At 40.8% G+C, this 72,089-nt stretch overlaps 1 protein-coding gene and 1 pseudogene across 4 annotated transcripts; one reads left to right on the top strand and one right to left on the bottom strand.

Moving 5' to 3' along the window:
• Positions 1 to 18,923: 18,923 nt before the first annotated feature.
• LOC112854334 (stress-induced-phosphoprotein 1 pseudogene) lies at positions 18,924 to 20,724 on the top strand (annotated as a pseudogene).
• A 10,918-nt stretch (positions 20,725 to 31,642) lies between these two features.
• On the bottom strand, positions 31,643 to 71,780 carry LGI1 (leucine rich glioma inactivated 1). Of its 4 annotated transcripts, none has more exons than XM_025918066.2 (8): positions 71,230 to 71,780; positions 70,759 to 70,830; positions 51,333 to 51,404; positions 51,165 to 51,236; positions 39,589 to 39,660; positions 36,576 to 36,745; positions 36,135 to 36,299; positions 31,643 to 33,569 (listed from the first exon to the last, which is right to left on the bottom strand). In XM_025918066.2, the coding sequence occupies exons 1-8, from the start codon at positions 71,442 to 71,444 to the stop codon at positions 32,734 to 32,736; spliced, it is 1,674 nt and encodes a 557-aa protein (XP_025773851.1). In that variant the 5' UTR covers positions 71,445 to 71,780; the 3' UTR covers positions 31,643 to 32,733. The 4 variants fall into 4 exon arrangements, with proteins under 4 accessions (XP_025773851.1, XP_025773854.1, XP_025773852.1 ...); XM_025918069.2 differs by having other exon boundaries at positions 31,643 to 32,788; positions 71,230 to 71,770; XM_025918067.2 differs by lacking the exon at positions 70,759 to 70,830 and having other exon boundaries at positions 71,230 to 71,690.
• Between the last annotated feature and the right edge of the window lie 309 nt (positions 71,781 to 72,089).

Here is a 72,089-nt window from a genome sequence, read left to right as displayed (position 1 = left end):
CATTTCCCTTACTTCTCACAGTGGTTGAGTAGGGTTAGATGTGACTAAATCCCTCAAAAGCTTCTAGAAAAATGCTATCATTAACAGAAAATGTGTAGTAATAGCAAGTTTTAAGTTACTAAGACCATCCATCAGACATTAATCAGCACAGGAAGCCCTAAAGACCAAGGCCTGTAAGATAGGGCTGGAGGGAATTAACAACAGGAAATAATTCCATCAAAATATTTATTGAAGGCTCACTACATTTTACACACATTATTCATTTAATCTTCACAGTTATCCCTAGGAAGTAGTTACAAGGATCTCCTTTTAACAGAGAGGGAAATTGAGGCTTAAAAATGTCAAAGACAAAATGTACTGGACAAGTAAGGGGCTAGTTTTATTCAGGTTATTGCAATAGGGAGAAGGTTCATTAACTAGGACTGTCTCAATGAAAGGGAAGGGGGTCTGGGGTTTTATAGGAGCAGGTAAACAGGGAATGGATCTAGGAGAGTTCTGGGAAGGGTGGAGATAGGTCAGAGGTCAGAGTTGTTCTTTGTGAGATTAGCTGTTCCTGGAATACAAAAAAGGGTGAAGGGATTTTGAAGTACAAAAGGATAGGGGTACTTCTTAACCCTCAATGTTTTCTTCAGGCTCAAGTAAAATTCAATATTGACAAAAGGTTGAAGCACATGTTCAAAGTCAATTAGCCAGTAAGTGGCCCAGCTGGATGCAGACCCAGTCTGCCTGGTGCAATCTGTTCGGGATTTGTGGCCAGAACATCAGTTTCTGTAAAAAGAGAGATTAAGTCCTCTTCAGCCAGGAAAAGCCAGGCCAGGGAAGACTCCAGAGAGCATGTTTCAGATACAGTTATCCCATGAGCATATATGGAATCACAGAGTTGAGTTCTAATTAAATAGCTCTAGGACCAGTCTTTGAAGAACCCAACAAACCAAGGTCCAGGCTGAGGGTCCCAGGCTGGGAAAGTTCCAGGCTCCCTGTTGGCCAAGAGAACAACCAGGAACTGTCAAAGACACTGAGGTAGAAGCTGCCTGAGCTCTCCCTCCACTTTAGATACCCCTCTGGTCTTGCACAGCCAGCTGGGCACAGATGCAGGGAGCCAGAGACAGGCCTGTTCCACCTCTAAGGGGCTCTTCAGGTGATCCTAGTGGCTAACTTGGCCGAACAACTAGCTGCCTTATATTAATTAGCCATCATTCTCATGGACTCATTAAGCAAGTTCAGGGACCTTTATTGCTTTGTGGACTGAAGGGTGAAATCAAAATGAGTTTTTTACACTTGTGCAGCTTAATAATTAAAAAGTCAGAAAGGCAGTTCTGTGCTTTCTAACTTGCGGGGCCTCATAAACTTTCCCTTGGGCTGCTAATGGCAATATCCTCTCATTTACTGCATATTGATTGAGCACCCACGATATGCTAACCACTGACGCAGGCTATTCAGTGAATAAAACAGATAAATATCCTTTCACTTCTGCGGCCTGCAAGCTAGTGGAGTAAAGAGATAATGAATACAGTAAATAAGTCCATTATGGAGAATGATAAAACATGATATGTGCTTTAGAACAAAGCATTTTAGATAGGGTGGTCAGTTGAGAAGTTGACATGTGACCAAAGACTTGAAGGTGAGAGAGTGAGCCTTGCAGATGTAGAGGGAAGGATACTTTGGACAGAGGTCAGATCCAATACAAAGGCCCTGAAGTGGGAGTGTGCCTGGTATTTTCAAGGGGCAGCAAAAAGGGCTGGCTGGAGCAGAAGGAAGGAACAACATGATAGAGAGGCCAGAGAAATGATGGGGGCAGATGATACAGGACCTTAGAAGCCTTTAGAAGGGCTTTTGCTTTTACTCCGAATAAAATGGGAACTTGAACATTTGTTATCATCATATTACTAGAACTATTGTTCTTATTTGCCTTAGAGCAGTAAGTCCCTCCTCGTGGCAGTAGTTTGTTCCAAGAACAACATGCATTTTGGATGTGACCAGCAGATAAGTGCGGAGGAGAGTCCACAGATATGCATGTCAGAGAGAGGAAACTAGTTTACAATGCGGAGTTTTGTTGCGGTTTGCGTGTAAAACCTTAACTCCCAATAGGGAGACCTCTCTGTCTTTTGCTTTCTCTTTGGAATTCTTTGATTACTTCCATTTCACCTTCTTTACTTATGCATAGTGCTATTCCATATCCAAAAAGCCTCAGGTGGTGCTCTTTACCTGTCACCAATCCAACCTGCTATATTAACCCTTACATGCCCATACAGCTGCCTTTTCAATTTCTGACAGTACAGAGCTGTTTATCCTTGAGGATGTGGATATATACATCAGCTGCATTTGGGATTGCTATTTACAGGCTGTGGATAAGGACACCATTCAAAAGTTACAAGCCATTTACAGTGTAAACACATCAGCCCCCAAAGGGAGGAGCCATCCCAAACACAATGAGAGCTGATGAACCAATTGACTCTGGTTCAGTTATTCACTTCATGAGTGCTTTCTATCTACCTGGCATGCACCCCTTCCCTCCCATCTTTACTCATCTTTTCTCTCTGAGGTCTTTTCTGGCTATGCCATTTGAAATCCCACACTACCCCAGACAGATTTCCTATGGACATTTCTCTGCTTAGCTTTTTCTTAGCACACAATCTACCATCACAGTCTGCCAGCATACTTATTTTACTTATTTACTGTCTATCTTCATCACTAAAACACAAGCTCCCAGGAGGCAGGTGTCTTTGTTTAACTGCTGTTTCTGCAGTGTCTTGATCATACCAGGCACTTACAAATATTTGTTGAATGAATGGATGATGCTAGGTTCTGCTAGGAACACAGATGCTCTGAACTAGAGGCACGTTATCTATGATGGACATAGACCCATAACTCAGATAACATTGGAAATAAATGAATGAAAAGTGAATGAAAGCAGAAGATTCAAAATCACTAATAGAAGCCCAAAATAGCCTGCTTTAAGCTAGTTAACCATCTAATAAATTTGACTGCCTTAACCAAATTCCTGAACATTTCTTTAAAAGGCACAGGTAATGTAGCTACCTCCTTTTTAAAAGCAGAGCATAATTATAGATACTTAGACTTCAGAAGGTAAATGATTTACAGGTTCTATTTGCCTATTTTTAGAAACACTGTGCTCTTTGCAGATCTGAAGAAATGAACTTTTATGACATTCAAAACATAAGAGAATTAAACCCAGAGATACAGATAACTGAAATTTTGAATATTATAATCATACATATTGGGAAATGGTGTGCAGACTTCATTAATATGTGAGAGCTTTTAACATCCTTCTTCTAGTTCTTTTATCCTGGACTGAACTCTCAGTTCTTAGTGATTAATTGAATTTGAGTCTTCTCCACCTAAATTTTAACAAATACTTCATTGGATATGCAGATTGTGACAAGGTTTATTTAGTGTTAAAAATACGTTTTTAGGGGCGCCTGGGTGGCGCAGTCGGTTAAGCGTCCGACTTCAGCCAGGTCACGATCTCGCGGTCCGTGAGTTTGAGCCCCGCGTCGGGCTCTGGGCTGATGGCTCAGAGCCTGGAGCCTGTTTCTGATTCTGTGTCTCCCTCTCTCTCTGCCCCTCCCCCGTTCATGCTCTGTCTCTCTCTGTCCCAAAAAAATAAATAAACGTTAAAAAAAAAAATTTAAAAAAAAATACGTTTTTATTCATTAGACTCAGTTAAGTCTGTTTTTTTTTTTTTCTGAGATAAAATAAAATTTAAGTGAAATATACCCATCTGTCTAAAGGTTTTTTTCCCCCCATGGTAAAGCTTTAAAATGTAATGTTTATGAGTAATTATTACCTTTCTTCTCTTGGATTTATGGCTGATTTTCCCTTAAATGTCAAATCAGAAAGCCCTGTGCTACAACTTGATAAAGTCTCTGCAAATGCTCAACTTTTGTCTTTTTCTTCATTGACCTTGTCAGTGACTTTTCAAATGTTGTTCGGGATTCACGAAATAGTGCACATGGATTCTGAGGACGGTGCAAGGTATGGGCCCCTGGAGCACCGATGCTTCTATTATTATAGCATTTATATTTATGTTTCTGGTATGGATTAACAAATATTCATAATGAATAAAATGTAAAAATGAAAAAAATGTAAGTTCACTCTTTCATTCAACACCTATTTTATTGAGTACTCACTAAATATCAGGAATAATGTTAGGTAGGGGATTGTAGCTGTGAACAAAGCAGATATAGACCCAGTCCCAATAGAATTTACATTCTTGTGAGAGCAAAGATAATAAATAGGAGAACAGATAAATGAGCAACATAATTTTAAATAGAAGAGTAGCACTCTAAACAAAATCAAACAGCATGATGTGATGGAGTGACAAGGTAGGGCCAAAGTGATTTTAGACAGGGTAGGGGGTGCTTAGGGCTGTCCTCTCTGAGAAGGAGACATACAAACTGAGACTTGAATGACAAGAATAAAATGAGTCTAGACTAGAAAGATGTGCTGAGAAGATAACTGTAGCTCTTAGCATTCCATGGCTGGCAAATCACCGTCAATTATCCAATCTGACTTTTATTCTTCCTCAACATGTACGTGCTGCTCTAGCCAGGTGTATGCAGAGAGTGACCTTACCCTTCCGTGGAGCTGACATATTCTTCATCAGCCCCAAATCATCTTTCTCAAACCGCAAAGGTTTAGATGTCTCTTACCCATGAATCCTATTGTTTCTTAAACGATAAAATAAAGGTGGGGGGAGGAAACGTTTTGTGGCATTGTTTGGCATCTGGGGAAAACCACTCACGCATCCGATGCACCTTCATCCTGATGGGAAGAAAGTAGAGTTTTGTGTGAGGAGGACCCTGACAAAGATACAAACATGAATGTGAGCTTTTGGACACAGTGACCAGCCAGTTGAGGCACCAATATGTGAATTTCTAGTGGATGATCATTTGGTACATTGTGTTGACCCATTTGAGATCTGATCAAACCCCATAGGAAGATTCCTCTGCTTATTTCCGGGGCAGGGGGGTGGGGGGGGGGGAAGGACTTCTGGCAGCAGAAACTTAAGACTGTGTGTTACAGCCAGCTAGGAAGGAATGTTTCTGAACCTGCCACCCAGATTCTGCAGCAACACTGTCAGTGAGTTCCAGGAGCCTTCTAACAATAAGTGTCCCCCTGCCATGCTTCTCCTGCTTCTAATTCTATAATTCTAGAATGTTCAAACCTCTTCAATCTGCCCATGCAAATACCATCCATCATTCACAGCCAGTTTTTCCTTAATGACTACTCCTGTAACTCTGGCTTCTCTGAGGCCCTGCTGGGCTCAGCATATCACTCTCAGAGTCTCTGATTTAGTAGGTTAGTAATTTTTTTTAAATAATGTTTGGATTACAGGTCTTTGACCTCATTATTTAAGTTTGTTCCTAGGTATTTTATTATTTTTGGTACAATTATAAATGAGATTTAAAAAAATTCATTTATTTAAATTCAAGTTAGTTAACATACAGTGTAGTATTGGTTCCAGCAGTAGAACCCAGTGATTCATCAGTTACGGATAACATTCAGTGCTCATCCCAACAAGTGCCCTCCTTAATGCCCATCACCCATTTAGCCCATCCCTGCAATGGGATTGTTTTTTTAAATTTCTCTGTCTGCTACTTCATTATTAGTCTATAAAAATGCAGCAGATTTCTATATATTAGTTTCATATCTAATGATTTTCACAGTCATATCTGTGACTTTACTGAATTCATTTATCAGTTCTAGTAGTTTTGGGTAGAGCCTTTAGGGTTTTTGAAAAATAGTATCATGTCATCTGCAAATAGTGAAAGTTTTACTTCTTCCTTACCAATTGGATGCCATTTATTTATTCTGTATTTCTGTATTTCTGTATTTATTATTTTATTTTATATTCTATTCTGTCTGATTGCTGTGGCTAGGACTTCCAGTACTATGCTGAATGAATACATCGGTATTCTTATAAAGCACTTCTCCCAGAGTTTATGATCAGCCTGGTCCAAGAACTTACTTTCCGTCTAAAGGAGACTCAAGAGGAAAGGGAAAGAAGGTAGACAAGTGGGAAAGAAACAGGGCTGGTCCTCTGCTGTCTTTGGTTCTTTGGTAACCACAGAGAGAGACCTTTCTGAGAAATTTAACCACTGATCTTTAACCACTGAGACTGATCTTTCTAGTTCAAGGTTACCGTTCTCAGTGTAGAAGATTCTCAAACTTTAGGAGGCAGAAGAATCACCCAGGCAGCTTGCTACAAATGCAGATTTCTAGGGATCAGTCCCAGAGATCCTCATTCAGTTAATCTGGTGAGGCCTCAGGAATCTGCATTTATAACTAGCACCACCCACTCCCAAGTCTTTAGGATCTTGCCTACCTCCTGACATTTTGAGAAACACTTGCATAATGGAAAGTAGGGGACCATTACTTACCTGTGCCTTCTTCCTTGTGTGACAGGGCACTCTATTTTTTTTTTTTAATGTTTTATTTTATTTTTGAGACAGAGAGAGACAGAGCATGAACGGGGGAGGGTCAGAGAGAGGGAGACACAGAATTGGAAACAGGCTCCAGGTTCTGAGCTGTTGGCACAGAGCCCGACGCGGGGCTTGAACTCCCGAACTGCGAGATCATGACCTGAGCCGAAGTCGGAAGCTCAACCGACTGAGCCACCCAGGCGCCCCAAGGCACTCTATTTTAAGATGGGGTCCTAACATTCTCATTCATCTAACAAACATTTACTTAAGCCAAGTACCATACAAGGAATAGGGAATAGAGCCATAACAATATTTGGGACTTACTTATACTAAAAAATTATCCCTTGTTTGTCTGAAATTCACATTTCACTGGGCAGTATTTTATCCGACAATGCTAGGTAGCAGGGGATAGGAGGAGTTTTGCAGGTTAGGTCCTCTGGCAAGCAGAGTCTGAGATGGAGTTTAGTGTGCAGGATTTTTACTAGGAAGTGCCTTTGAGATCAACACACATGGAAGCAGGCAGGGAGGTAGGGAGATGAAAGCTGAACTGGGTTAAGAAAGAAGGTGAACTGAGATAGGCCCCACAGCCTCAACCAATCCTAAAGGCAACCAAATGTATCCAAGTTGTCCCACACTGGGTTGAAATGGCTGGGACTTTATACCCCTGCTCCCTCCCATCATGGGGTGTAAGCTGCCTAGGAAAAATGTGGCCTTAGGCAAGGCAGCTCTCTATAGCTGAGGCTGACCCTGAAGGAGCTGACAACTGAAGTTTCTTTGCTGACAACACTCCCAGCAGCCATAAAAATCCTTCCCTGAAGGAAGACCTGGGATTCACTATCCCCATTACTACAGACTTTGAGATCTAGTAATGATCCCACTGGTTTCAGTCATTCAAATGTGGACGTTAAAAATTAATGTGATCTTGTTTTATACTTGAGAAATTGTAACATCTGGCTATAGTGGTTAAATTTCTTTGGCAGGAAGCCCCTGGCCTATAGTCATAGATTACCTTTGGCTTTTTCAGGCTGGTTCATAGTATGACATTTTTGTAGACACCAACTTTTAAACTCCTCCAGCCCAGAAAATAGGTTTCTGAAGAATGAATGTGTGATTCGTAGTGAAATCTCTCAAGGTTTAAGGAACAGAACTGATAAGAAGCTGGAATCAGTGACTAATCATGGGGTGATGAACCCTTCCAATTTCTATAACCCAAGTGAGTATAAAGCATGACCAGTTTATTCAATACTGTCTTAGGGTTGTCTCGTCTCCCATTCGTCATTCATTCATTCATTTATTCATCCAACAAGTATTAATTGACTTTGTTCATAGAAATGAGGGCTCTTATTCCCCACATAGCAGAATTTCTGCAAGCTTTCCATTAGTACAATTTGAGTAAAGAATGAAAGGCTCTTCTTGTTATAAGCACTTTTTTAAAGTGTATTTATTTATTTTTGAGAGAGAGAGCATGAGCACAAGTGGGGGAGGGGAGAGAGAGAGGGAGAGAGAGAATTCCAAAGAAGCTTTACACTGTCAGCATGGAGACTGATATGGGGGCTCAAACTCACAAACTGTGAGATCATGACCTGAGCTTAAATCAAGAGTTGGAGGTTTAACCAACTGAGCCACTCAGGCACCCCCCTCTTTTTTTTTTAAATGTTTAATGTTTATTTTTGAGAGAGAGAGAGAGAGACAAAGACAGAGTGCAAGTAGGGGAGAGCAAAGAGAGAGGGAGACACAGATCTGAAGCAGGCTCCAGGCTCTGAGCTGTCCGCACAGAGCCCAACATAGGGCTCAAACTCATGAACCATGAGATCATGACCTGAGCAACTGAAGTCGGATGTTTAACCGACTGAGCCACCCTGGTGCACCCCACATTTTTTAAAACACTTTTTTTCCTTCTTCTTATTGATGTGTTCAGTTTTCTTGTTTTTTAAAAATATCTTCCAATGCCTCATTTGTTTTTCCTTGAGTTAGGCATCAAGGCCTTTTTTTCTTTTATATATATAATTTATTTAAAAAACACTGGTTCCCATAGCAACTTCAAAGGTTAACAGTGCATGTAAGCCAGAGGAATTTTCAGAAAACTGTTTATGATAGAATCACCAGGTCTTCCAAAAAAAAAATATGCTTAAAACCTTTAAAAGCTGCTTAATACTGTGAGACACACACACACACACACACACACACACACACACACACACAGAATTGGCTGATGGTGAAATGTGGGATTTTCTGCATTCTAGCATCTTATTACAGTGTAGGAATGAGACAGAATTCCCTGAGAGAGAAGGGTACATACCATGGTAGGGAATATAGGACTAGAGAAAAAAGGTATAGTCCCTAGCAAGAGTGAGAATAGTACTTTTCTGCTTCTAAGTTTCAAGGGAGCCTCTTGGAGAGCTGGAGCTCTTCATGTCTGTCAAATGTTAGGAAAATGCATTATGATTGGTTACCATGTCTCTGACTTTATAGAGGGAGAATAGAGGCTAAGAGAAAAATGATACTTGGGAGATCAAAGGCCAAGAAGAATAGAAAGTAGAGAAAGAAGATGGCATGGCCATGAAAATGTACCACCTGTATTTTCTATTGTGAAGAAAAAATTGCCTAGCTGGCCACAACCTCTGTGCCACTAGATCCACTGCCACCATTAAGTTGAGTCCTGATTCCCAGGCTGCTCCCTCCAATGATTAAGCATGGCAGAGGGACTAAGGAAGCCCATCTATCAAGAGGACCATGACTTTGGCTTAAAGACTCCACATCAGCTTGCCCAAGACTCTTCCTTCCCAATCTTCCTTCCTTTCCAGTTTTTAAAATTAAACAATCCATCTTCTCATTATTGAGTTATAAGAGTTCTTTATATATTCTGGATATAAGTCCTTGGTCCTATATATGCATGTGAATATTTTATCACAAGGCTTATTTATTCCCACTAACAGTGCACAAGGGTTTTCTTTTCTTCACATCCATGCCATCATCTGTTATCTCCTGTCTTTTTGATGATGGCTATTTTAACAGACATGAGATGATATCTCAATGAATGCCAGTCTTTCTTAATTATGGTTCATTTTATATTAAGTTTTAAAATCAAGTAATGTGAGTCCTCCAACCTTGTTTTTTTCTTTCAAAATGATTTTGGCTCTTCTAGGTTTTTGCATTTCTATATGAGTTTTAGGAACAGGTTATCAATTCCTATAGTAAAGTTTATTAGGACTTTGGTTGGGATTGAGTCTATAGTTCAATTTGGGGAGAACTGATATATATATATGTTTCTGTCCCTGGTTCCTGGCACAGGGGTCTTAAAACCTCGTGATTTCCTAAGTGTTAAGAGCACAAGTAGCATCTTCTGTTGTAATATTTAGTCTTTGATCCTGGTTCCCGACAAAGAGCTCCTAAATCCTTTGGGATTCCCTGGGTGATAGGAATGTTTTTGTCCTAATGAGGTGACTCTTGGTGGGTTCCTAGATGGCTTCAGGATGTCTGCTGGTCACTAAAAAATGTAGCCACAATTAGAAGCTTTGAGCTTTCATCTCCACTCCCCATTTTCTGAGAAAGAGGGAGGAGCTAGAGATTGAGCTAAGATCAATCATGTATACACAATACAACCTCCACAAAAATCCAAAAAGTACAGGGGTTGGAGAGCTTCTAGGCTGGTGAACACAGGGAGGGTGGCACATCCCAACTCCATGGAGCAGAAGCTCCTACATTTGGGACACTTCCAGACTTCCTCCCATGTGTCTCTTCATCTGGATGTTCATCTGTGTCTTTTATCATATTTTTTTATTATATAATAAACTAGTAAACATAATAAGTGTTTCCCTGACTTCTGTGACCTGTTCTAGCAAATTATAAAATCTGAAAAGGAAGTTTTGGAAACCCTAATATACAGATATACTGTATATATACAGATATATACAGATATACTTTTGGTTGTTGATCAAAAGTATAAAAGACAACATGGGATCTACAATAGGTATCTGAAGTGGGATGGTCTTGTGGGACTGAACCCTTAACTTGTGGGATATAATGCTAACTTCAGGCAGACAGTGCTGAGTTGAGCTGTAGGACACCCAGCTTGTGTTGGAGAGTTGGTGGGTGTAGGTTTGTTACCCACACTTCTACCCAACACTGTCAGAAGAGTTGTGAGTATGAGAGGAAAGGAGAAACAAGAAGTTTTATAGACAAGAAGTCTATAGTTCAGTCTGGGGAGAACTGACATCTTAACAATATTGAGTCTTCCAGTACATGAACATGGTATATCTCTCTATTTTGGATTGTAGGTTTAAACACAAGTTTTATTCCCGTGTTTCATATGTCTTTTTCAGGGGTTCCAATGGACCCTCCATTTTCTTTGTCTTCCATTTCAACCACTTTCTCTCTGAATCTTTTTACTTCTTTCTTTATTTCATTTTTGTTTTCTTGTTTTCCTTCCACTCCTCAATACTCTTTATTAAAACTTCATTTGAGGGGCACCTGGGTGGCACAGTTGGGTAAGCATCCGAGACCTCGACTCTTGGCTTAGGTCATGATCTCACAGTTAGTGGGTTCGAGCCCCACATTGGGCTCTGCGTTGATGGCATGGAGCCTGCCTGGGATTCTGTCTGTCCTCTCTCTCCACCTCCTCTGCTTGGGTGCTCTCTCTCTTTCTCTCAAAATAAATAAATAAACTTAAAAAAACAAGAACAACTTCATTTGAGTCTATTCTCCATTGGGCACTTATAATGTAGCTTTCATTCCTAACACGAATATGCATTTTCTTTCCTGACTTCAATCTCTCTCTCTCTTTCTCTCTCCACCTATCACTTTGTCCATTTCTATTCTTGGATTTTGAATTTCTGATTTAAGGTCATTTTTCATATTTCCAAATGCTTGTTTGAGGGTATTAATTCTGTTTGGAATTTTGTGTTTTGTGGTTGCTTTGAGGGTGTTTTTTGGTAAAAATTTTCTCCAGCTGAGGTGTTTTATTCTAATTTCTAATTTTTTTCCTCCCCCTTGGAGTCGTTTTGTGTGGATTTATGATACTTCATTTCATTTCATGGATTTAGAGAAATTTGCCATTCCTAGTTCAAGATCACCCTCTTCTGTCAATGTAGTGAAGTACAGTTCCTTTAAGGGCTGCTTTTATTTTTAAGTTTGGAGGGTGCATATATATTTTTTAATGTTTATTTATTTTTGAGACAGAGAGAGAGACAGAGAGAGAGCACACACAAATGGGGTAGGGGCAGAGAAAGGGGGCAAAGAATCTGAAGCAGGCTCTGCGCCGACAGAAGAAAAATCCAATGTGGGGCTTGAACTCATAAACTGTGAGATCATGACTTAAGCTAAAGTTGGAAGCTTAACTGACTGAGCTACCCAGGCACCCCAAGGGTGGATAATTTTTTAATGTTCTTTTCATTATTTACCTATTCCGATTTTATAATGTCCTATTCTGATTTTATTGATGTTACCTTATTTTATTTCTTTGAAGATTTCAGACAGATTCATTTCAAATTTCTTTTCAGATTCTTGTATCTCTGTCACCTCAGGGTGTAAATCTCTCCTTTGTGACTACTTTTCATTGTGCTAAGTGTGTTTTGAAACTTTTTTCTGGAAAGCTCATATTGTGTAGGAATTTTCTCCCATACATCCCTTTTCTGTGAGGTAGTTTCTTAGCTGCCTTAGCCTTGATCTCATGGGTTGACCAGAGTCAACCCAGGTCATATATTTGTAGTCCAGCTCAGAGCTCCCCATTTCTGGAGTGACAATTCTCCACAATTCACATGGTACAGACCAGAAGGAGACTCTGCTATGGACTCTGGCCCTGAGTAGGTAATGGTGTTTCTACTACAATTCTAGATGCATGGATGGAGCTATGTCATCCACTGTTCTTGAGTGGGAAGCCCAGCTCAGGTTCTTGTTACAGAAGGTGCATTCAGACTTTTCTTAGGAGGTATGTAATTGTCTGGCTCCAGTCCCTCCTTTGGTTCCTGTGACTTGACACTTTGCTTGTTGTTTAAGTTTTCTCTCTGTTTTGAGCCACTGAGATTTTTCTCTTGTGTTTTGACAGTAGTGTATGAATATATATCTTAATATCTTATCTCTCATTCTTATGGATTTGGAGTACAGGAAAGAGGATTTTGAGTATATTTACTTTGAGAACTTTATCCAGAGGTTTTTATGCCTTTTCAAAAGTGAGAATGACAATATGTATCTAAACTAAAAAAAAAAAAAAAGGATCCTTTGATCCAGTAATTCTGCTTCTGAAAATCTTACTTGAGGGGGTTATCCAAAAGGTAGGGAAAAAAAGCTTCATGCATGCACAAAGACATTTGGTTATTAAAATATGGATATAGTATAAATATTTCTTAAGAACTCGGAAATATTTCATAAATATATTCACTCAATGTAATATTTTGCCAATACCAAAAATATTAATTTACAAAGAATGTGCATATAAAAATCTTTTTTATAATGCAAGAGAAGAAATTATTTTCAGCTATCTTTTGTTGTTTTATACAGGTGTACTTTAAAAAAAAAGCATAGAAAGATAGAAAGAAGAATGGAAAGAAACTACACCAAAATGATAAAAGTGATCATCTTTTGGTGACTTTTTATTTTATTTTCTATATTTCCAAAATTTCATGTTATGTGTATAAATCATTTTTATAATAGAAAATGACCTAAATAAATATGTTGTCAAGAAGCTGAATGATAGAAGAATGAAATTTTAAGTAGGAATGCTTTCATGATTATAAAGAATGGATTTGCCATATAATAATTGATTATAAAACATGGTTCCGATGGCCACAAAGCAGAGGAAGCTTTGTGGTATGGGATTATTGGTTGTGATCAGATTGCTTTTCAGTAGCCCAAGTTGGAGATACAGAGCAAGGAGGTAGGACTAGGAGGGGACGACAGATGGCAAGAACCTACAGTTTGCAGGCAACTGGTCAGGATCCAGGCTCTGATGGGGGAAAGAACAACCAGGAGATGACTACTGTGGGAGCCAGTTGGCAGGAGGCATAATGGGAAGCCAACATTTATTGAAAGGTTCCTAAGTTTGGACCAGGCACTATTTGGACACTGAAAATAGAGATGACTAAGATGGACACAGTTTTTACCCTCATGAAACTGAGGGCATGGACAGTCAAATTTTGTTTGGGTAGTAAACATTTTAGGTTCATGAAGCCACAAAATCTGTGTCAGAACTACTCAGCTCTTCCACAGACAATAGTCAATGAAAAAGGAACCACAGACAATAGTCAATGAATGGCCATGGCTGAGTTCCAATAAAACTTAATTTACAAAAATAGATGGTAGCTGGATTTGGACAATGGGATATCATTTTGCCAACCCTGATTTGGGGGAAGACAGACAGCCAACAAATCAACATCACCATTAGATTGTGATCATTATCAGGAAGGAAATAAAGAGGGTGATGTGATAATAAATTACTAGGGTGTCCCACTTAATATGTTGTCTTTCACTGGGTTGTGACATTCATACAGTAAAGCACACAAATTTCAAGATAATGTAGAATGTACTTAGCACCCCAGAACTGAGTTCCAAAGGATCAGAATGATTTGTCCAACCAAAGATCTGGTCAAGGAAAACGTTCCAGGCAGAAGGGAAAGCAAGAGCAAGATCCGGAGGCAAGAAAAGGCCTGGCATTTTCCAGGAACAGAAAAGGGTTCCGCGTGGCTGAATAACAGTGGGTGAGTCATAGATGGAGTGAGATGTGTGGGTAGAGGAAAATCCTGCAGAACTTACAGGCCATAGTGAGCATTTTGTGTCTTATTCTCAACGTAATGAGACAGCAGTGGAGGGTTTTAAATCAAATAACATGATCTGATTGAAGTTTTAAGGTGATGTGTGAACCAATTTCTTGTCTTCTGTTTGGTCTTTTCCATAGTGGTGTTTGGTTAGGGCTGGAGCTGAGGTGGCATGAGTGGCATGAGTGAGAAACATCCATCAAACAAAGTCATTACCGTTGCTGAACCATAGGCATTGATTTTTTGTAAAACACTTTGTTGAAATGTTGCTGTGACAGGATTTATTGATACCTGCCACCTAACTGGTGGAGGCTTTAAGAGTTGTGCATTAATTGTAGACAAGGGACTGACAAAGTGCCAGCAGGGAGCTCAGAGGTGGGGTCAACTGGTACAGGTGCAGATCGGCAGGAACAACCAGCAGCTGCAAGAAAGATTAGTGAGGTCAGGGTGGAGGCCCCAGGTGAGGCTGGAGGGGGCGCCATAACACACGACCAACACCCTGGAAAAGACAGTGTGAGGTTGTAGGAACCAGAGAGGTCTGGTTTGATTGTGTGTGGCTTTGTTCGGATTTGATTGTTTGAAGGCTTTGTATAGGGAATAGAGAATATTCTATGATGATGAGGAGAGAGGAAAGCAAGAAGGAATGGAGTGTGGGTTGATAATTACAGAGAAAGTAACCATTTAGTGTTTAGATCCTCCCTCCCTTTTCTCCTTCTTTGCCTCTCTCCTTTCTTTGTTTTGTTTTTAAGTTTCTTTATTTATTTATTTTGAGAGAGAGAAAGAAAGTGCATGCGCACCTATGCACACATGTGGGGGAGGGGCAAAGAGAGAGGGAGAGAGAATCCCAAGCAGGCTCTGCACTGTTCGCGCAGAGCCCGATGTGGGGCTCGAACTCACGAACCCTGAGATCATGACCTGAGCTGAAATAGATGCTTGTGGGACTGAGCCACCCAAGCACCCCTCTCTCCTTTCTTTTTTAAATATATAGGGGATGAGAGAACAAGATGATATTTAATTAGTGGGTACCACCTTATTAGGGTTGCCATGGAACACAAACCTACTAAGATATTATTTGCTGTTTATCTGACATTGGAAATTAACTGTATTTGTATTTGTTAAATGTGGGCATTCTGTCCTTATGGCGTTGGTTTTTCCACTTCAGCCTCAGTAGGGGAATCTCTGGGAGGACAGCTGCCACCAGGAGGCAGCCGGGTGCTTTGTGGACTCTGGATGACTGCAGTCTCTGGGAGTGTACCTACGTTTCTATTCCATCCTTCCCCACCTCACCCCCAGCTCAGCCCTGACTTTCTACCGTTCACTCCTAATCTTGCTTTGTTAAAGTAGCTAAACTCTAGAAACGTTTAAAAACCCTTCCTAAATGTAAAAAGAATCCATAGTGTAACATACATCCCGCCTTCCTAGTTAATTGCAGTTACAAATTAATTCTTTCTTCCTTTAAAAACCTGAATTTAGCTTAAAAGTTCCTGCCACTCACTCATTGACCTGGGTGCCCCTCCCCTCCCCTCCCCGCATTCCCTCCTGCCCTCTATCTGTACTGGTTCTTTGCTCCCTTTCTCCCCACCCTTTCCTTCCTCTGCTTGTCACCATGGTTACATGGGGACCTGTTTCTGTGGTGCCCTCTTCCATAGCTTGCTTCTGAGGTAATTTCCCCAGTGAATTCCAGCTCCTCTCAATTATCTCTGCCCTCATCTTCCTCCAATGAAGAAAAAAATCAGGGAGAGAGAGAGATTGGAAATCCCAGCTGCTCAGATATCAAAATTCTATCTGTAACCAGGAGATTTTCTCCAGGTAATGTTACCTCTTTATTTGGTTTTCTTTTTTTGGGAGGAAAAGCCATTCTTGTCCCCATGCCTCTTACTCTGCTGTCATCCTAAATCCACATGTAACATTTAATTAATTAAGTGCCTTTTGGCCTTGAGGCTTATAATAACACCCAGCAATTGTTTTCTTCTTTAAGTGCCTCCAATTCTGGAAGTTAAAAGTGTCCCTTCAGGACAGAAAAAAGGAACCAAACCAAGAACACTGGCTCTGTCATGTGGGGGAGGCCTCAGTGTATAAAGCATAAGCCTGGTCAGTCTAGGTCCCAGTGAGAGGTTTTGCAGGACAGCCTTGAACTGTGTCATGAGATGGTAAAAGTAAAGGTCCCCAGAAGAAGAAACTTTCCAAGAGAGATGGAGTGGAAAAGTCTCCAACAGTTTTCAAGCAGCAAAGATGATTCTAAAAAGCCCTAGGTACAATAACACAGAAGCAGAGATGAGAAACAGCAGAGTTTTGGTTAAGTATCTGGCTTTTGATTTGCTCGGTTTTTGGTACACTGAGATTCTGTGAGTTAGGTAATTTTCCATGCTCCTCATGAGCTACAGGATAACCTACTCAAATTATGCAAATGATCACTGCAAGGAAGAGGCAGAATTGTGTTAGTGTCTTCTATAATTCTATTGAAACTATGATTCGTAATGTCCATTCTCAAAGAAGACTTGCATCAAATGAACATGGTACAACAACATGTTTTTTAATGTCATGAAAGGCTGTAACCCACAGAAGTACTTAGAATCCCCATGTCCTCACCCACCCACTCCCCTTCCACAGCTGCTTCTGGGCCTCTCTCTTCTAAAACACAGATTTGAACATCCTCCTTCAGCCTGCCCTGTGAGTTTCTTTATGTTATTTTTTCAATACGGCTTCATGAGAGTCCCCAAAACAGGACCCTGCTGGGAGGAGCGTGGGAAAGGAAGAAACAGAATAGAAAAAAGCAGAACCTTCTTTAGCTCATAGGGCCAGGGGAAGGGCTGAAAATACATTGACATCAAGATTTTTACCTGATTAGACTTACATTTTTGATAACAAAGTTAGCCGTAATTTCCTTTAAGCATCTGAGCATATGCCCACACTCATTGGGACAGTCATCATAATAGCAATAATTCTTAGTGGTATGCCCTACTTGACCCTCCTCTACTCGTGAAGTTTAAGGAGTCTTGCTGTGTTCAAGAACAGTAAAATTCAACTATACTGAGTCATCTCTGGCTTAACGAAAGAAGAAAGGGAGGATGAAACAGGTCCTCTCTTTGTGTGTATTTCCCATTGCCCATACTCACTACCCTCTGATTAAGAACACTGACCTTCTGGAGAAGAAAACGGAGGGCAAGAGATCTACTGGGAAGATGAGAGCAAAGTGTTTATATTATGTGTCTTTGTTGTGGAGGTGGTGGACATTGGTGGCACAAGCAATGCAATGGTAAATCTGTTAGGGCATAGGGAAGGATGGTAGCTGTTTCAGGCTGAATTTAATGAATTGTTTATATCTTGATTGAGTCATTAGACATTTATGTTCTAGTCTTTAGCTCTGTGTGATTTAAATTGCTTTTCTGACTGTTCCTCTTGGGATGAGCAGCCTTTGGAAGATTAATTTTCCAGGAGGCAGGCCAGTGGATTGATTTCAGAGAAAGAATATCATCAATGGGAAGGAAATCTCTTTCCCCAAACCTCCTTTCCCACTTTAGCTGTACCTTTTCTAGGGACTACCCTGTGTCGTCCTGGTCTCCTGGAGCACAGATGTTCACAGTAGTGGCCACAGGGTCACTGGAGCCACCTGCACAAGTAATCTGGTTCTGCTGCCCTCTGCTGGCCACAGTGGTCATGTTCTGCTTGTTAACCATTGGTCATGTCCCTCTCCCCCAGGAGGCTGCAATTCTTACCCTTCAACTCTTCTTCCTCCACAATTCACAGTAAGAACCAAACCGTCTTATTATTAAGGAAGGTGGCATGGGGCCAGGTTGCAGCTTCCACATAGAGTTTATCTAACATGTCTGAGTGAATGATTCTGGCACCCATAACAATGGATAATGGGTTATTTCTGGGAAAGGCCCTGAAATATGTGCAGGAAATGTCTGAGCTCATCAAATATGCTCTGACTCATTCAATTTGTTATCAACGGTGATATCTCTTGACTTGTCCCTGCATATTATGATAGTTTCTATTTGGGGGCCTCTAAACACAAAGCCACTTTTTGTAGCATAATAATAATTATTATTATTATGATTCATCTGCTATAGCATCCTTGAAGCAGTACCTGAGCACTGCAGAAATCTCAAATCTCAGCATCAGGTTGACCTTTTAAACTGAAAGTAAAGGGGAGAAGATTTGGAAGGATGCTGATGGAGGTGAAATCAGGCATCCTGGAGATAAAGGAGACTGGGTTTAGATAGCCTAATGTGCTGGGTTACCAGGAACCAGTATACCTGCCAGATTTTATAGTATATTGTAGACCTCCTCAGAATCTTGGGCTGGCCCCTCTGGCCCTTCTTAGCACACTAATGCAGTACTTCTGGGAGGATCCACCTACCATGTAACCTTTCTTCTTTGTCATGGAAGAACCTTTTGGCAGATGTGTGTATATAAAAGTGGTCTGCACTTTGCCCCTACACCAGTGTAAATATTATAAACATGACCATCTGGCTCATATCATTGATGACTACAGGGCATACTGGACTCAGATTAGGAGGACAAGACAGTAAAATCTTCATCAAACCAACAGTGGCATCTCCAAGAGATGGCTGAGGTGGGGTGGGGGGAGCTTAGGCCCTTTTAAGCTCCATTTTTGGGAAAACTTCCCTTTAAAAAAGTTATCCACGTATTGAATGCAAATAGTTCTTAAGAATTGGGAATGTGAAGTGGATAGAATCGATTCAATGTGGTTCTGGACCAGGCTATGGAGCAGGTAAATAAGCTAAAAGAGAAGGGCAATAAGGCCCTGAGAGCTGGCAATATTGATGATACATTATAGTGCTGCTCTAAAGCAATTAAGTTAGATCCCCAGAACCACATGCTCTATAGCAATTGCTCAGTGGCCTATGCCAGAAGGCTTATGAGGATGGTTATAAAACCATTGACTTAAAGCCTGATGGAGGCAAGGGCTATTCACGAAAAGCAGCAGCTCTTGAGTTCTTAAACCGATTTGAAGAAGCCAAGTGAACCTATAAAGAAGGTTGAAAACATGAAGCAAATAATCTCAGCTGAAAGAGGGCTTACAGAATATGGAGGCCCAGGTGGCAGAGAGGAGGTTCCATGAACCCTTTCAACATATCCAATCTGTATCAGAAGTTGGAGAGTGATCCCAGGACAAAGACAATGCTCACTGATCCTACCTACCAGGAAATGATAGAGCAGCTGTGAAACAAGCCATCTGACCTGGGCATGAAACTGCAAGATCCCCAGGTCATGAAGACTCTCAGTGTCCTCCTGGGAGTTGATCGGGACAGTATGGATGAGGAGGAGGAAGGTGCAATACCTCCACCATTACCTCCTCCCAAAAAGGATACCAAGCCAGAGCCAATGGAAGAAGATCTTCCAGGGAATAAGAAGCAGGCACTGAAAGAGAAGGAGTTGGGGAATGAGTCCTACAAGAAGAAAGACTTTGATACAGCCTTGAAGCACTACGACAGAGCCAGGGACCTGGACCCCACCAACAGGACTTACATGACCAGTCAAGCATCTGTGTACTTCGAGAAGGGCAACTACAGTAAATGCCTAGAGCTTTGTGAGAAGGCCATCAAAGTGGAGTGAGAAAATCAAGAAGAATATCGACAGATTGCCAAAGCTTATGCTCGAGTTGGCAACGCCTACTTCAAAGAAGAAAAGTACAAGGATGCCACCCATTTCTATAACAAGTCTTTGGCAGAGCACTGAACCCCAGATGTGCTCAAGAAATGCCAACAGGCAGGAGTACTGGGGTGGCTCAGTCAGTTAAGCATCTGACTTGGGCTCAGGTCATGATCTCACGGTTTGTGAGTTCAAGCCCTGTGTTGTGCTCTGTGCTGACAGCTCAGAGCCTGGAGCCTGCTTCTGATTCTGTGTCTCCCTCTCTCTCTGCCCCTCCCTTGCTCGTACTCTGTCTCTCTCTCTCTCTCTCTCTCTCTCTCTCTCTCCCTCAAAAATAAATAAACATTAAAAAAAAAAAAAAAAAGAAATGCCAACAAGCAGAGAAAGGAGCAAGGGTGACTGGCCTATAGAGGAGAAGAACAAAGGCAATGAATGTTTTCAGAAAGGGAGGATCCCCAGACTGTGAAGCATTATACAGAAGCCATCAAACGGAGCCCAAGGGATTCCAAATTGTACAGCAATCAAGCTGCCTGCTACACCAAACTCCTGGAGTCTCAGCTAGTGCTCAGGGACTGTGAGGAATGTGTCCAGGTAGAGCCAACCTCCATCAAGGGTTTCACAGGGAAAACATCTGCCCTAGAAGAGATGAAGCACTACAGGAAAACCGTGGATGTCTACCAGAAAGCCTCAGAACTGGATGCCAACTGTAAGGAGGCTGCGGACAGTTACCAACACCATATGATGGCCCAGCACAACTGACACCACATGCCAGAGGTGCAGCAGATAATGAGTGACCCCACCATGCAGCTCATCCTGGAACAGATGCGGAAGGACCCCCAGGCACTCAGTGAGCACATAAAGAATCCTGTAACGCACAAAAGATCCGAGAGCTGGTGAATGTGTGGGTCTGATCACAATTCAGTGATGATTTGCCCATCATCCCTTTCCTTTGCCCACATGTGAACAGAGGAGCTGGGGCCACAGTGAGCAGCACAGAGCAGAGGGGAGAATAGGGGAAGGTGAACAACTTCTATTTATATAGACCTATGTGGAAGGTAGAGAGACTTTCACTCACGTTACTCATATTGAGGCTGCCTCTGGGCCCTCCCAGCCCATGCATGGTTTCTCCTGTGGCCCTTGGGTTCCATGTTCCCTTCCCTACCCTCAGTCGCTGTCTTAGCTGCTCTCCCATAGTTGGTTATTTTTTATTTGGGACAGTTTGTATGTATGGGGAGGGGAGGGTGTTCTTCCAGACCTCAGGTCCCAACTATCTTCACATTGTTAACTCCACATGCCCTTCTCCAATAAAGCAAGCCAGCCAGGCATGGTTGTAAAATTAAAAAAAAAAAAAAAAAAAGGGTGGGGGGAAAATGAAAATAGTTTTTAAAAATCAGATAAAGAATTCCAAAACCAGTTGTAGCAGTCATGCATACTTTGCCATGGCTCTTTTCCTCTCTGATGTAGTAATGTCCCATTTGGTGCTATCTCATCAATGCATGCATCCGTGTATGCAGATTGTGATGACTTGGAACTGTGCTGTCAGTAATGTGAACAAGAAATAAGTCTTTATTGTTTTCAGCCAGTAGTATTCGAGTGCCACCAAAGTATGACCAAATAACCCACCTTATCCTGACTGATAACAATCAGTATAAGTACATCAATGTAAGTCAATCACTAGGGTTCTGATTGCAGAGAGACCTGGTTTGAACCCTGGTTCTGCTGTCTGTTAGCTACATGCCTTGGGCAGGCTTCTGTACCTCTCTGAACTTCCATTTTTTTCTTAAGAAAATGCTGAGAATAATAACATTGGTGCAAGGTTGAATGGCTAAATACATATGAAATAGCATATGTTCTGCACATAGTAAGTGTTAAATAAATGGTAGCTATTATTATTGCCTTCAATCATTAACAATATTTTTAGCACAATTTTTTTTAAAGTTTATTTGTTTTGAGAGAGAGAGACTCAGAGCATGTGTGTGTGTGTGTGTGTGTGTGAGAGAGAGAGAGAGAGAGAGAGAGAGAGAGAATCCCAAGCTGACTCTGCATTGTCAGTGCAGAGTGTGATAGCCTATTTTTTTTTTAAGGTTTATTTATTTATTTTGAGAGAGAGAGAGCACATGCACATGCACATGCGAGTAGGGGCAGGGACAGAGAGAGAGAGGGAGAGAATCCAAAGCAGGCTCCATGTGTTTAGTGTGCAGAGCTCAGCATCAGGCTTGACCCCACCAGCCATGAGATCATGACCTGAGCTGAAATCAAGAGTCCAACATTTAACTGACTAAGCCACCCAGGCACCTTCTAGCCTACTAATCATAAGTATGCAGGCCATGCAAAGACAGGAGGAATGTGTGTGAGCCAGCATAGTTATTAAAGTAGATGGAATACTGCCTTTTAGAAAATATAAAAAGGGGTAAGTTCTTCAAGCTCTGTGGTGAAAATATGTACACATATGACTATTTTGTGATGGGGAGGGGGGTTATATTTGGTCTTTTAAAATAGTATCTTTGCTTGTTCACACTCCATTCACAGAACAAGCCCTCTTTACTAAAACTTAGCGAATTCTGTGCTAAAAATATTCCATTCCCATTTGGTGTAATGAAATGTCATATCCATTAAACACCAACATACCAAATGCTGCTTATAGACTCTTAAGCCAGCAAACCCAAGTCAACAGGAAATTGTGATCAACCTCAGCTTGTTCATACTATACATATTAACAGATTATTTTGGAGAATTATCTAAGGCTTAACTGTTATCTTACAGCTATCTTAGAATTAGAACTCATGTACTCCAACCAATTTTTAAAGAAAAGAAATTGTGACCCAGGGAGTGAAAGTGACTTCTCAAGGTCACAAAACTATAAAGGTGGTTGTATTGGGCCAAGATCTCCAAACTTACAAGCTATTCCCTACCCCCCATTATAACAGAAAGCTACAGATTTTTCAGAGCTGAAAGACCTTTAGTTTGACCTGACCCAGTTCCAATATCTTATAGAAAAAACGGAGGCCAAAGGAGACTCGGTGTCTTGGTTTCGGGAAATCTTTAAAGCTAGTACATTCTACAGCTTTTGGCCAACTTTTGTAACCACAGGCTTGGTGTTCCTGACATGCCACGGTCAGTTCAATGTGGTTATTTAGAGCAGGGGCCCAGTTAGTAGACTGGTGATGGGTTAGCAACATCACAATCACCTAAAGAATGTTTAAAAATAAAAATTCCTGGGGCGCCTGGGTGGCTCAGTCGGTTGAGTGTCCGACTTCGGCTCAGGTCACGATCTCACGGTCCGTGAGTTCGAGCCCTGCGTCGGGCTTTGGGCTGATGGCCCGGAGCCTGGAGCCTGCTTCCGATTCTGTGTCTCCCTCTCTCTCTGCTCCTCCCCCGTTCATGCTCTGTCTCTCTCTGTCTCAAAAATAAATAACGTTAAAAAAAATTTTTTTTTAAAAAAATAAAAATTCCTAAGTCCTGTTCTTTGAAGATTCACTTTCAGTGGCTCTGAGGTGGGGTCCCAGGAACCTGTGTAGTTAGTTTGCTTTCTGGGTGATTCTGGGGGAAAACCAGGTCAGGGAACCGTTATTAACAAAAGTCAGTGTTTTATGTCATTCTCTTCTCTACAGAGATTGATCTATGATAATTTCCAGCTAATGCCTAGTTACCTGTGGAAAAACTAAGTCAGGAAAAGTCCTGAGCAGTAGGGAGCCTCTAAGGTGTTAATCTTCAAGCCAACCTCAAGGGGATTAGAGTAAGGAGAGAGCTGCCCTTGCCAGGTGAAGATTGATCTGAAACGGAAGCATATCCAGGGGAACAAAAAGTGATCTAGGAATGCTTGATCTCATCTTCCAGGGATGGGTGGCCACTAAATCAGAATTGGCAGCCTGACTTCACTTGGGAAAACATCATTCTGAAACAGAGGATATCAGTTTAAATATTTTAAAACAGAATGTTTGCGAGAACACCATTTAAAAATGTATATAGAAATTGTTACAGTGAATCATCATGAATAATAGACAAAGATGGGAGATTATATTTTGTCAAGTTTTGCAAAATAAGAGCTGGAAGGACTCTTTGAAACCTTTTAGTGAAGGGATTCTAGAAACATCAAAGGGTGTAGCTTCTTCCCTGGGAACTCTGGCTCTCTAAACTCAGATTCTCGATAGAGACCACACCTCCTGCTGATGACTTTTGTTGTTTTGTCTGTTCAGCATCTTTTCTTTCTTTTTAATAGCATTACAGTTTTACTTTAGGGAATCACCCTTACCTCACTGTCATTGCACATGGTTCTCACCCATAGGTTCCAACAGTGGGCATATGACCCAAGCTTGGCCAATCAGAACCTTCTATCCTTAGCCAAAACAATTGCTTCAGGAATGGGCATGGGCCAATGAGCCTCAGCCCCAAACTTTTGCTACAACTACTGGAAAAGGAACACTGTCTTTCAACTGGGCATGGCTACTGGCAAGATGTCATGTTGGAGCTGCTGATGGGTATCTCTCCGCCATGAAAGGAGAGACTGGCTTAGAAAGAAGTCAGCAATAGAGTCAGAGAAAAACAGATTTATGAAAGTATCACCTGAGTAACTGGTAATGTTTCTGAAGCTATATGTATTTTCATATTTAAACTAGTTTAGTTGGATTTCAGCAATTTATAACCAAAAGAACCCTGACCATTATTTCCCCTCAGGGATCGGAGCCTGGGTGGTGAAATGATGATTAATTAATTTGTCTAAGGTCATAGAACTAGTAAGTAGCCACAGTGAGATGCAAACGCGGATCTGCTTGAGTCTAAAACACATGTTGTTAATCACTATGTCTGCGGCTCTAAATAGAGGAATATTCTGGTCACCAAATAGGATAGATTTACAGGCAAAAGGCCAGAAAACGTGGGTCATGTTTCACTTCTCCTTTAGATACTGTAGAACTTACTGGTGCCTCTTTTATTGTTTTTACATGCTACCTTTTAGAAACAAACTCCAGAGGCATGTGCATTGTTTAAAAGGAGGGAGAACTTCTTGCTCATTTTGTTTCCTTCATATCATTTTTCATAGCACTTTGCATATAGTAGCTGTTCAATAAATGTTTTCTATCAAATTGAGCTTGTTGGGTCCATGGGTATAAATACCAATCAGTAGTCCTAGGTTACTTGGAACATTCAAGGTTCTTGATTGGGGTGTCTATCTGCAGTTTACACAGTCCTGAATTTTTAATTTTTAATATGTATTTTGTCTTTAAGCACTTCATAGCATGCCATGATATCATTGATGGATACTATCCAAAATGAATCTTGACTTTCCTTCTTAACTGGCTATATGGGCAAGTTACTTAGGTTTTCTAAGACTAAGCTCTCTCATTTGTAAAACAATGCTATTATTACAGAATCCTAGAAGATGGAATGACAGTACAGATAAAGCATTTAATATAGTGCCTGGCTCAGGGGTACCTGGGTGGCTCAGTCGGTTAAGCGTCCGACTTCGGCTCAGGTCATGATCTCAGGTTCATGAGTTCAAGCCGTGCGTCAGGCTCTGTGCTGTCAGTTCAGATCCTGGAGCCTGCTTCAGATTCTGTGTCTCCCTCTCTCTCTGCCCCTCCCCCACTCATTCTCTGTCTCTCTCTGTCTCTCAGAAAATGAATAAACGTTAAAAAAATTTTTTTTAAATATAGTGCCTGGCTCATCGTAAGTACTCAATAAGTGCCACCTATTATTATAATGAAATTAAAATGTTAAAATATAAATCATAATACTGAATTAAAATGTTAAAATTCCTAAAGTTTTTTTAAGAACTGTTAAATATGTGTGGGTGGACAGCGTTAAGGGAATGAAGGACAAAGGACAGTTGTCCTGGGATCTGGCACTGTTGGAAGGACTAATTTCTGGGACACAGTTTTGCTGAGAATTATTGTTAAAAGCTTCAGCTGGGGAAGATGCTCCCTTTGAGGCATCTCTGAGTAGTGCTGACCATGGACGTGGATCCCTCTTGGGGATAAAAATTTCAAAGGGCATAGACTTTCTGAAAGTGTTAATATCAAGCCTCGTGTTCTTTGGGTCTCTATGGATTAATTAAATTAGTTCCAGTCCTTCATTTTTGTGGATCAGGTTTTAGGTAGATTTGCCTAAGGATTTACTCAGGAAATAAATTGTTTGACTAAGGATTTACTCAGGAAATAAATTGTGTTTCTTTTACCTTCCAGACCACCCCAGTTACCCCTAGGAAAGTGGGCCTGTACATGTGTGTTCTTTTGGGGTAATCCATGGCCAGGATTATTTATTTATTTGTTTGTTTGTTTGTTTATTTAAATTTACATCTAAGTTAATTAGCATATAGTGCAATAATGATTTCAGGAATAGAATCCAGTGATTCTTCCCCTACTATAACACCCAGTGCTCATCCCAGCAGGTGTCTTCTTTAATGCCCCTTGCCCATTTAGCCCATTCCGTCCATCCCCCACAACCCCTCCAGCAACCCTCAGTTTGTTCTCTATATTTAAGAGTCTCTTATGTTTTCCATGGCCAGGATTCTTTGTGAGACTGGGAATTTGCTGTAGGGGATGAGGCTGCTTCTCAGATATGCAGAACAGGGAGGCTGAAGCTGGTAGGCTTAAAGCTATTTCATTTCTACCAGCTTTATGGAGTTTCTACAAAGCAGGACTATTCCAGGGGCTAGAGGGCAGGATGGCATAGAAGAATCACAGATGCCTAAGACATAGTCCTGATCTGCAGGGCTGTGGAAACTGTGGAGAGATGTATAGATCAACAACCAACCATAATGTAAGGCAGGATGAATTATGAGCCTTGCTCATGGTAAAAGACATAGGCTGAGAAAGGAGAATCCACATCTAACTGGTTGGATGAGGACTAAGATGTCAAAAGGTAGAAGAGTTGGGAAATGCCATTGCTGGTAGTTGGGGTAGCATGGGCACAGAAGCAACTATGTGCTCAGATAAACAGGGAGTGGCAAATTGTGAGCATAAAGGGAGTGTGGGTGAAACAGAGGTGCAGGAGTAGGAGAAGCTGGCCAGATTTTGAACTCCACCTTTAGGACTTTATAGGAACCACTGTAGGTCTTCCTAGGCCTGCGGTGGTCCTGGGCGCACTATACCCATGACAGCAACCATGTTAAAATGCTTCTATATCCAAGGCACTTGGGTAGCTCAGACAGTTAAGCTTCTGACTCTTGATTTTGGCTCAGGTCAAGTTCTCACGGTGATGAGATAAGCCCTGCATTGGGCTCTGAGCTGGGCCTAGAGCCTGCTTAAGATTCTCTCTCTCTCTCTCTCTCTCTCTCTCTCTCTCTCTCTCCCTCTGCCCCTCCCCAACTCTTGAGGGCATACTCTCTCTCAAAAAATAAAAAATAAAAATAAATGCCTCTATATCCCACACTAAAATCGACAAAGAACTGAGTTGAGAGAGTTTAGCTCTCATTGACTAGTTCAGATACCTACAGATGTGGTCCTAGGACCACATCTAGTGCCAGGCTGGGAAGAGTTTGGAATTAAATTGGGATGGATTGAGTACAGGACTTGAAAGGAAATGTTGAGGGGGCACCTGGGTGGCTGAGTCAGTTGAGCCTCTGACTTCAGCTCAGGTCATGATCTTGCAGTTCATGAGTTCAAGCCCTGCATCGGGCTCTGTGCTGACGGCTCAGAGCCTGGAGCCTGCTTTGGATTATGTGTCTCCTTCTCTCTGCCCCTTCCCTGCTCATGCTCTGTCTCTCAAAAATGAATAAACCTTAAAAAAAATTTTTTTTAATAAAAAAGAAAGGAAATGTTGAGAATCTCTTACAGCAGTGTGACCACAATAATGAAGCATTTGATCATTTTTCTGGTAATTCATTTTTATTCTAATTTCCAAAAATGTTGGTCCGCAACACAATGGAAAGACATTGGCCTAAAATACACTGGAGATTTTTTAAATTTCCGTGGTTCAAATTTTTTAAACATTAAAACTTTTTTTTTTTCTCAACGTTTTTATTTTTTTATTTTTGGGACAGAGAGAGACAGAGCATGAACGGGGGAGGGGCAGAGAGAGAGGGAGACACAGAATCGGAAACAGGCTCCAGGCTCTGAGCCATCAGCCCAGAGCCCGATGCGGGGCTTGAACTCACGGACCGCGAGATCGTGACCTGGCTGAAGTCGGACGCTTAACCGACTGCGCCACCCAGGCGCCCCAACATTAAAATATTTTTTAAAAGTTGAGCAGGTCTGATCTAGCTGAAGTAATATTACCTTTTAAAGAAATTTGAGGTCGGAGATGACAGAGGAGTCAGTGGACTTGAAGATAGATGAATAGAAATCACACAGTTTGAATAGCAGAGGAAAAAGAGATGGGAATATCTAGTACTCCGCATTGTATTTACATTTCAGTAACTGTGCCTAAACATTCTGACTTAGGTGAAGATAATTGTGTGGCAAGTACAGAAACCCAGTCAAACTAATCTGGAACAAAGCCAAATGTGTGTGTGTGGTGATGGTGGAGGTAGGGTTGTTACTAGAAGGCTACTGAAGTACGTCAAGGAATTCAGGGGCAGGGAGTGCCATTGGATGTAATGAGGTATTTGCGGGAAATGGACAATCCCTAGGAATTGGGCTGCTTCCCTCTCGCACCCTCTTTCTCTCCCCCTCTTTCGCCTTGTGGTGGATGCTGTGTTGTGCTGCTCAGATCCTTATTCAGACATAAAAGACTTACTTTTCCAGCTGCTGGGAGGACTCCCAGAGACAGCCTCTGCTTCCTCCCCTCTTTGGGGATTGCTGTGGTTAAAACACAGCCTTTCTTTCTTTCAGCCCACATCCAATAACTAATCAACATGGAGGTGTAAAGACCTGGTGGGGCCCCTCGCTCCAACTTGGGACACCTGAGAGGGAGCGTCTTGGCTCCCTACAGTGCTACTTTTATTGGAACTGCACCACAGCACAGCTGCTCTCTGCCGAATTCTCCTTTCTTCTCCCTGCCGGGTGTCATCTCAAGGGTACTACCTGATAAATGTGTGTACGTTAGCTTCTCAGAGTCTGGTTCTCAGGCGACCTGACTTGGGACACCAGACCTCCCTCTCTCTTCTTTTTCTTACCTTTTCTCCCTCTCCTTTCTCTCTCTCCTAGCTCTTCCTCCCTCTCCCCCTCAGACTAGGTAGTTTCTCACCCCTTCTTCTCTCTGACCTTCTATGTCATTCTCTTCTCACTTTTCAGACCAGCTTCCTCTGCTCTTTTGCTGCCCTTATGGCTGCTCCAAAATGTGTCTTTAGCACCTCAGTGACTGTCCCTGTAGCATCTTTCACTGGTTCCCACCCAACCGCTCTTTACTAGGTTGAAGCACCCATCCTGCAGCAGCCATGGGTGTCAGTTTATATCAGCTTACATTTGCATACTTTTCTGAGAATTGTCCTTAGCCAATAGGGACTTTCATTGCTGGAGATGTCTGAGACGTTATGCCCCATACTTTTTGGTCAAAGACTATCAGATGGGGGGTTGGGGTATGAACGTCTGTCCTCCTTGCCTCAAGGCAGGATACACTGTGTGCTACAGTTCACACTCTGGAGTTCCCCGTGGTGGAGTCAGGCTGAAGCTAACTTCTCCTTAAAGGACATCTTTGTGTGGCATCTTCCCCTGCCCTAGTCTCACTCCCTTACAGGTATAGCATGAGAGCACTCCCCCAATAAATCCCTCTGCTTTGAGGGGACCTGATTTAAGATCATTTTACAATTCCAGTGCCTGTGGCTAATTGACCCAGCTTCTGCTGTCCTAATTCCAAATATCCAGGAGAGAGAACTAGATCAGTTCAGGCTGAGCCCAGCCCAGCATCCAGGTTGAACCCTGGATGAGGAGTTCACTTCAGGTCCAATCATCTATGGCTGGAGAGGGGGCAGAGTTATACAGTGTAAGGTAGATGAAGGGTACAGGTGAAAAGAGCAACTCTGAGAAAGGACTGGCCAATTGCAGTGAAAGTGGACCCTACCATGTGTCCTCCTCCTCAGTCTTTCTTGAATTTCTGTCAGCCTTCTCACTCCTCACCTCATCCCTGTCTGCAATCCCAGGTTCAGACTGGAGGGTGAGGTGTTGAAAGGTAGCACCATGTGATGAAGAAAGATCTGAATTGAGTGTCCAGAGGCCGGGATTGTAGCCTGCCTCACTTGGCTTGCTTCACAGCTCCGGGTCTCAGGTTTCAGGTAAATCCGAGAGTCGGTTTGCTAATAATGCTTCTATGAAAACAGAGAAGAATCGAGGTCTTTCATCTCTGCATCCCTGAACTCAGCAGAGGGCCTGGCACAGTTAGAACACTGGCAATGTATTGAAAACAGGAGATAGACTTTAAAAACGAAACGACCGTGGGTTACATTAAGGTAATAAGGTAGAGCATGACCCCGAAGCACGCAACATTCCGGGTGTGGAGCCCATTAACTAGCACTTGGTAAGTGCTGACTTGTGCTGGGTCTGTGTTAAGTACTTAGCGTGCTGTTCTGATCACTGCTGCAGTATAAAAAAAATCACCCCAAAACTTAGATGTTCAAATAAACAATTTTATTATGCTCATAGATTCTGTGGGTGAGGAATTTGGATCCAGTACCATACGGATGGTTTGTCCCTTGTCTTAGCTGCTTGTCTGGGGCCTCAGCTGGGAAGACTGGATGGCTGGTGGTGACTTAACAGCTTGGGGCTTGAATCACCCAGAGGCATCCTCGCTCACAGGATGGTGGTTGATGTGGCTGTTAGGAGGGACCTCAGCCAGAGATGTTGATCAAAGCCTTGACTTTCTCAGAATGGTGGCCTCAGCCTAGTAGGATCCTGCAGGTGGCAGCTCAGGGCTCCAGAAACGATTGTCCCAGTTCACAAGACAGAAGCTTCCTTGTTTTTGTGATCTAGGCCCAAAATTCAAACTGCATCATTTCCACCACATTCTATTGATTACAAGCCTGCCCAGATTTAATGATAAGGGAATTAGGTACCACCTCTTGATGGGGTGAGGGCAAGGTTCTCACAGAACATGTAGCATGGGAAATTTTGTCACCATATTTGGAAAATTCAGTCCACCAAGTGCACATTATCTCATTTCATCCTTCCACTGTCCTTGCAGTAAGCATTATTATCCCTTTACAGATGAAGAAACTGAGGCTCAGAGAACTTAAGTAACTTGCCTGTGGACAAAGCCAGCACATGGCAAGGCGGGACTTAAACGCAGCCTGTACCAAGTAGGTGTTCTTCAACAGTATATACACTACTTATAGAAAAAGGGAACTGAAAAAAATAAGACATTCAAAGGCCTGTCTCCCTGTGTACAGATCGGGAGTGGGTAAGACTTCTTGTCCCCCCATAATTCTAATGTCAGTTAATATCTTCCCCATGTGGCAAAGGAATCTGGTTCCTGTGCAGAACGCCCCAAGGTGTCACTTCCTGGAAAATGTGTAACTACTGTGTGTACCTTAGGTCCATTAAGTTTGCCAGATATGTGTTGGCAGTGGGGTTGATGTCTACCCCTCTCTGCTCCCCATTCATTTGGAAAAAGAGTGTGGGGAGCAATAAGTTGGGGGAAGCTCTTTCACACGGAATCATTTCAGAAACAGCTCCTCTGCCGTGATCCCCTTTTGAAACCATATCTCCCCTTTAACTTCAAACAAGGACCACTTCCTCTAGGAACTCATCTTTGATACTCCCTTGATCTTTATAATCAGAATATTCAGGTGATGATTGGCACTCAGGGCTTACTCTGTAGGTTTCTGTGTCCTAACCCTCCGGTTAGTCTAAGGCCCCAAAGGGCAAGGACCATGCCCTATTCCTCCTCAATTCTCCTCCCCAGCACCACAGGAACAACACCCCGTTCTTAATAGGTAGTCAATAAATAGGACCGAATAGATCAAAGGGACTTACGAAGTTTATTATTGTATTATAACAGGAGGACACACATGCATCTTCGAAAGCAGTTTTTGAGAGCCTACCCTATAACAGGCACTGTGCTAGGTGCTAACAAACCATGTGATCCAGGAGCAAGAATTTAGAAAATCAAATATGAGCCTCCTGGACACTCTGTGGCATGTCAGTAACATCCAAACTGATGTCTAGAAGTGAAGCATCCTTGATCAGATTAAGAGGCCATCATATTGGGTAAATTTGAGGCAAGTACTGTAAGGTTTACCAATCTATATCAGCTCTCAGATAATTCTAGAGTCAGACATTTAGAAAGTCCCTAAATAGGGTTTTTAAAATTCAGATTCTTGAGTTTGGTTTCTTCTATAGGTTCTTTGAATAATTTTTTTTTAGCTAGAGCTATCAGATAGGAAAGGATGGGTCTTACGATTCTTTATTTTAAATCAGTCCTCTTGTAATAAGCAAATTTCTCTACCCTGCTTTTAATTCATCGCTGTTTCACCACAAAATGTTCTTAAATGCCGTGACCTTTGGAAACACCCTTGAATGTTCCAAATCAGCTGATAAACCTGTTCATATATCTTGGGTAATCAATATCAGTGTTTCATCATCACTTACTATTCACACCCTAAGTTCTTGATGTAAATATAACCCTATTGTATAAAGCTATTTCCTCAGCATCCATCACCAAGAATAAAATAATTGTAAATAATTACCTTTGAGATATGAAAGAAAATGTAAACATTTTATTTGGCAGTTGTTTTGGAACACATGAATAAATAAATGGAAAAGTACATATTAATATTTCTTTTTGGAGTAACAGATACCATTAAACACTTATTTACACATCTTCACTGCAAAGAACAGTTACACAATTCAATTTTGTCTTATAAAAGGTAACTTCCCACACCACTGGACTGGACAGTTAAGGATGGAGATACTGGTAGTGCTTGGTTCTAGCAGTCTCAATGTTTGAAAGGCATTCATTTGCAAGTGTGATAAGAAGAGTCATCATGCATTGAGTTCATCCGGATCATGTACTGTAGAAAGTTTCTGATGGCAGCCACAGAATTTGGTGTGTCATGCGCTTAAGTCAACTATGACATGTTTGTAAATCTGTGTATTTCCCTTAAAACTGGAAGCAAAAAGAAAATTACGCTTATTAATGGACACATGCGTGAATGATCTCGGTGCCTGAACATTTAATTCCTGAAATTTCACAAATTTGGCTTTTTCTGCATCCCAGTTATACACTTGAGTAAAGGAATAATCACTTCCAAGAATTGCATATTGATAGTTATTTATCTGAAGAGGCTGGAACACCATGGATCCTCGTGATGGCATCCTCTGAATATCCTGAAATGAGGATCCTCCCCATTTCATTACTTTGGAATCACCAATGAATCTTGTCAAGCAAATGTACACGTCACCTTTCACTGAGAAGTGCTTAACAGCATATACATCCTCCATGTTAGGGATGTCAGTTTGGTTAGTGAATAATTGTGTTGCTTTGTTCCACTGATAAATTACAGGACGCTGGGAACTACTAGACAGGATTAAATGAGGCGTTCTGAGTGTCTGAGGTGTTCTGGCTATTTCTAGATATTCCACATCAGTGTCCCTGTACCACGCATGTAAGGATTGATGGGAGTAGAATCCATTTCCATTCCATTTATAAATGGTAGTAAAACCAGCTTTTGAACTGTCAGCAACAACAAAGTACCAGTTGTTTTCAATCTTGAATGTTTCAATGTCATTGGGTTTTCGGATTTTGAGAATTTCAATATCCTGGATTTTTATAAATTTATTTGCAAAACTGTCTCGCTTATAGATGTGAGAGCCGCCAAACAGCTGGGCCACAATAACATAGAGCTGAGTTTCAATGACTATAGGCTTGCACACTACAGTGGACGTGCCTGGGAAAAGACAAATGAGAGATTAGTTGGATGGCCATCCTCTTTTGCAGCATGTAAACATGCAGGCTGAGGCCATACAACTTCCACCAAAATCAGCCTGAAATAAGAGATTTCCTTGGTTGAACAGGCAAGGCCAATCTCTAAGACCCAATGGCAGCAGGATCCTGACGTTCTGTGCCCTTGTGCCTCATGAGGCCTTGTTACCAACACCTGAGTTGTCATGTCACATCCAACCTGCACTAGACATTCAGGACATATGGCTACAGCCTGAGTTTCCTCCTCTCACTTCTTAGAGAAAGAAAGTATTGCTTTCCCTGACATATTATGAGTTATAGTAATTCTAGTGAAAACTGCCATTTATTGAGCACCAACTATGTGCTTTGCCAAATCATCTCATTAAAAATTCCCAACAATCTTAAGAGATAAATATTATTATTCTCCCTTTTGCAGATGAGCAGATTGAAGCTCAGAGAGGTTCAGTGCTGCTAAGAGAAGGCAAAGTTGGGATTCAAATCCAGGTCTACCAGAGTCTCTATGCTTTTAACCCAAGCTGGGAGGAGGTGAGCTATTCCAGGGCTTCCAACTTGGGCTAGGATCCCACAAGTTTCTAGATCATCCTACAAAGTCTTGAGCAGTGATCTGGGTAGCCCATGGTTCTAACTATAATTGGTTTGTTCTAATTGTGAATTGAATCTTGCTCTAAAAGTAACATAATTTTCCCCTAAGAAAGGAAAAAGATGACACTTGTAATTTTTCTGAAGTTTTGGTGGCAGGAGAGAAGAGACGAAAGAGGAATCTTTGAGAAAAATGGAAGAGGGGTACAGTCATGGGTGATACTCCTAACAGTTATTTTGGGAAATCTCAGAAAACAATATGGGATCAGTGGACCAGCTCAGTATCCTTTTGGTAAGAGTTTGATGAGAGTTTGATCAGTAAATTCTGGTTGACTAGAAGGAGCTTGGCTCTAAGAAATCCAAAGAGAGTGGGGCAAATCTGGGCCCACGCCTTTTCTAACTGCAACTTTAAAGGCTCTGAGGCAATAAATTCTGCATCAACTCCGTACTAATAGGTGAAATTATTCTATTTGTGACCTTTCAAGGGCTCAACTGATTGTATGACTTCAGGAAAATCACTTTACTTCTCTAAAATTCAGTTTTCTCTTCTATACAATGAGAGTTTGGACCAGATCAGGGATGTCCACTAGAGATCAACCACGTACCGTTATCAACTGATTGATTGGAAAACTTCCTGGAAAATTATGTTGAGAAGGATTCTGTTGCCCTGTCTGCACTCTGTAAGCAAGAGCACCATGATTGATTAGCGATATCTGTCTGGGGTAAGGGAAGTCATAGTAACTGCATATTTGGCATATATTCGTCATTCTAGATGAGATGATGGCCTCTGAAAGTCTGCAAATGTGTGATTCATTTCTCTTTCAAGTGTTCATCTTAAGATTCATCTGGAATAATGATAAATTATTCCGGGTAAGAAGAACCTGAACTAAACTGCACAAAGCTGCACAATATCCCATGGGAAAACTGAGGGGTTTGGGGGAGAAAGGGAAGCATGACCTTCCACCTTGAGAAAGAAGGAGGTTTCTGGGACAACTTCAGTTTGAAGAAGATTCCTTCATCTGGGCACCTCAGTCTCAAGCCAGCCCCAGACCTGTCTTGATCCTATGAGCGATGGGGCTTGTGGCCACCCACAATATCTAATTATGACCCTTCCCACCCAAAAAGGTGGGAGAAGTTTATGGAAAAGTTTAAGATTTAAATACGTTAGAAGCTGAAGCTAAAGCTAACGGAAATATTTCAGAAGGGGCCCCATATTCTCACTTATTTAAAAATTGTAAAGTTGTTGAAATGAGAACAAAACTTAAGAGGGCACCTAAGTAAAAGTTTTCAGGGAAAAAAGGTGGTTTCCAACGTGAAATTAAATGCATAAAACACTTTAAAGAGCCTGCCTTACTGCCAGACTTCTCAGGGTCTTAACCGTGTATTATGAATCTCTAAGAGGGAGATATAGCTCACAGATATATTGGACCAAAAACCCTTTCTGTCACTAGGAGTACATTAACATTTTGTAGGTGTCATGTTTGTGCAACAAAGCTTGAGATTCAATGATCTAAAATAACATCCTTATTTTATAGTTAAGAAAAAGGGAGGGCCCAGTGAGGGTGAGTGGTTCACCCAGCTAGTTTGTGGCAGAACCTGGATTAAACCTCATGATTCCTAGTCCAATATTTTTCCTGGAAAAATAATCCACCTTTTATTGTGTGTTTACTAGGCTAGGTTCTGTGCTAAGTTCCTTGAATATGTGATCACATTATCTTATGATTGCATTATCTTAACAACAACCCTGTGAGTTGGGTATTATTATTACCATTTCCAAGTCAGGAAATTAAGGTTTAGGGAACAACCCCAAGTCACTTAGTAAATGGTACAGTTGGGGTTTAAATGACTCTAAGCCTGCCCAAAGCATCCCCCTATACCACTTGTCTTTTTCTGTTCCCCTTGGTTCAATGTGCTTAACTTTCTATTCAAAATACAATCAGGCTTTTCATACCTGTAATGTTGTCATAATTCCGGAAGGTCTTTTCTACATGGTCCCATTCAAGGAAAATGCACTTTCCAGTAAAAGGCTGAGCAATGACCACATACTCATCGTTCATATAAGAAAAAGTATCTATGGACAGTGATTGATAAGGCAGGTCTTGAGACTTTGCAAATTCTGCAAAAACAGGAAATGATGATGAATAACTGTGCTAATGCCTTGTTCCTTGGCTAGATCTCAAATGTCCATAAGAAATACATTTATTTAAGAGAAATAGTAAAATGATAATTTTACTTTGCTTTTAAACACACAAAGTTTTAATGCTTTATAGTATTTTAAAAATTAAATCGGTCAGTTAGTTTTTAAAGATATAAAAAATATCAATTCCTGCACACACATAAAATGTAGCCCTTATTTTAACTTTATGAGGTGGAATCATTTGGAATCCATTACCTGTAATGATGCAATCAAAATCCTTTGGGGAGAGACTATTGATTTTGCGTTTCTTGTATTCTGGGGGGCCTTCGCAGTAGATGTCTTCAACAGTTGCATTGGTGTGGCCTAGCCATTCCACCAGCCACTTCAGTTTACAGTCACAATTAAATGAATTCCCTCTCAGGTCCCTGAAAGACAAATTTCAGCTGATTTTGCTGTATGAGGGTCCTACCTCCAAAGGCATGACTTTACTTCAGTAATTAACACATGCAAAATGCCTTTACCTGGCTTTACATCGTGCCCCATAATCTACCTTAAACCTGATTGACAATTCACTTTGAGTTCAGAGAGTTCCCACAGTGTACCCTTCATTGCTACCCAGTCAATGGAACCTCAGAAGTTATTCCCTCTTGGATCAAAGGCAGCTCTGTCTAGAGCTGTGTGTCCATAGAAATATAGTGTGGACTCTATACATAATTTAAAATTTTCTATAAACACATTAAAAAGGTAACAGGAAATAGGTGAAATTAATTTTAACAATATATTTTATTTATTTTAAAATGATATTTTGCTTAGTATTTCACACAAAATATTATTATTTAGATGTGTAGTCAATACAAACATTATTAATGAGATAGTTTACATTTTTAAAAAATAGTAAGTCTTTGGAGTCTAGTGTGTTTTACACTTAGAGTATATCTCAATTTGGATGCTAAATTTTCATCAGAAGTGTGTGATATGGATTTAGATTTCATAAAATTTATAGCTGGAAACAATAGTTTCACACATCCAAGTTGTTCCAAACATAATTACATTTTCCAATAATTGAACTCATTTAAATTTAGTTTTTGGCTTAATTTTTAAAAAATTAAGTAAAATTTAGGGGCGCCTGGGTGGCTGTTGGTTAAGCGTCCGGCTTCAGCTCAGATCATGATTTCGCGGTTCGTGCGTTCTAGCCCTGCTTCAGGCTCTATGCTGACAGCTCAGAGCCTGGACCCTGCTTCAGATTTTGTGTCTCCTCTCTCTCTGCCCCTACCCCACTCACACTGTGTGTCTCTCTCCTTCAAAAATAAATAAACATTAAAAAAAATTTTTGTAATTAAGTAAAATTTAAAGTTTTGTTCCTCAGTTACTCTATGAATGCTGTTTGGTGACCACGTGTGTGGCTACCATATTGGACAATGCAGGTCTAGAGGATAGAATACAGTGCTTATTATATCATATTTAATTAAATCAAGGGAGCTATTTGCTTTTCTTCTTCCTCACAGATGTAATTCATTCTGATCCTACTCCATGGTCTACAAATTGAATTTTAATAGGAAATGACTTCGACACAGCAGAGTTAACTCAGACATACAACAACTCATGTCTGTAATAAACTATACAGCATGGGTAGTTCAAATTTCCACATATGATCCCAACTCACCAAGTTTTCTGTTTATTTGCATTGCTTTTGTTTGGAAATTCCAGGTCCTTCCTAAAACCCTTCTTGGTCACACACAAAACCTAAGATAGGTATTGCCTAGTGTTCACACAGCACATGAGTAATTTTTAAATGTTGAAGCATGTAAAAATGCTTTTGGAGGGATACATTCAAGAAAACCAAGAAATCCACTAAAAGACAACTTGGCAAGGATCCTTGTACTTCTTAAATAATTCTTGATTTGGGCATCTCAGAGTAGGCCCAAGAGGCCAAATCCATTATGGGATTTCCATAGAGGTTGAGCCAATTTCAAGTGGGGTTTTTTTGTTGTTGTTTGTTTTTTGGGTTTTTGTTTTGTTTTGTTTTGTTTCTAGTGTGCAGTATTGGCTGACACCAGGATGGGCCAGAGGATGGTGCCCAAATAAGCTGTATCCCCAAGTCTGTCATAGCATATCATCTAACCTCTAAGACATTCCCAAGACTGACTTCATCTCCCAAGAATACTCTGACCCAGAATAATGAGTATCAGTTTTTCTGGGTGATTGTAAACCAGAATGGATAACTGTGGTCTGTCCGAGACTCTCTTGGAAGTGTCCTGATTCTGGCACTCTCTTGGAAATAAACCATCATTCAGGAATTGGGGTAATAGGCATTGAGGAGGGGCTGGGGAAATACCACAAGGAACAAAGAAAGTTTTTCATTAGCTTACTGATTTGAAGTTAAATACTAGGTTTAGGAGAAAATACTTGACTTAGATCTTTTGTCATTGGAGAAAATTTGTTTTGAATGTATATTCTATAGCAAAGTACCTGAATTGATAAGAAGAGATCATTTGGTTTCATATATTCTTTCATTTGTTCCTGTATCTATCTTATGACATTTAAATACCCTTCTAATGTCTGGAAAGTACTTAATGAAGCTAAATTGCTTTTGAGAGGATTAGGCGTATATTACTTGCTTTGCTTACAGCAAAATATACAAATTCCTTACAAAGATCTTTCACTCTGAAGCTTAAAAGTCAAAGTTTGAAAGCTCTTTTGTTTGAAAAAGGGTCAAAAATAATTAAGTTCATTCCCTTCCTGGGGCTTAAGCCAAATTCCTGGGGATTAAGCCTAGAGTTGTTGTTCAGTCTAACTAGAGAAAAGGCAAACTTGCCTCCCTTCCCCCACTTCCTGTTCCATTTCTCTGTTGATTGACCAACCCATGGGTGTAACCTTTCATCTGTACTCGGTCAGTTTCCCAGACTCCTTTATGTTTTTCCTTTGTAGCCCCATTTCCTGGAACTCATGTGAAAAAAGGCATCTTGAAACTTCACTCTGGGCCTCCTCTTCCCACACCCTCAAAGTCCCTTATCAGCACTACCTCCCAGAGGACACACACTTTGTCAAAGGAATGCCTGGGCACCATATATTCAGAATTTCCAGTGGGAAATACCATAGAAGGCTCCAACATTAGTTCAAGTAAATTTAAAATTTAAGCCAATTTAAAATTTAAATTTTAAAATTTTAACTTAATTTTAAAGCCAGTTGCGAATTCTAATCCTCAATACCAGGCTTCTTTGTTAACAACTGCGAATTAATTAATAAGTGATTTCTTAGGTCCTCTTACACATTCGTTAAAGAATCCAAGCCTTTGAAAATATCTTTTGGGAGTGTCTGGAGATTGTTGTTTGCAAGGCTCCTGGAAGAAAAAAAAAAAAGAGTGATGTAAACTATAGTCATAAACTAAATAAATGCATTTTATGATAAAACTTAATTATAAGTCCCTTTTATTCTTTCCCGACTACACTAAATTACTTGCAGTACCTTTTCTTCTCCTTCTTCTAAGATACTACTCAGTTTCCTACTATCGTATTTTCAATTCTTGGTCTCATTGCTTCAACACTTGCTCAGTGTTTATGGCACTTTATGTGTCATGGTAAAAAAAGAAACTAACAAACAACCCCCACAATGCCAGCAATAAAATGATACTGGGCATTGATCCTTCTATGTAGAATAGAATATGAGATTCATACTCTTGGACATTCAGTCTAGGGGATGTGTCCCAAATGATGACTAACTAAATGGTTGACAGTGCCCTTTTCCCCTCACACTCAGGCTGCCCCTCCTCCTGCCTCTCTCTTCCTCACGTGCTCTAGACAGCAACTGAATCCACAACTGATAGTGCCAATAGCTCTAGAGTTTGAGGACTCTGTCTAACTTACCTCTCTGCCAGCATATCCTTTCTTCTTTCCAAAGTATATACTCCCTTTTTACATACATTCATTCGACCTCAGGAAACAGCTTTCTCACAAATATCCATCCATCCATCCATCCTCTTTAATCATCTCCTCTTTCCTTTTCTTCCAGTTCTTGTCTTATTGTCACAGGAATTGTTTTTCTCTATTTGTTCTTTCATGAATCACTAGAATGATTCTAATCAAAGCTAATGAGTAGAAAATAGTCCTGATACTATCAAGAAAAGAGAAATGTGTCCATACTACAGAAGTGTGGACATAACAAGGAGTGAGCCTTGCATGATAGGAAGGAATATAGGTACTGGTAATTTTTTATTTTTAACCAGCATTGTATATATACATGTTATATACTTTTCTTATGATTGTTTTTATTCCACAAAACTATTAAAAACAATGTAAAAAATAAAAAAAAATTTAATTAAATGAAATAAAAAGAGCTTTGTGTTTGGCCTCCAAAGTCCTTGAAAATTCACTCAAATTCCATTTAAAACACACTAAAAACTCTTCTTGTCTTCCACCTGCTCTAATTACTATGAGATTTCTCAAGTGCAAACATTCAAGACTTTTAAAACCTATTTTTAAGTTAATTATGTTGTTTTCCTGAGTTTTAGAAATTACTACTAGATTGGAAAACTCTTTTCAATGGACCTTGGAACGTAAGAATGGGAACTGAATCAGAATGTTCCAGTCTCAATGACAGTCCATTATATAAAGAAGGGCACAGCTTTGGAGTCATTCTGAGCTTGGTTTGAATCTTGACTCCACTCTTTCCTGGCTGTGCGACTTTATAAATCTTCCTCAAGACTCAGTTTTTTCATTTTTAGGGGGAAGTTAATAATACCTCATGTCATAAGATTGTTAGAAAAAGTAAATGGGATAACTCAGGAAGGTCTACTCTCAACAAAGGGCAGCAGGGATGTGGGGAGAGGAAACGAAGGAGAAGGGCTTCTGTGTGTACACTGCTCAGGAAACAACATTTAAAAAACTGAACACACAACAAAACTACCATGACTGTCCACCTATTTAGTATTAATAAAATGTTGCTAAAGAAGACTTTTCAAGAGAATGTCTCCATAATTCACCTTTCTGAATTCTCTTGAATGAAGAGATTTCCTAGTGTCTTGGACAAGTCCAGAGTCATTCCCGAGTTATGTGTCTCAATTTATTTTCTGGCACGATGTGTCTTTAAGTTCTCATGCTAACTCCTACATGGGTGAAACCAGCACAAACTACACCTGGCTGCAGGGCACAAGGTTGGAGGAGGCTGGATCATAGGACAGTGGACGTGAAATGAAGAAACAGACAAGTCCTGAATTACTACTGCCACTAGGGTTGCCCAGGAAGAGATACCCTGTTTGTATTGCTGCCCAAAGCAATTATTTTATTTTATTTCTTTTATTTTCTTTAATTTATTTTCTTTTATTATTTTATTTTATTTCAATTCAATTCATTTCATTTCATTCCATTTGATTCCATTCCATTCCATTCCATTTCATTTCCAAGGCAGTTCTTCTAAACAGTGAACAAATCTGGGAGTTCCACTTCCTGCCCAAAGGATGCATAGAGCTCTAGGCCTCACATACCCAAGGTGAAGGCAACCACAGAAGCAGCTGGTAAGACACAGACTTGGAGCTACAGGCTTCTGGGGTAGAGACACATCATTTTTCCATGACAAGATGGAGGACTTTTAATTCAACAGAGTTGGGGAATGGGGCCGATGAAGGCAGGTTGACCTGATGGGCTGTAGAATAAGGCTTTATGCCTCTTGAGGACTTCTTGTGACAGAGAGGCTCTCACTCTGGGGACCAGAGGGTGGGACAGCATAAGAGGTGCCAAAGGCAGAAGTGATGGATGGATTTACTGCACTCAATGTGACTCTTTCCACTGTTCCACTGCCAAAATTCAGTGAAATACTGACTCACAGTGGACCGTTTCTGAAGGAGATAGGATGGAGCTTCATGCCTAGGTTTGGTGACAGGGAGGCATGAGAAGTCTGCCTGGAGTCCTAAAAGAGGCAGAAATAAGTGGAAGACTCAGAAATGAGAGGAAGGCTTCCAGATGCCAGAGGCCCAGGAATTGGAGTTCAGACAGCTTCCCTGAAGCCTTTGGGAGGCCTCAGTGACAGGGTTCACATTTGCATAAGAAGAAAGCTGCAAGAGGGAATGGAGCAGAGAATGTCTTAGGAAAGCAAAGCTGACAAAGCCTGGGAATTATTCTGCAAAACAAATGTAACCGGGCCCTGATATAAAGCAGCCAGTGCAGGCTGATGGGCACATGGTGAAGGATGCACAGGGCACACAGATCAGAAGAGTCTGCAAGGTGAAGAAGAGAAATATGAAATGCCTCCACACATTTCTTAGCTGGCCAGTTAAGAGTATTTTCCAATTTGCCAAGTAAAGAGAATTGGAATTATGTTGAGACCCACTGCACAACTGGGGAAAGATAGTTAATCTAGAATTATCTAGAGTAGAAAAGAATTGGAAACAACCTGCATGTCCATCAGTAAGGATTGTGTGTAGTTAACATGGAATATTTTGCAGGAGATTTTAAATTTTTTTTTTTTTAACGTTTATTTATTTTTGAGACAGAGAGAGACAGAGCATGAACGGGGGAGGGGCAGAGAGAGAGGGAGACACAGAATCGGAAGCAGGCTCCAGGCTCTGAGCCATCAGCCCAGAGCCTGACGCGGGGCTCGTACTCACGGACCGTGAGATCGTGACCTGAGCTGAAGTCGGAGGCTTAACCGACTGACTGAGCCACCCAGGCGCCCCTTGCAGGAGATTTTAAAATATGAGGTAGATCTCTATTATTTGACATGAGATTATGCCTAAAGGAAAACAAAAAGCAGGGAAATTGGAGAATAGTACGTAGAAGATAATCCCACTTGGGGAGGGAGGATATGTGTCTAACGATCCATAAAGGTCTGGAAAAAGATATAATCGTTTACACTTAGAATCTTTTACTTTTGCTATGTAAACATCTGGATTGTAAGAGTTTTTATCATCGAGCATGTATTGTTATTCTAAATTCTAAATTCAGAAGAAACAAAGGATAAAGTTGAGGTTTTAAAAAGACCCCATTGCTTAGTATATGTGTATGTAATGGTTCTGTCCAGTGAGGATTTAATCATTCTAAACCAATTATTTTACTTCATCTGTAAGTTCTGAAGTTACTGGGCTGGAGTGTGAATAACTGTCATGGTCAGATGATGTCAACTATTTCATGAGATCGGTTTCAGGATGGAGCTCCCATTTTTCTCACAAGATTCCCACATGGCTTCAGGCCCTCATCCTCTGAGGAGATTTAGGACTGCAGTCAGTCCAGATTTGGAGCTACACCTCTGGGTTCCTGGCACCAGCTGAAACTCAGCTTTGAGGAGGGCCTGGAGCTTCCAAAACCATCATGGGTGTCTGGGGCTTATGGGCAATTCTCTGAGAGACTTGGGAGGTGGGTGGGTGGGGTGGGGAGCTCCTGAGGGGTCTGGGCCAGGGCTGCTAAGAAGAAAAAGTAGCAAGTCCCTGATGCTCCGGGAAGCCTGCTCAGCATGTGGTTCTTAGGCAGAAAGGGTGAAGATTTCATGCCTATTAGGTTACTGAAACAGCTAGAGATATTGAGATAGGGTTAGGGTTAGAGTTTTTAGACTTGATGTTAGGATCATTTGATTCTTCAGATTCCATCTCTACATTGAGTCTTGCTACTGGAGAGCAAAATGGAAAATCCAATCCATTAAATGTTCTCAGTTTCTCCTTTCCCTCCATCTTCCCCCTGTTTCACGAGTAACAGCTTCATATTATCATTCCCTTTTCCCTAATAGCTGCTCTGGTTGAAATATGATCTCTGTCTTTTGTAAAACTGGCTGTCACTTTCATACACACATCAGTGTAGTAGTTTGGGTGCTGGCTTTGTCTCAAGTCGACGAGGGCTTCCATTTGAGCATCCTCACTGTCAGGAGTGTGCCTTTTACCAACTTAATTTAACCTCTCTCGATTTCTGTCTCTACATCTGCAAAACTAAGTAAAGAATACCAATTTCATTTATTGTGAAAATTAACACAAAAAACTACTAATATTTTTATAAACACACTTTTGAAATAGATTCCAGGGAAAATTTCTGCATCTGCATGTGAATTTTTAAGCCTTATGTCAGATAATCAAGGCACAAAACTAATCTGTTTCTTGGTTGTTGTCAATGCCAGTGATACTTAATACCTAAGCACTTTTATTATTTTTTAAAAATTTAAGTTTATTTATTTATTTTGAGAGAGAGAGGGGCAGGGAGGGGCAGAGAGAGAGGGAGAGAGACACAGAGAGAATCCTAAGCAGGCTCCGTACTGTCAGCACACAGCCCGACATGGGGCTTGATCTCACAAACTGTGAGATTATGACCTGAGCCAAAATCAAAAGTCAGACACTAAATCAACTGAGCCACCCAGGTGCCCTAATATCTAAGCACTTTTAAATGCTCAATTCAGGAGGTTGAGATCATCTATTTTCTTTGCCTCTCTGAGTAGACAGAACTTTATGCCTTGGTATTTTTAAGTGTCTCATCTTTTACTGTTGTATATAAAACATACACATTTATTAGTGATAGATATGTCACTGGCATATATTTTTTCCTGATATACATATACACACATATATGCATATGCATATATATGTATACATACATATGTAATAACACATTATTATTTCTTTAAGAAAATTTGGAAAGTATAAAAATTCTATTTTTCAAGTGTAAAACAATAACCATCCTGCCAATTACTGTTAAGATTTTTGTCATATTTTGGGGTGCCTAGGTGGCTCAGTTGGTTAAGCATATGACTTCGGCTCAGATCATGATCTCACAGTTCACGAGTTTGAGCCCTGCATCAGGCTCTGTGCTGATAGCTCAGAGCCTGGAGCCTGTTTCAGATTCTGTGTCTCCCTCTCTTTCTGCCCCTCTTCCGCTCGTCCTCTGTCTCTTTCTCTTTCTCAAAAATAAATAAAAACATTTAAAGAAAGATTTTGTCATATTTTCTTTTAGTCATTAATACAGCGTTCATCTCATGGTGATATTCACTTGGAAAGCAAGTGATTTCAGAGACACATGTTACTGTTCCTAAAGGTCTAGAGACCTTCTGTCTCCTTTCTGGTCCAGTGTGAGATGGCATGAAAGGGTGTGAGCTTGAACTGATGTGGGGGGCCTCCTTCTTCTTCAAAAATATGTTAGGTGGGTAAGGGTCAAATCATTGCTAGATTTTAAAACTAAATATGAGTATTATTAGGAATAAGAGGAAAACAAATTACAAGGCTGATGGAGAGAGAGGAAAGGAGTCAGAGGTGGCCCTAGAATTGTCAGGAAAAGACGTTCTGCATCGCATGACTGAAGGAAATCTGGGCAACTGACCAAGCCGACACTTTGCCTGCCTGCCCTCTTCATGGCTCCCTGGATTGGGCAGCAGAGTGGGGTGGAAATGACATGGGCCAGGAATGGCATACTGGGTTTGAGCTCTGACTGTTTTCTTTTCTGCAAAGTGAATGATCACTTGGTCAGAATAATCTGCAAGTTCTATTCTAGCTCTTAAATCACATTTTTATACTTTTCACCTGTGAAAGGCTATGGCTTCATCTTTAATAATTATGAAATGATATGAGGAGGGGCAATACTTTAAGCCACATTGTTAAGAGTCAATGAGTTTGGTCACAGGTTTTTATAGGGAGTAGGGGTGTACCGGAATGTCTGAGGTGGGGAGGAGCGTGTTGGGGATAGCACTGATCAGGAGAGGAGTGAAGACAAGGCAAGGAAAGGTTTGAGGATATATTTCATCAATGTTAATTTGTTCTAGGTTGATTCTGTAGTTAGTACTGGAAGGATGCTTTTCTTATCACTGTATTCCTAGTACCTGGTACAAAGTAAGCCCTTAGTAGATACTTCGATATGAATGAGGCAGGCTGGAGTGGAGGAGTAGAAGGGCACCAATCTAGACAAAGAAGAGTAGAAGATGCTTCTCTTAGCCCCCTTATACCAAGACACTGAGTTAGGGAGAAAGTACAAAGCCCTGTGCACTGCCATTGCCATGCACCCCCACATCACATAGACCCACTGCTCACAAAGAGCCCTCCCTCCTCTTAGCCTCACCCTCACTTAGCCTCACTCATTCCAAAGCAATGTGGAGGCTCTTTAAAGTGTGCCTTCAACGAAGCACCATTCTCTAGTCTTGGTTCAGAGTATGCCTTAGAAATATTCTTTAAGACACCAGGAAATTACCCAACTGAAAGTCTAGTTACCTTGAAACTAGCTGAGTAGGGTCAAGCATTCCCAATGGCAGACAGTCTTTCTTTCCCAACAGAGGGGATGACCATTCCCTCCACTTTGGTGTCTTCCTGGTTTACCTGAGAAAACCTGTGATTATGACTATGGAACCTACTGGAAAGTCTTGTCTCTTAAGGCAGACCAGACTGTTTCAGACAGCACATTTGTTTCAGTGCCATTGGGCTCTGCTGCTAAGAAACATCACCCACAGCTATCTGGGGTGCTCCCAGCCTCCCTGCAGTGCAGATTCTCGTCTTGAGTTGCTGTCTGACTGAACTTGTAGTGCTTCAAGTGCAGTTATTTTCATTTCAAACAAAACATTTAAAGGGGATAAATAAATTGCAGCATTTGGAATCTTGATCCAGAATGAATAGAAGTTAGGCAGTGAGTTTAATTTATCCCTACATAATGGTGCTGACTGCATACCAGACTCTGTACTAAGCACTTTGCATAGATTAACTCACTTGATCTCATGATAACCTTAGGAGTTAGGTACTCCTAAGTATCTTATTGTTTCCTGTCACTATTTTTACAGATTATTATCACTCCCATTTTACATATAAGAAATCTGAGGCACAGTGGAGTTAAGTGACCTCCTGATATTCCACAGTTGCTCAGGCTTTGAAACCCAGGCAGTCTGGTGGCAGAGATCACCCTCAGCCACTGCATCGCATTGCCTCCTTGCATGTATGTCATTGTGAAGACATCCTGCCTGACTGATTGGGGACACATAGGCACCCTGAGTTTGAGGACTGCTGTATATACCTTTTGCATCCCTACAGTGCTGAGCAACCAGCAGGTGCCCCACAACACATACAGATCGATGACAATTTTCCCCAAATATTTTTATATATATATGCAAACAGACCTGCCTCTATTGGGCCTTAGTTACAAACACATATGTGATACCCAAGGAAATAATTATGAAAAAGGCTCATGGGTATTAACAGAAATACACAATGTTTACAGATTTCATCATCATTGGCCATAAAATATTTTTAATGCATTTTCCCCCTGATTTCAAGAGTAATGCACAGTCATTAGAAAAATTCAAACCTTGTTGAAATATATAAACTATTCAAACATTCAAGTTAAACATGTATAACATTGGGACAGTCACTCAAAATAAACTAATAGATAGTGTCCCAGGATTTGACTGGCCTTATAAGGACTGAAATGTATTCACCCTACTCTGAAAGCTAGCTTGAGGGGGAGTGTGTATATACAGTAACTTTTAAGTTGTCTATAAATCTCTCTTTAGAAGTTAAGTTTCCTGAGATAGATGTATAAGAAGGTAAGGTAAGTGTGCTGCTTCCTTAGGAACTGACTGAATGTGTATATGCTCAGGTGGGGCAGAGTGGAAGCCAGCTGGACCTAAAAGTGTATGTCTCATTCCAACTATTTGCATTTGGAGATGAAGAGCGAGGCTAGGGCTCCTGTCTTCAGGATCTTTTCCTTCTTTCCTAGTCATATTTGCTCCTCAGACCATGTCCTGTGGGAGGATCCAGGCAGCTCAATCAAAGCTTTCTGGTCCTGACATAATGGGAGGGCACGAGACGTCTTATTAAAGACCCCGGGAAACTTCTGCTTTTACTACTAGCTGGGGAGCAGCTTAAATGCAGGTGCACCTCCATGTTCTCATGTCACTGTGGGTAGTGCCACTGTCCTGTCTCTTTTGTAAGGTCACCAGGAGACTATAATGAGGTCAAGACCTGAAAAAACTTGGTAAACTCTTCCTCCAGTATGTGCAATTTAGAGGGTCAGGTGATCATTTCTCACTGATTCAGTGCTTGCTTTTGATTGGAAGACTTGGTCCGAGGTGGAGGAAATTGCACTTTGAAGCCTAAAATCTTAAAAAGGACACTAATGGCTCCAACAGATGCCAGATTTATTTATAGGTGGTAAATAATGGAAAATTAACTTGACGTGCTGAGCAGTCAGAGGGACATTTAGGCTTCAAATCTTCCCTACCCATCTCTCCTTGAAAGGAAAAAAAGGAAAGGAGAAAAGAAAAAAAGAAGAAAGGAAGTAAGGGAGGAAGGGAGGAGGGAGGGAAAGGAAGAAAGGAAGAAGGGAGGGAGGAAGGAAGGAGGGAAAGACGAACGGAGGGAGGGAGGAGGAGGAAGGAAGGAAGGAAGGAAGGAAGGAAGGAAGGAAGGTAGGAAGGAAGGAAGGAAGGGAGAAAGGAGTACAGCTCAAAGAATGGCATAACTGGAAAGGAGAATATAACTTGGGGACAAAGGCACTCAGTGAGAAAATATTTGTTTGTCTAATTCCTCTTGCCAGGCTGAGCTTCTCCAGGTTGGAATTGGATCTTATTCATCTTTGTGTGACACTTTCTTAAAGACTATTTAGGATGAACCATATGGCATTGCATTTTTGTAGATCAAAAACAGTCTAATATTGGCAATGCCATATGAGTCAATCTGAGTATTAGATAAAGATGCAAGAGACCTAAGGGTCATATTCATTTAGTCAACTTTAACCTGTTCCCTCATAACACCTTCCCACCTCTAGCACCTGGTCAGAGAGGTTCGTCTTTCCTTTCACCGTCTGACCCTTAAGATTCATGCCTCTGAATACTGACTTTAGTGTTCCCTTGAGCTTGAAAATGTCTAGATGTTAAGCACATGCTATACCAGTGTCCCCTTCTTATAATGGGCCTCATTATAACCCAAATTTCAATTCCCATTTCATTTGATGGACCTAACAGTCTGTAGTCAAACAAAATAGATGTTCTTCATTAGGGTGTTGTATAGATTTTTTTTCTGTTTCCCTTTGCTCCCCATCTCTAGCCTCTTTCCTTCCATTTTTTCTTCCCCTTCTTTCCTTCCTTTCTCTCCCTCTCTCCTTTCATTAATCCTTCCTTCCTTCCTTCCTTCCTTCCTTCCTTCCTTCCTTCCTCCTTTCTTTACAGGTCAGGCAATCCTTTAGACTGAAGAGAAGATACACTTGAGTGAACCAAGGGGAATGGCAAGACTTATACTGCAAGTTCCCAGAAAGGATACCTGGATCTTACATCCTTCCTTTAACCCTTCATGATGCTAAGCATCACACAGAAGCTATGTTGAATGGGATTTATGTGAATTAAGAAGCTCTCAAGTTGAGGTCAAGACTTTCATTTCTTCTTCCATATATTTGTTTCTGTTATTTATCATTTTCTAAATAATGAGGTTTGGTGGTGTTTGGCTCTGTGATAAAATGGCATAACATTTATACCATGCACGATTATTTTTGCATCACATTATATCATTGACATGCAGAGCAGCCTAACAAACATTTTTTATTATAATTACTTTTTACAGGAGACTTGAAAGGTATAATGATTTGTGCATAATACATCTGGCCATCAGTTCCCCCTTCCTTGTTGCAAATCCAAACAGGAGTTGAAACAAGGCTTGGTGAGAAGAAGCATTAGGACCATGTGGACACACTAGAATGTGGCTCAAAAGGCAAGTATTTTTGTCTGCCTTGTTCTCTGCTATAGATCCTGGGGCTTAGAACAGAGCTGATAGTGAGGTATTGTGCGGGAACAGGTTAAAGTTGATGGAGGGGCATTTGGATCTCCTGGACTTTTGTCTCAACATTAATGAGACACATCTTAGGCACTTGAAAAATAGCCTTGAATGGATGAATAATCATTACAGTTCGACTACTGATGCTATAATCCCATAGCTATTCAGTTCACTAGTCACATATCACCTCTAGGTCTCTGTTTTCTCATTTCTAAAATGGGGATTATTTTACTTATCTGGCAGGATTGTTAAAAGGATTAAATGAAAATCCATGTAAAGCAAATTGACCAACATAATAGTGGGGACTTAATAAATGTTAGTGCTTTTTCTTCCCATGCCTTCTAGCTTTCTTAAAAATACATTGTGTGTGTGTGTGTGTGTGTGTGTGTGTGTGTGTGTGTGTGTGTGTAGACGGTGGGGGAGGCTAGGACAAATAAGTTATTTTGTTCATGTTTTTCAAGCTTCCCAAACTCAGCACTATGCCATTTTAGGCTGGATATTTCTTTGTTGTGGGGGCTGTCCTGTGTATTGTACGGTGTTTAAGAGCATTGCTTCCCTCTACCCACTAGATGTCAGTTACAGCCCCCAGTTGTGACAATCAAACCTGTCTCTAGATATTGATGAATGTTCCCTAGGAGGCAAAATTGTCTCCTGTTAAGAACAACAGTTGTACCTCTAGCCATCCATTGAATAATTAAACATTTAATTTATAAACAAGTTGTTCAGGTACTGTGTAGACATTGCTGGTGGGTATAGCATATATTTAAATGTATATCAAGTCAGGATTTACACAGAAAAAGAAAAACAGCACATATCAAATTAAGCTATATAGTCGATCCATAATTATCCATGAAGTGAGTAATGAAGTAGATAATTAAAAAGTTATTTCAGTCACACAACTTCCCTGCATTAGATTATTTTCCTAATTATGGTTGGATTAGGCTAATCCTATTAATAGTAATCAATTTCTTGGACACACACTGGCTGATGACAGGGAGATATGGCAAGTATGCATGGAGAGAAATCATTTGGGTTTCTTAAATTTTCATGGACTACCCATTAAGTGGGCGCTTTAGCCACAGATTATCAAACTGCATTGTCTATTAGTAAGCTTAAAAAGTAACAGCAACATTCATACTTACAGGTGAATTAAAGACTTTAGTCCCCGGAAAGTATGTCTTGAAATGGACTTGATGTTGTTGTTTTCTATGAATCTGCAATAAGTTATAATATTTGTTGTCAGACAGCTGTAGGAACCCAAGAGGACTTGTCCTGAATCATTATGTCAAAGAAAAGTTTTTTTTACTTACAAATACTCTAGATGTGGAAGACCAATAAAAGCATCATCACTGATCACATCAAAGGAGTTCGATGTGAATAATCTGCCCAGGAAAAAGTACACAATGAAAACAGTTAACCTGACAGATTGTCAATCTTTGCTGCTATTATGTCTTAAAGAAATGAATGGGAGTTGTGTATGGAAAAGTATCTAGGTGTTTGTCTTCCACAGTGTTGTTTATTTAGGTAATCTTTGAAGCTTTTTTTTTTTTACCCCAATTCTCTCTTCATCAGATACTCATAGAGTCTTCATGTCCCACTTCTCACAGTGATGGATGTCACATGCCCTGAGTAACATTTTTGAGATATAACTGGACAAGTATGACAGTCAAAGCAGCCAAAGCAACATTTTGCACATTTTTATGACAAAGACACTAACAGAATCTTTCCCTCTTGCTCTAGAAACTTCTGGAACATTCTGATCAGCTCACACAATGGGTGCCTCAGGGTGTTAAGCCTGGAAGCCCTGGAAGAGTAGCTCCATCAAAGCCTAGTTTTGCTTTGATATCTCACAGTAGATAGGCCATCAACACTGGCTCAATGAACATCAACTAACATCCTTCTTAGATAATAGAACAGGCTGAAGATGGGAAACAGTGAGGCTTAGGAAAAGGTTTAGACCCATTTTATTACTAAATAGTTGGGAAAAAAAAACAGTTTCACTTGGGCACATTTATTTGCAATGTCAAAATCCACAAGAATTTGGTTTTGAAATTACTGATGAAAAGGAACATCAACCTGCAGTCCCAACATCCTGTTGAACAATTTGGAAAAGTTGCCAGCTTCTGAATGACAGACTTAAAAGAGGTGATTATAGGCCAAATAATACAAAGATGAGGTGTTTTTTTTTTTTTTGAGTGAGTATTAATTTATGGAATTCATTAGATAAAGTGTTGATACAAGCTAAAAATAAAGTTTTAAATGTACTGGTGATGAATTTATAATGGGTTCAAGTGATGTTCCATCTACACATTAAGGCTCTTGTGTGGGGGAACCTCTTATTCCACTTGTAACTATTATCCAAAATGTGATCATGGTCATGGACTAGACCAGGTGTTTGACATAATTTGATAATTCAAATCTCATACATCCCATTTAACTGCACTATGTAAAGTCCAATATTCTCTGTTAGGAATCTTTTTTACTTACTTTTGAAGTCTAAGGATTAAAAATAATTGGCACTAACTAGCTTGGTGATTTCACCTCTCTATACCTGTTAACTAAGGAGATTAATACTAAGAGATCTTACTTCCTGAACCTTTTTGAAAATTTTGACATCTGGGATTGCTTTAGAATAATCAGGGGAGGGGAAAGCAGTGAGTTGGAGATGAATTGAGCATGACTGAGAATCTTTGAAGGTAAAACAGAGATACATGGAAGTGAAGTTTACTATTATGTCTACTTTTATATGGGAGGAAACATGAACCAAATAAATAAAACTAGATGCTCTGTTCCATTTCATCTTAAGCTATCAATCCTGGAGTGATGTTGGATTCTCTTTCTCTCCTCTTCCAACATCATAGCTTTATACTTAAGTCATTGACTAGGCTCTGAAAAGTCAACACTGATGAATAATGATACTTATTAGATGCTTGTAGTTATTACAACAAATTCAAAGGTTTATGATTCCAGTCATAACTCTGGCACTTGTCTCTTCTTACTTCACAGTTGTGAAAAACAAGATTGCTCAGCTTTGCTCCAAGTAACATCCAAAGCCTTCCTTATGTTCCAGAGCTTTGTTTCATCCTGAATAGGCAGTATCAGTGATGGACAGAATAGAATAAGGCAAAAATAGATACTGAGAAATACCTCCCATGCTCACTGCTTTGCAAACTGCCCCGTGGTTGGGGCAGCCACTTCAAAACTGTACACTCTAAGTCACCAGAAGAAAGAGCTTTCAGCACTAGTTCCCCTTATGTTGAAATTAGATGCAAAACAGAGCAGGAAATAGATATTAGTGGGCAGAACTTGCCCACGCATGTCAGGGAAATAAAACAGAGGATTCCCAGTAGAATTTGTATCTGCGTGTCCATTGCTTATCCCTAGCACCTGTAATACTGCCCATCCCATAGTGGACACTGAATAAATATTTGTTAAACAAAAGGAATTCAATTTACATTAACTTCTTGTCATTACTACATTACTAGATTGAATGTTCCTTAGAGCAGGGGCTTACCCTTATTTACTTTTGTGTCCCCAGCCCTGAGCACAGTTCCTGGTTAAATAATGCTTGTTGAACTGGATATTTCAAGGATTAAAATCTCTGGCTAAAACGGAAGGTACATGTAAAAATATGAATGAATCTCACAAACCTAAGTTGAGAGAAAGAAGCCAGAACATAATTAAAAAAACCAAAACAAAACAAAAACAAAAAAACCCCACAAACCCCAGCAAAACTCGCTATACTGCCAGAAATCGAGAGAGTGGTTACCATTGGAGATGGGTGGTAACTGGAAGGGAGCTCAAGGGGAGTCTTTGGGGTAATGATAGTGCTTAGTTTCTTGACCTGGATGCTGATTACAAAGATACTCACTTTATAAAAAACCACAGTGGTGTGGAAGCAGGAATGAATAGGTAGAGCACAGAGGAATTTTAGGGTTGTGAAAATACTCTGTATGGTACCAGAATGATGGGTACATATTATCATACATTTGTCAAAACCCTAGAATCTACAACATCAGAAGTGAGCCATTATGTAAACTAGGGACCCTGGGTATTAATGTAGGTTCATCAATTGTAACAAATGTCCCACTGTGGTGGGGGATGTTGGTAATGGGGGAGGGTATGCATGTCTGAGGGTAGGTGGTATATGGGAAATCTCTGTGCCTTCTCTTGAATTTTGCCGTGAACCTAAAACTTCTCTGAAAAACATTCTTAAAAAGTCATCGAGATAAACACTTAGTATATGTACACTTTTCATTATGTATATTACATTTCAATAAAAAAAAGTTTCTTAATAAAAACTAAAAAAAATTACTCTGGTTAAGATAATAATGAGTATCTTAGTCTTTCAATTCTAAATTCAATTGTGGTTTTCTAAGGACAAGGATTCTGTAGACAAAGATGTATAAAATTATACATACATTACAAATACAGTTGAATAGGCTATCCATTTTATTATTCTATGTATACTTAAAAGACTAAAAATCATGTTCTATAAAGAGGGTGAAACTCTGATCCTTAATTTTTATGAATTTCTTGAAATATGTTTGATTTCAATATTATGATTTGCCATTGGGCCAGTTGTTAAAGAATCCCACAGTCCCTGTTAAAAGGAAACTGTGCTACTCCATACCATCTTCACACATGACAGACCTAGAGCAGACCAAGCAGAGCACAAACTCTGTCCCTTTCCACAGATTCCTAGGGCTAGGACTCATGTCTTTATCCAGAATAGCTGATCCTGGGGTCAGTCAGCCTCCCAAGGGCCAAATACCCTGGTTCAAAAGGCAAATTAGGCTAAAGATAAGTCCCTTCCTGGGTATTTGGAATCAGCAAACAGAGATGGAGCCAGCCAGCAGAGGAGCTGAAGGAGAAAGGACGCCTCAGGGTTGAGTTAGCTCCCTGGCAGGCAAAGTATGAGCCAGGCACACTTACGAGAGAGCAGAATGTGGAGGAGGACTTGCAAAGGGAAGGTTGTGTGAATGTTGAAGCAGGGGAGATGCCTGGGTCTGTGTTAGATCCTAAGCCACAGCTTCTTAATCTTGGTTGCACTTGGAAAGACCTGAGAAGCTTTAAAAATATGGTGGTAACTGTTTCTTACCCTGAGGGGTTCTAGTTAAATTCTACACTTGGGGTGTGGCCTGGTCATGAGGATGTTTAAAAGCTCCTTAGGTGACTCTTATATGCAGCCTGGGCTGCATATGGTCCGCTTCCCTTCCAGGTCACTTACACTACCCCCTCTTTACCTGTGGTGGCTGAGAGAGCAGTTCGCTCCTTATAGCAAGTCTAGGTGGAGCAGTGGCTCTGGGACATAGAGGTGCTGTGGATGGTCCTGTCCCCATAACTACATGTAGTAAGACTCTGCAAGAATATGACTCAGATTTGACAACCATGCTCACAAAAGCAGCACCATAGAAGGGTTGGTGGGGACCAATGTACCATCTGAATGAACTTGATACTCTGAGGCACAAATCAGAGATCTAGATCCCATAGGCTTGCCAAGCAGCCATCCTGTGGGTTGGTGTGGAGATAGTCTAGAATTTGCTCTTCACCTCTGGTCCTATGGGAACCTGTGAGGTCTCTGCCACTTCCTCTATTCTTAGGGAAGGAAAACATCAGGCATTTCCCCCTAGAGTTTTGGTAGAGGTGCACACAGGGATGTGTGTTGACCGATCTGACCTTGCCCCCAAAGGTAATGCACTTATATCTCTTAGTCATCACCCTCATGAATTCAGTAAGAAAGGGGACTGTAGGAGGAATGAGGAGGACTTTATTTCCTCTCTGCAACCAAGGGAGTGTATGTTTCCTTACAAGAAGGAGATTTAGGAAGACTGTACATACCAACTGTTAATTCCAGGCAGGCAATAGCTCATTCTTTAAATGATGGTTGTTGCCTTCATAATAGCCTATATTTCATAGATTCTTGCTGGATTATCTTATTTGGTCTTTGGAAAAACTCTGTGAAAGTGGTAGAGGAGATATTAATATCTGTTTGACAAGAGGAAACTGAGGATCAGAGGGCTGTGAAAAGCTTTGCTTAAGGTCATGAGGCCCAAGACTCCTTGTCCAGTGCCCTGGTATTGACACACCCGGTAGCCTGTCAGTATAGGGTCACATAATGACTTAATAGCTACATTCTGGCGGACAACCGTAACAACACTGTTCAGCTCATAGGGATTTAAGAAATACAATGAAACAATAATCCCCTTTTTAAAGGAACTAATTAATGTGAGTAGTCTCAAAGTGATATTAAAACCTTTTAAACTTGTATTTTTTTTTCAAGTAAAGACTTTAAAACTTTTGAATGCAGTTTGGTGCATTCTGCTTATGAACACTATATGCTCATTGCAGAAATTCTGCAAAACACAGAAATGCTTAAAGGAAAAACGAAAGATTACATAATCATACTACCCAAAGATATTGATATGCATACATATGGTACATATTCTTTCTTTGCTTTTATTCTTAAAATGTTCTTTCCTACATAAAGATCAATGAACTATTACCTATATCTACCCCCTTAAAAATTTTTTTTTTAAACATTTGACTCCTTGATCCATTTGGGACTTACTTTTATGTATAATATGAGGTGAGATACTGCCTTGATTCTTTCCTAAATACTTACCCAAATTTACTCAAAACCTTTTATTGAATAATTAATGCTCTCTCCATTTGTGAGTGTTGCTTCCTTCAAAGTTCTGCTATTTTATTGGTTTCCCAAGAATCAAATGTTGGATTTATTTATTATTCCAGTTGCTTTCTAATTTATTATTTTGTCTAATTGTTATTTATTTTCTCTTGTTTCCTTAGGATATTTAGCTTAGTGCTCAATTCATATATGTTTATTCTTTCTGATTTAAAATGAAAATATTTAGAAATATGACTTTGCTTCTGATAATCTTTTTTTTTAATGAAATATATATTTTTTATTGATAACACATATCACATCACCATCAAGAATGCCGGACCTTGGAGAAGAGCACTTTATCTTTTTTTTTCAATATATGAAGTTTATTGTCAAATTGGTTTCCATACAACACCTAGTGCTCATCCCAAAAGGTGCCCTCCTCAATACCCATCACCCACCCTCCCCTGCCTCCCACCCCCCGGTAATAATCTTTTCAAATTGCATATTTGATTTCCTCAAGCATTTAGAATAATATTCTTAAAATTCCCTATCAATGATAGTTTTTTTAAAAAAGCTTTCATGATTTTATTGTTAATATCGCAGTGGGAACAGAGGATGGTATCTGAAAAGTATCTGCTAGCCTCAAGCTCCAGTTCCTCCCTCTGGTGCCTACATCCAACTGCTTAGATGGCAGGAGGGTGTGTGTGTGGGGGTCGCATGTCTTCGCAAGCAATAAATTAACACCAAGGCCATAAAATTGTTAGGGGGTTCCTGGTTGAATTCAAAAGCTAGGACCAGAGCATTTAATTCAAAAGGAACAAAAAAGTGGGTGACAGGGTCAGCACGGAGCTCAGAGTCCTGAGGGAAACTGAGGTAACAACAGAGAAGTAAAGAAATGAGCAGAAGATCAGAGAATTAGGATCTAGCTACACTGGAAGAAGGTCAAGTTTCAGGCTGCCCAACGTCCAGCCAAGAGGCTGGAGATGGAAGTCCGCAAGAGCAAAAGGACTGGGCAGGCACATGTGTTGATGCCAAGACTAATGGGCCGCTGAAGTGGTTTCCTGCCCTGGTTCTTCACCTCTCCAGGGACCGCAGGAGGAGCACACTGAAGAGGGAATCAGGAAGACTGGCTCTTAATTCCCAGAATTAACCATAAATACTCAGTGTGGCCTTGAGACTTCTCCTGGCTGTGTTGTCAAATGAGGGGGGCAAGACAAGGTATTTTAGGTTGTTTCTAGCTTCAAATATATATGAATCTATGCTTGTAGCATTGTGGGCTTCATTCATGGAAGAGTAGGACTGGGCTCTGCATGGGGAGCTGCAGATAGCTGAATAGGAGGAGTAATCCTGCTCAGAAAATCTCCCCTAGTCTCCAACCAGACTGCTGATCTGGCCATGTGCCAGCATCCCCTGACTCTAATGATACCTACTACTTCAAATTCCCTCTAGTCACTTGTGATATCTCGATTACCATTAGAATTTTCATTCACACATGAGTGGCCTGCATTGTGTCTTCTAGGCCAGAGCAGATTCTTCTGGCTATTTGGGGCGGGGGGGTGGTGGAGATGATTTAGGAGGGGTCTCCCATATAATGTCCCCTCAGTAAAGACTACTCTGCATGAAGAAGAAAAGAGTGAGCAGCCAGTACTTTCACTTGGAGATGGCATTAATCAGATATAGACTAGAGAATCTGGTTTCGAAGCTTGTAATTGTCACTTATTATGTACATGATACATAAAGTAGGTGAATCTGTTTCATCATCTGTCAAGATCAGAATTATGATAACAAAAAGACTTCCTGGAAGATTCTAAGAATTACATGAGAGAATGTACGTGAGCATGTCTCCAATGCTTCTGCCAGAGAATAATCAAAGAGCATAGACATAAAACATCAGTTCTGGAAGAGCCGTTAGATATAGTGAAGAACCTTAGTTTTACTGCTAGGGAAACTGAGGTCTAGTGAGATTGTCACCTGTCCAAGAGAACTGTTATGGGCATCGTCCAAGGAATTAACCAGCCATGGGTAGTGTGTGTGACACAAAAACGCACAATTCCAGGCACATATGCAACATGTGTTATATATGCATATATAGGTAAATGAGAGATCAAGCCACACAGGCTATAAGCTGCTAGAAGATTTAAGGGCATAGCTGGAAAGCTTGCCAACTTGTTTAGAGCTCACTGTGCTTAAATGATTCAGCCCCTTCAGTTACTAATATTCTCCTTTATCTAAAAGAATAGGGCTGGTTGAATGATAATTAATGATAGGCTGATGATTCACTTTAGTTAAATGCACACATTCTAAGTGCATGTGCCATGTGAATAATTTACACTTGAATATTTTTTTTTTAATTTTTTTTTCAACGTTTATTTATTTTTGGGACAGAGAGAGACAGAGCATGAATGGGGGAGGGGCAGAGAGAGAGGGAGACACAGAATCGGAAACAGGCTCCAGGCTCTGAGCCATCAGCCCAGAGCCCGACGCGGGGCTCGAACTCACGGACCGCGAGATCGTGACCTGGCTGAAGTCGGACGCTTAACCGACTGCGCCACCCAGGCGCCCCTACACTTGAATATTTAAAAATATGTTTTTAAGACAGGAAAGCATTAAAATGGGAAGCATCACACATGAGCACATTATGTCACAGTTTTTTGGTTTTGGGGGTTTTTTGGTCTCTCATCCTTGCAAAACATTCTCAGTGCAATTCAGCTGACACTTAAGTAGACCACCACCTCTTCATCTGGATTGATAGGAAACAACCCTACTTTAGCTTCATGTAAATATGGTGGGAGGTGAGGGGCACTCCAGAGAGGTATGTAGTTTACGTCCTCCTTTTTTTTTAATGTTTATTTATTTTTGAGAGAGGGGAGAGGCACAGAGAGGGAGACAGAGGATCCAAAGTGGGCACTGTGTTGACAGCAGAAAGTCCGATGCAGGGCTTGAACTCACGAACTGTGAGATCATGACCTGAGCAGAAGTTGGATACTTAACCAACTGAGCCACCCAGGTGCCCCCAATTCCTCTTCTTTAAGGTGAGAAAACAGGTCTCCATAAGTTAAGTGATTTACCTAAGGTCACATACATCTTTTATCAGTGGCAGGGCCAGGATTAGAATGTAGGTGTTAGAGTTGCAGGGATTCCCTTTGGAATATTCTTGGCATGCATACTAGCAAAGATTAGAGCATGGATCTACCTCATTGCTTTTATAGTCTATTACTTCTCATCCCAGGATAGTCAAACTTTTCCTTTCTAGGAGTTGGCATAACTAGTCAACAGCCCATCCTCCTGATGTGTGTAAATTCAGCATGTATTGCCCTGGTCTTGAAGCACCAAGGAGAAGGGACTTAAATTTTAAGCCTATTCTGTGACAAGCCTCATCTTCAGCAGCTTGCCATCTATTAACTCATTTTAATCTTAAAATGAACACTTTAATTTAGGTTTTATATTCTCCTCTTAAAATATAAAGAAAAACCAAAGTGAGAGAGGTAAAGTAATTTGAAGCCTGTAACTGGCAGAGCTGGGATTCTGTGCTTAGACTGGTAATGGTCATAGGCAAGGCCACGCTTCCTCTTTTTAATCCCATCAGATCTGCCCACTTATCTGCTACAAATCTAGAACAGCCTTGCCCAGTTGTTCCCAGAGTATATGCCCTGAAATATGAGGCCTTTATAGGGTTGAGAGATTGTACATGAACAACAACAACAAAAATCCAAATAAGTCTGGGAAAAGTGAGTAAGTGAAGATAATTGAAGATAATCTTAATTACACTGATCTTTCTATCCTTAAACAGAGACTCTTCAAAAGGGAATGAAATATGCAATTTCCCAATTTTATTGATCATGGGACCCTTTTATCACTGAGCTTTATGTAAAACGAATATTCCACGGAACATACCCACAGAAATGTTGGATTAGCCATTTGGGAAATAGCTGTGATGGAACCTGCTCCAGACAAAAACGGTGAGAGTGTAGATTTAAGTTCAGGGGCATTTTTCCTTTAACATGCTGCAAGTGGTAATCTACTTCTTCAGGAAGATGGAGCACCCAATGGGAGGTGCCCAGAGAAGCTGTGTGTGCCAAGCTGCTTGACCAGGTGGACAGTGTGGCAGGGAGGCGTCCTCCCAGATCTCACACCCGATGAATCCACACTAACAAGATGGTCTGAGTTAGGCCTTATATGGAGATAAATGGTTTCATGTATCCTCCAAGATGGAATTCTTTGTACCTGCCTAAGCACTGCTAGCAAGGCTTTCTAAAAGAGGGTGGGGTACAAATAATTAATCTAATAAATAATATGCATACCAAAGGCATAGATTCCCAATATCCTATGAGATGTTAAGAAAAGTGAAATGACATGAAATAATTCCAGAGGCTTTTCTAAGCCCAAGTGTCTTGTGAATAGTCAAGGTGGGGGTAAAATGTGCAGTTTCCCAAATTTATTTGAGCACAGACGCATTTCTTTCAGGACAGTTGTTCCACAGGACACGGGTTTAGAAAATGCTGGTCTAAGGCATAACTTTAAAGTGTATAAGTCCTTTTTCATTTACTATTTTTTTCCTCTCTCTCTTTTTTTTCAAGTAAGGAGACCAGAGCTTACACATACAAATGAGAGTTGAATCCTAGGGAAACGAGATGTTCTTGCCAGTAATGCTGCCACTCTTTCAAAGGGCTTTTGAAACTCCTTCTCATTAATTGTGTCCAGGAATCAGGACACATTCCCCTGAATACCCTCATTAATGGCAAAGGTTGACCCTTTGAGACGGGGTTGGATTTTGGGAACAGAACTGTGCAAAGTCAAGCCCGGTGATTCATGTTCAAGAGGAAGTAGACGAAAGTAATTAAAAGTGAGGACATGGATTTAAACTCCAGATGTGCCACTTAGGAAGGGTGAGACATTGAGGAGGTTACCTAAAACCCTTCTAGGACTCAGTGCTTCCTCTGTGGAATGGAGGTAATCATACCCCCTCATAGGGTTATTGTGATGATGAAGTTAAAAAGAGAGAGAGAGAGAGAGAGAGAGAGAGAGAGAGAGAGAGAGATTTATAAAGTGCTTAGCATCAGGCAATTCAAAAAATGGCAAACACCCCCTAAAAAGACTGCCTGGTTTTACTGCATGGCTTGTAAAGTGGCAGCAAAGACAATTCTCAGAGAAGGACCTAGAAATGCTTCACCATGGAAGCACAGAAGGGAGGAATCTATGACCTTCCACAGGAATTCGCTGCAACTCCAGAGTTATTTGTACATACAAATTCTTGTCTGTTTATTTTTTTTAAAGGCTCGTTGCTTTTTAATCACACCTGACACAGGCAAACACTTGCCATCTCGCCATGCAAACAGGCACAATTCCTTTCTAGTCCCTGCCCATGGGAGGGATAGTGAAATACTGTTTTATCATCAGCCACCATGAGAAATTGAGAACTACATTATTATTTTAATAATGATTCTAGGGGCGCCTGGGTGGCGCAGTCGGTTAAGCGGCCGACTTCAGCCAGGTCACGATCTCGCGGTCCGTGAGTTCGAGCCCCGCGTCAGGCTCTGGGCTGATGGCTCAGAGCCTGGAGCCTGTTTCCGATTCTGTGTCTCCCTCTCTCTCTGCCCCTCCCCCGTTCAAGCTCTGTCTCTCTCTGTCCCAAAAAAAATAAATAAACGTTAAAAAAAATTAAAAAAAAAATTGTTAATAATGATTCTATAATAGTCAATTCCATATTATGAGGCTCTTTCATTTAACAATCCAATTTACTGGTTTGTTAGAACTGATACAATAAATTTTGTCCATTTCTTTAACAAGACCACTTTCTATATTATAATTTAAAGTAACTCTATTTGTAGAATAGAACAGAATACAATAGAATTGTTTTAAGCCAGGAAGACGCCTTAGTTAATTGAATGTAAAGGTTTCAAAATGTCAACTTACATTTTATTTGGTGTTTATCCTTTAAAAAAAATCTGCTTCCAGATTTTTGCCTTTTCCTGAAAATAAGGAAAATATGACCCCATGTTCATGTACCATATTCTCATCAGCAATAATCAGTTGGAGCAGAGGATGTCATTTTTAGGCAAGGCATGCCTTCTCTGGTTTACCCCAGTCACTACCAGGCCCTAAGGTCTTATACCCAGCTGATTCCTTAATTTATGCTACCACCCAACCCCCACTGGCATTTGAGTTTGAGAACCATAATTGGTCTATCTCTGGTATTCTCTACATATAAAATCTGAGGCCCATGGACATTTTGTGACCAACCCAAATTCAGAAAGCCCATTAATGGCTGAACTGGATTTGAAACAAATGTCTTCTAGCGCAGACTTCTTTCTATCCTGTCACAGAACCACTCATCTGAATACTGGTCAGTGTTCATTATTTTGAACAAAATCATGTTTTACAAAATGTGGTGCATTTTTTTCATGAGGAGGAAGTGAGAACATTCTGCTTCCTCTCTGTCCCTGACCCCAAGAAAGGTAAATAGTTTATGTTTTCTGTCAGAAGTATTTGAAGGAAAGATTTCTTAGCAGGTTCTGATGGAGACCTACGCGTAGAACAACAAAATTTTGAATCTAGGATCCTAAGCAAACCCAGCCCATACAATCGGATGCTAATCTGATGTTGTGGTCAGTCAAATTAAAGTGATTTTCAGTGCTCGCTTCAGCCCCATATATACTAAAGTGATTTTCAAAAACTATAATAAAAGCTAACATTTAATATTGACTTACAGGCACAGTGCCAAGTACTTTATTTTTCTTGAATGAAAATTTTTTTGCTTTATTGCTTCATTTAATCTTTAGTGTGATCCTGTGCAATCTATGATTAGTCCCCATTTTGCAGATGCAGATAATGAGGCTTGATAAAACTTGCCCCAACTCATAGAACTACTAAGCAACAGAGTGGAAACTGAACCCATGTTTATTTCACCATAAAACCTGTGTTCTTTGCTACTTGCCACATTGCCAGCTCTCCAGGGTTAGCCATTTGGATATCACAGCTGTCACCACAAAGCCCCTTCAATCATTCTGTAGCCTATATCTCAACAGTTGGCACAAGTCACCATCATCACCAATCAACTGGATAGCATTTTGAACAAAATGAGAAAGCCAATCAAGACTGGCTTACAATAGGGGCACCCGGGTGGCTCAGTCAGTTGAGCATCCAACTTTGGCTCAGGTCCTGATCTCATGGGTCAGGTCATCTCATGGTTTGTGAGTTCATGTCCTGCATCAGGCTCTGTGCTGACAGCTCGGAGCCTGGAGCCTGCTTCTGATTCTGTGTCTCCCTCTCTCTCTGCCCCTCCCCTGCTCACATACTGTCTCTCTCTCTCTCTCTCTCTCTCTCTCTCTCTCTCTCTCAAAAATAAATAAACATTAAAAAAATTTTTTAAAGACTAGTTTACGATAAAATTGTTTAAAAAAGAGACTACATTATGATACATTCAAAATCAGGCAATTATAATTTACCTTATTAGGGATCTCTGTTAACTGAGAGCTGCATATCAGGTCAGGGAGGGAGGTGACACTCATCTCTGTGTCCCTAACAAAGTCCAATGCTATGCCTGTTGCACAGCAGAATCTAAAAATGTGTTTATGAAATGGGAAACTTTTTGCTTTCATTTTGTTACTGCTTGCCACGATGCAATGAATAAATACTTTTAGCTAAGCAAATACAAATAAGTCAAAAAGGAAATTACCCTATGTTAATGAATTTTTTTTCATCTTCATACTCTTTTTTTTTAATTTTTTTTTCAACGTTTATTTATTTTTGGGACAGAGAGAGACAGAGCATGAACAGGGGAGGGGCAGAGAGAGAGGGAGACACAGAATCGGAAACAGGCTCCAGGCTCTGAGCCATCAGCCCAGAGCCTGACGCGGGGCTCGAACTCACTGACCGCGAGATCGTGACCTGGCTGAAGTCGGACGCTTAACCGACTGCGCCACCCAGGCGCCCCTCATCTTCATACTCTTTAAGCTTAAGCAACATTTCCCTTTGGATGTCTTGTTGGACAGGAGAATGGGGAATTTTACCCTTCACAAGAGAGAAGCTAGTTGACCTCCAGAATCAATAGAGAACCTGGGAGAAATATTTGATTTCTTACATGTCAAAGGCCTAGTAGAAGTCCAAGTGGGACAGAAGAGACTCAGGCAGTGCGTCTCAGGAAAGGCTTTGAAAGCTTTGCCTTTTATGCTCTGGTATACTGGAAATCTCTGGTGAAGTTTAACATCATAACACCATGCTTTTTTCCTTTCCTTTTTTTTTTAAAGTATAATTTATATGTACAAATAACACACCTGACACAGAAGAGAGGATTGGAACAGCCCAGGAGCAGGTGTGAAGAGACGGGGCGGGGGGGCGGGGGGGTGGGGGGGGTGGGAAGCATAAAGAAAGTGAAGAGGCAGAGAACAGGGAGGACGGGGTCTCCAGGTAAACTTCTACTGGCCCTGGCCTCTCCTGGGGAAGAGGATGTGGCCGTGCCTCGCAGTCTGCCTTCCACTATTTTGTTCTGGTCTCAAAGGCAAGGTAGTTTCTTGACTAGACTCTCTGCCTGACCCACTCAAATTTAGTCTATATCTAGGTCTTCAGGAGGGAGGAGGGTAGAAGTCCTCCAGTAACCTGAACCTCAGAGCCAGGGGCTCCCCACATTGTGTTCTATCCCACACTTTCTAGGTCAACCTGGGTCCCTAGGACAGATTGGGGAGCTTCTCTTTGGCTTGAGAGAATATCACCCAACCATTACTCTCTTTGTAGGAACAGTCCTTGGTTCCTAGGGAAGGGGGACGATTCCCAACTTAAGATGCCAATATGCAGGAGGGAACTGACAGGGTGCCTGGGTGGCTCAGTTGGTTGAGCTTTGGCCTCAGCTCAGGTTATGATCTCGCAGTTTGTGAGTTCAAGCTCTGCGTTGGGCTCTGTGCTGACAGCTCAGAGCCTGGAGCCTGTTTCATATTCTGTGTCTCCCTCTCTCTCCGCTCCTCCCCCGCTCGTGCTCTGTCTCTGTCTCTCTCAAAAATAAACATTAAAAAAATTTTTTTTAAAAAAGGAGGGAACTGAGTCAGTGAACAACACCTTTATTCTGAGGCTGAAGAAAATCTCTTCATTTTTTTTTCTTTTTTGGTTCAGTTCACTTTCTAGCTCTCCACACAATTAGCTCATGTGAAATCTGATAGGGTACACCAAACATGAAAAAGAATGTGACTATCTACTGATAGGAAAGCAAGAGTATTAAGCATAAAATCTGTGAAAATATGGATTGAATCCAACAAATAACATGCTTAGTCCAGACTTACAACATCTGGGCTCTTTTGTAGGACCTTGGCTATTGATAACCCTCCATGATGTCCAGAGACATGGGGCAGATACAAGCACAAAGAACTCTAGTAAGTGACAGGAAGAACGAGAGACATCTGTAAAATCTATAGAGCTTGAGAAAATAGAGGTCAGGGAATGAGGTACTTCAGTCTGGTATAAATGGAGCCAAGGGAGAGAGAGAGTGTGTGTGTGTGTGTGTGTGTGTGTGTGTGTGTGTGGTGTCAATATTATGAGAGATGACCCTGGACCAATAGCCAAATTCTATTAATACCAATTCAGATGTTCAGTCTTTCTCTGTTTCTAGGGAAACATTAAACATTTCCAAGCACAAGTGTGACTTGATGAGATCTGTGTTTCAGGAAAGTAACACTAATGGCGGAGGGTTAAACAGGCATCCAGTGCACAAACTCCCACAGTGGCCTGAGGGGTGAATTGCAGCCTCATTCAGGGCCATGGACCTGGGGTGAAGAAGAGGTGGCAGGTTCTCATCCTGTTTGAGAGAGGACTTGTCTGGTTGGAAGTGTATAGTGAGGGATAAGGGGCTGGTAACTCCTAAGTTTCTTGCTTGAATAATTGAAAGGATGAAATACACTTTCAGAGAAAACATTGGTTGTACAGGGTCAGCTTGCAGTCACGACAATTAATTAATTAAAAAGCTCAAAATCAGATCTATGGGTCCTTAGGCAAGTTGTAGACAGAACAACCTAGTTAGCTGGCTGAAATTTTTACTTCTTGGTCTATTGTGGGGGGGAGGGGCATCAGCTGGGCATAAACCAAAACAGGCTCATACACAGCCAGCAAGTAATTCCTCTAAAAGCCCTCTTAGCTTTTAGGTCTGGCTTGAGTACTCATCAAAGAGTGCTACATATGGGGTGCCCGGGTGGCTCAGTCGTTAAGCACCCAGCCAGGTCACGATCTCATGGCTGGTGAGTTTGAGCCCAGTGTCAGGCTCTGTGCTGACAGCTCAGAGCCTGGTGCCTGCTTCGGATTCTGTCTCCCTCTCTCTCTGCCCCTCCCCTGCTTGTGCTCTGTCTCTCTCTCTCTCCCTCTCTTTCTCAAAAACAAATAATCATTAAAAAAAAATAAAAAAAGAGAGTGCTACATTTTTCTTAATCTTGTAACCTAAGGATGAAAGGGGGCTGATCACTGCAAAGAAGAGATAGGCCATGGATATATTTTCCCAGACAAAGAATATTTTGAAGGATTAAATGATAAAACCTTAATAAGGATGGACTTATTATTTACCTTGTTCATGGTATTTGCTTTTTCCTTATTTAGTTTTTTTACTTCTTATGGACTATGTACTTGTGTGCCGATTGTGGATTAAGAAAAGAAATAGTGATTTTTTTGATATCTTCTCCCCCACAAGGATCAATTCTATTGCTTCAAACAAGATCAAATCTCATTGGAATAAATAGAATTTTTTTCTGACCACACTGAATTCTTATATATATAGCATGACACTAAAATCAACCCTGTAATTTATTCCCTGCATATAGCACTCTCATAAGAATTGGAGGGATTTAGTTTATTAAACATTTTATAAATGAATGGAAATGTGGCCACATTTTATACTCTTCAGTTAGAATTTTACTTCTGGAATGAGCCTTTATCATTGGGGATTTCAGTCTATAATTGAGAAGAACAGGGCTTTAATGTGTGAAAACACATTTCTGTAAATTGCATTCACTCCAAGCACTGTTCTCCACCGCTAAAATCAAACCCAAGTGAATAATCATTCTCCTTGGTTATGCTTCGTGACTGGCCCTATGGAAAACATGAATGAAATTGCATTTTCTTAGGCAAAGTTTTGTTATTGTTGCTGCTTAAAACCGTAAATAAGACATTTTTAAAATGTTTTGTACAACTAATTTGATGATTTTCTTTCTTTTTTTTTTTTTGTGATAATTCTATTCTTTCTCTCCTCTCTACAGAGTCTGGGCTCTTGCTGTTCTTGCTCTCCAATGCACATTGCCAGCCATGGCCTACCAGGATCTTTTCCCCCAAAACACGGTATGCAACTTAAGGAGGCACTGCGTCCGTTTCCCTCACTACCCGGAGCTGACATTTCAAAAAGTACTTCTCATCATGCTTCTGCAGAAGGTCTGAAAAAGCCATAACAAAATTATCAGATTGTTAGCGTGGATGATGGGAATGGGTCATTTCTTTTCCCTTTTCAAAAACAGAGCAAGAAACCAACTGTGTTTGTGTGTCAATCAAGCAGAACTGATACTGAAGTTTGCATCTTCACAGGATATGACAGGTCAGTCCACAGTCACAAATGCTTTAGAATTCATTGCAAAACACAAGCAATGGCTGGTGTGATCCAGGCCTCGTTTGATGGCAAAAGTCATGCAAAGGCAAATTCAGGCCCCTTTGTCTTCATGTTCCACGGGGAGTTGGCAGCCCACATGGGTTTTTCAGGGCACTGGATGGCCCTACCCCATAGGAGAACTCTTCCTGTCTGTGAACCTAGTCCCATCAATGTTATGATTATGGCACAATTCGTATTTGGAGCCTTAGAATTTATTTCCTCCTCAGTGAAAATCAGCTTATTAGACCCTTTCCTGAGGAGCAGGAAGCAGAGAACATTGGGCAGGAAGAATAGGGAGCAAAATCTTTAGGAAACAGGGTCCTGAGATCAGAGACAAACTTTGACACCTGACATTTTTGCATAAGCTCTGCCCTGGCACAAATCTGCCATGTTGAGGTTAGCCAATGTGAGTTAAGTAAGGACATACCGGGCAAGAATCACTCGCCCTTTTGTTATTTCTGAAACCTGAACTGCTTTTAGAAATAAGGGCTGGAATGTTCCATAGGAACTCAGAGCATGGGACACAGGGGCATGGCACACACTCGGTGTGGGCTATTTAAAAACCAGTTCCTTGGCTTCCCTCTGTGATTCTAAATACGTGGAATCACATTACCCCGCAGCAGCCGGTAACTATTCCTATAACACTGTCCGGCATCTGTGCCTGTGAGGCTGGTCCTCCAGCAAAAACAAAGTAGGGGCGTTCTGACTGATGGGGTTGCTCTATCCAGGTTTTCTGTGTCACAGCTAATGTCTATTCAGTGTTGGAATATTAGTATGTGTTGACCGACCCTTCTTGAGTTTTAAGGACTGATCTATTTAACTATCCTGGGGGGAAGGAGGTGCCTCAGCTCATCAAAAGGATGCTTTTTAAATGAGCCATTTATTTATTTAACAAGTGGACAACAGAAGCACAATGTATCGCGTTTTCAGATACAACCAATTCTTACGCTATAGAAGGATTCCAGCACTGGAGACTTTGCCTCTTCATGTGCTCTTTGCCTGACTCTTTTTTGGGTCTGTTTGATGTGTAAACACTTCCTCTAATCACACCACTAGCCATCAATCAGGTAAATCCCTTAAGAATATCCTACTCAATTGTGTATCACTCAAAGACATTAGCTGGTAGAAAGACATTAGCCAACATTGTTACATAATGTCATAACACCTGATCGGGGTTGTGAATCAATGACATAGACAAACCAGTTTTGGGATTTCATATAGATAAAGCAATATATTAACAGATTTAACCGAGTTTGTTTTTTTTTTAGCTTTATAGCTTTATGTAAAAAATTAAACCTCCACCTTTTGTAAAATGTGTAAACAATTTTTCATACCTGATGCCAAGCATTTTATCTACTTAAATCTTGATTATCTCTGGTAACACTCCTTCAATGCATTATCACCTCCATTTTACAGATGAGGAGACTGAGGCTCAGAGAGATTTAGTCATTTGCACAAGATTCCATGTCTAGTTTCTAACGAATAGTGGGGTTAGATTTACACAGGTCTCTCCAATTTCAAATCATGCTGTTTGTCTCTCTCTCTATAACTTAAAACAGCCAAGATGGCCAATTAAGGCAAGAAAACAAAAAACAAGCAAGCAAAAAACTTGGGTCCTGAATCATGCAGTTCAGATAGCCAAAACTCAGTTGACTGACAATTGGCTAAATTTCCTCCTGGACCCATGTCACTACAACTCTAATCTGTTGCCTGATACCTGAGTACCAGGGGACCTCTTGACCCTCACGTGGTCCTGCTCTAAGGACTAGCACTCCAATGGCCCCAACATTACACGTCCGAACAAATTATACATGTGATATTGTGCCTGCGGAGAAATCTGATTTCTTAGTCAAATATTGTTTTTTGACTGTTTCGAGACATAGACTGAATATGTGGTTCCCTCGTGGCTAACTCAAAACATACAGCAAAGACTAATCCTTTGCACTATCCTATATTAATATTTTCCTTCCCTCCTTGTAAGTTATAAATTACAGGAGATTAGAAAACAATCTCACGAGAGTTAATATATTAAGGAGTTACCTCGAAGGAACCCGGATTTGTTTTTCCCCACATGGTAAATCATACAGGGTAGCAGCCAGCCCCAGATCCCTGGGAGACAACATCTTGAGCGCATATGTTAGGCAGGGTTCTGTATGGACTAATTCAAAAACTCCAGGGCGAAATAAGCAAAGTTCCCAAGTCAAAAATGAAAGTAAAATAGTGGCATGGAATTGGGATCATTGTTGCAAACATTCCAACAACTTCATAAATAGCCATGAAAGTAGACAGCATTACAGGTTAGCAAATGTACCCTTGCAAGAAACAACCTGCACTGCCCATGTCAAGTCGCAAACAAACCCAGCTACCTCTTACTTTACTGATATTCTTTTTCTTTCCAGAAACACAGTCACATTTGACAAAATTAATACTGAGATCGCTTTACTAGAGGGCTTATCCAAATATATGCTATATTAAAAATAGTCATGATATAAATATTTCTCACAAGAGCTGCAGCGATGGTGTGAATAAAAAACTCCCTTCTGAGATTTCAGTAAAACCAGATCTCACAAAGGATCTGAAAGAAAACAAACAAAAAACAGACAGACAGACACAAAGAGACACACACACACAGAACAAACCTTATGTTAATCCGGTTTAGCAAAACAGTCACTATTTTGACACTATTTTATGAAGTACGATACTGTTCCTTCCCAGATGAAGTAGGAGAGATGAATCGGCTACAGGTTTCCCACAATAATGTTCAGGGGTTGGGGGGTCTCTAAGCAGGTTCCATAGCAGCTAATAAAAATCAAAATTTCTAAATGCAGCAAAATGTTAGCATTGTCAAATGGCCAAGCACGCAAGAGGAATTTCTCTCTCCATGCCCTCCTACTGATACATACAAAAAGCCCCAAATACATCGGCTGGAATTTTTAAATCGTAAATTAGATATCAAAATGCTTACGGGCCTTACAATGAGATAACATCAGGAGGAACGGTGCGTGGAATGGATCTGGCATTCTCACATAAAGCATTATCTTTGGTACAAGTACACACGGCAGGGCATTTTGGCTTCGCTGGTTTCTTCCCCTCAGTCAGCAAAAGCGCAGATAAGAGACATAGGAAATAAGCGATTCTTTTCAGGGGGATGCAGGCATTTCCCATCCTTTGGCTTCTCTCTGATTCCATGCAGTCGAAAAAATATCCCCAAACATGAACAGGGCTTCTGGAATTCAGCTGGTGATTGTCTTGCTCTGAGACCAGGTCACACAGGAGTCCACCCTTTTCCTTTGCCTCTCTGTATCTCTGCTTTTCAAACCGGGGACCTGCAGCTGATTCGTGAGCTGCTCTTCGCTCCAGCAATGCGCTGCTCCGGGAAGAGACCTGTGAGGTGCTGTGTGATGGGAGGGACCCAACGGCTGGAGGAGAGAGCCGACTTGCATCACCACGAGAACACTGAGCACAGACCAGCCTTCAAAGGCAAAGTGAAGTGATGTAACAGAAAATAAACAGCGTTCCGCTTGCACGGGGAGGCTCTTTAATTGTTACCAAAAATAGGATGGCTTTCTGTCTTATTAGTGGGTGGGTGGGTGGGAGCAGTCATCTTGTATCAGATCTCGGCAGTCTCAGAAACCTCTGGGAATTTGCTTTGCATGTAGCAAACCAAAAACTCGCTTTGGAGCCAGCCCTGGCTGGAAAAATGAAGTTAAATGAAACTCTCTCCCTCTGCAGCATTTGGCTAAAACCTTGGTAGTTTTTGCTGAATCCACCTGACTGATGCCATCGTTGAAAGACAAATGAGAACACATGGAGAATGTGACTTTCAGGGAATGA

Source organism: Puma concolor, chromosome D2, assembly GCF_028749965.1.
Source record: "Puma concolor isolate L17-30 chromosome D2, mPumCon1.1.hap2, whole genome shotgun sequence".
NCBI classification, from domain to species: Eukaryota; Metazoa; Chordata; class Mammalia; order Carnivora; family Felidae; genus Puma; species Puma concolor.
The sequence above is the reverse complement of the archived record's forward strand: the minus strand, read 5'-3'. Positions and strand labels throughout refer to the sequence as shown.

Excerpts from the sequence above, each read along its gene's own strand:
- LGI1 (XM_025918066.2), bottom strand. The coding sequence starts at position 71,444 with ATGGAATCAGAGAGAAGCCAAAGGATGGGAAATGCCTGCATCCCCCTG. Across the intron at positions 51,237-51,332 it reads CTTCCACATCTAGAGTATTT|ATTCATAGAAAACAACAACA; the intron begins GTAAGTAAAAAA and ends AACTTATTGCAG. Across the intron at positions 33,570-36,134 it reads GAATTATGACAACATTACAG|GCACGTCCACTGTAGTGTGC; the intron begins GTATGAAAAGCC and ends GTCTTTTCCCAG.